The sequence below is a fragment of the Pinus tabuliformis genome, chromosome 4_2, assembly GCF_031772625.1.
Source record: "Pinus tabuliformis cultivar Carrire ecotype Pingquan chromosome 4_2, CPIR1, whole genome shotgun sequence".
Lineage (NCBI taxonomy): Eukaryota > Viridiplantae > Streptophyta > Pinopsida > Pinales > Pinaceae > Pinus > Pinus tabuliformis.
In genome coordinates, this window is record NC_142304.1 from 1,140,241,447 (window position 1) to 1,140,313,535 (window position 72,089).

Sequence of the window (72,089 nt, forward strand, 5' to 3'; positions counted from 1 at the left end):
GTAAATACATGTTTAGTAATACAAATAACTCGATTCTGAGTTTATGTGTGTGTATGGAGTAATTTAGTTGTAATTTGTGTGTGAACTAGAGTAAATTCTGTGTAACAGAGGTTGCAGGTGGAGTTCGAGCAAAACACAAAGAAAAGTGATATGAAGGATCGTATTGGATCGCTTAAATCCATTCGAAGGATCATAGTTGAGACTCAGGAGTGACAGTGATTAAAGTATGCGGAGTTAAATCAAGAGGGAGTTGTGTTGCAGAACAGTCAAAGACCAGAAACCCTGGAGGAGCCGAAACCACAGAGAACTTTGAGAAACCATGTAGAGGCACGAAGGAAGGAAGTAAACGTGCACAGGAGTCGTCGAATCTATTAGATCGACGGATATTAATGGCGAAGGAATAGATCTGGATCGTCAAATCGACAGATCTGTTAGATCAACGGTGATTAGCAACTGCGGGGATAGGAGAGTACGGATTTCCTTGATCGTGGTTGAAGTCCCGCACTCAACCCTAGTCGTCGATCTCATATTCAACTCTTAGATCACAGTCAACTGCAGGGGTTAAGGCCGTTTTAAACTGTGTGCTAATTGAAGTCTCGCAAACCGTAGATTTGATGGCCTCTTATATCTAAAGGTCATCGCACGCTAATCAGCTCGTACAATAGTCAACGAAGAAAGACAGGTTTATAAGCAGAAGCTGTTTATAGGGTGGAGAAAAAGTGGTAAGTGGTAATTCGGGATGGTCACCCGATTCCATTTAGCAGTCAACACGTAGCATGGCAGAGGAGAGTGGAAACCGCTTTATTAGATGGGTAATCCTCGTGCAAGTGGCTCGACCGATATCGTTGTTAACCGTTGGATCAAGTAGGCTTTGATCAACAGTGGGGGATCGCCGATTAGTTTCGCATCGCAATATTTCATGAGTGGATGAACCGTGGCCTTAAGAAAATGTGATTTGTGATGTGAGATGCTCGGGTGTATCATCAACCGTCGGATTGAAGAGTAAGATCGACGAAGGAGATTGAAGCTGATAAGGCTTGGCTTGAGCACACCCGAAAATTTTATCAATGCCAGTTAAGTGATTTGAGTTCCTGCGGATGAATGGGTTTCAGTGTCAATACAATGCAACATTCGTTGATCTGATGGAGTGAAATCAACGGTGGAAGCTGAATGCGATAAAGGTAGAGCAATCGCATATTTCAAATCGGGAGTTCTGAATGCCATATTTTTAAGAGCCCTTTGAATCTTTGCGATTGCAATAAATTATGAGTTGGCACGTAGAGTTGGGGAATTTCTAACTTAAAACATGTTTTCCACTGGAAATGTTAATGAAGGTTTAAACTATTGAATAGTCAAACAAACGGTTCCGCATGAGATTTAATTAAGGGCCTTAAACCTTTATTTGAGAAGGTTTTCACCATGGATCAAGTGATTAAGGCCTGGGACTAGTGACATGCAATTTTATGTGCATATTGTGGGTAAACTCGACTTAGGCTAGCATCATTTGGTATCATAGCAGAATTGTGGTCGAAACAAAGTGGTATCAGAGCAGCACAAAGAAATTTTGTGTGAAAATTTCTTTGAAAAGAATTTAGAACATAGTTATGTTTTAAAATGTGTATGCAGGCAAGAGGAGATCAAATTCTAATCTGACAAGCAATAGGCACACAGAGATAATGTGTAGCAGAACTTGCAGTTGCAAGGGAACAAAGGACAATCCATTCGAAGTGCAGGGGAATGGTAGAACAAGATCATGTAGATATCTTAAAGGTGAGATGATATGTTTTGTTTTAATTTGATTTGAAGATTGGAGAGTTGTGGTTTTTATATTGATGCACAGGTAGCAGCATAAGAAGGTGAGAAGATTGCAGCAACCTAAAGCAAGGAGTGCTCAATTGGTTCCAGAGGAAAGAACCAGGGAAATGCTAGCAGATTGAGCTCAGAGAAAAGAATCTTAGTGGGTGTTATAGACATTTTTGTGCCTTACAGCATTGAGCATGAAATGTCCATAATCTAAGGGATCCAAAGTCCCTAAACATGTTGTTCCTACCCCTAGAGGAACAAGGCTAACAAACCACAGCAATTCACAGAAGTTCTCCACCAGAAACTGCTCAAAAACAAGTCAATTCAGGATCAATTCAGAGGCTCCTCTAGCTGTATGCGCTGAAATGCAAAGTCTGCACTGGCTACTTGCACTACAACGCAGGTAGAAGCACTACCAGGGTGCGTTGAACGAGAGTTGACAAATGGCAAGTTCATTCAACAAGGTGTCAAGACCCTGGAAGCTTCCAGAATCTTCCTCAATGACACTTGCCTCAGTGAATTCGACTAGTGATGAGTAAGAGGTTCTCTATCTCCAAGTGGAAGCAAGAACTGACAGAGGGAGAGGACACTAGTCAGATCTCAAGCTGACTCATCCTCTCTCCAAACATCTATATATGGATCTCTCCTCCATGAGATCTAGAGGCTGGAATTTTGTTATTGCAAAGAATTGTTGTTGGTTTGAGATTGGAACCATTGGGTGCTTAATGCTTTGAAGGAAGGGGAAGATAGGAATTTCATTTGCTGGGAAGGAGATGTTGGATTGGAGCCCTCTGGGTTGTATCTCTTCCTGAACCTTGTTATTCATCAATAAAGCTATCTTGGTTTCTCCTATATACTGGTGTATCTTTGATGTATGATTGCATTAGTATGTTTAGTTTATTTCTGATCCTGAACTAGTTATGAATATGAATCTATGTCTTTGTGTAGTGTTCTCTTCTTGTGATCTTGCAGAAACCTCTTGAAGCTGGGCGAGCGAGAAGGCAAGTAGTTGGGAACTCCCAAAGAGAAGAGAAACCGAATCGAGGGACAAACGGAAGACACCGGTTAGTCCATCCATCTCTCTTCATTCTTAATTCATAAAGGAAGAATACTAGAGTAGCTGTTTCTGTTTGTTGCTAAGGCACTGTCACACCTTAGGTGGATAGGATCATCCTGCATAGGCATTTTTCCCCACAACAGTGGGGCATATGTAGCAAGAAAGAGACTTGTTACTGCAGAAGTATTGTTGCAGCTCACAAAGGCAATTCCACAGAGAATGTGGATAGAATTGCTAAGTAATGAAGGAAGCTGGTAAGAGTTTCTAAGTGAAAGAAGAGGTGGTCAGAACCAAGTATTTCATTGTGATTGAAATACAAGAGGACAGATGTGTTTCTAGAAGGTGCAGATGAGTTGAAGCCTAGAAGGAGCAGAAAAAAGTGCTCAAAGAGGTTCCAAGGACAGAGAACCAAGTGCTTGCCAAAATACCAAGTACAGAGGAAAACTTGGTGATGTCAGTGGCAGCAGGGAGGACTTGTTGTTTCAGAGGCTTTAGTGCAGCTCATAATGAGTGAGTGAAGAACTCATAGAGATGGAGAAGAAAATGACTATTGATAGTCATAGCAGAGGTTCCTGAGGAATACCATAGCAGAAGAAAAGTGAAAAAGGAGGATGTCAAGGCAAATGGCAAGAGAATGAGTCAAGAGGAGCTCGACAAAGAAATTGCAGAGATAAAAGAACAACTCGATGCATTAAGAAAGATACTGGAGGAAAGCCAGAGACAAGGTTGGGTCTTGAGGAAAAAGACAGTGAAGTGGTCTAAGTTACAGAAAAGGCTACAACAGAAGCAAGTAAAGTGGCTAATGGAAAAACTCAGAGAAACTGAGTTGGAAATGGAAGTGTCCATTTGTGAACCAGAGCAGGGTGAAGTTCTGGGTGAAAAAAAAAGGAATTACTGATGATTTTCTGAACTGTTGGACAAATGCAGACCATCAGGAGAATGTAAAACCTTATATTGTTGAATCTAATAATTTTGATGTGATTACAGGTTTTGCAGAGGATGAGCAATCTTTTAAAGCTATCAAAAGTATGGAAGAGTATCTTTTAAAAGATAAAAACTTTGAAGTAAAGAATGATGGAGAATCTATCTTGAATGAGAAAAGCAATGAATTATTGCAGCAGAAAGAATTTAGTAATACATTGACGCTTGAAGATGTGACAACACAGGAAAAATTTCTTGTGAAAGGAGATGAAATTCAGTGTTAAAAACTGATATGTGAAGCAACAGTTGAGACTATTGAACCTTGTAATTTTCAAACTAATAATTTGTGTATAAATGCAGGAATCATAAGTAATGATGAAGTACTTATGAAATGTCACAGAGAAATTGAATTGCTAGAGTATTTGTTGGGAAATTCAAAGTATGACAGTGTGATTGCAAAGGAAGGAGTTCACTACAGTGGACAAGAGCAGAAAGACATCATTAGAGCAGATGATGTGGAGGGAAGACTAACTGATAGTCTTGAGAGTACATTAGAGAATTCTTTAAAGAGGTTGAATCAGCATACTGATGTGTTGATAGAAGAGGAGAAATCAGAGCAGCATACTGAAGTGTTGTCAAAGGAAGAAGAGGCACTGAGGCCTTATGTTTTTTATTTTAATAATTGTTTTGTAAGTTCAGATTTAGTTGCAGATGCTTGAGGAAATTTGGCACAGATGAGCAGCAAAGTAAAGATGGAAGAAGAGGATTATGTAGAAGATTTTAATCCATGAGACAAAGATGTTTAATTACTGGAGAGAATGTTGGAAAGTCAGGATTCAATGCAGAAAGAAATAATCATGAAAGAAGGTAAGGATGAAAGGAAGGCAGAAAAGTAAGAATAAGAGTAAGAGTAAGAATTCGACAACTTCAAAGAGAAGAACAGCGATTTGAAGAGTTAGTGAACAGCATCAACAACCTGAAACAAAGAGAAAGAGGTAACAATAAGTGGCGGAGTATGGACGAGCCCAAGGATGTGTTGGAGATGGAGATTGAAGAATTATGGCAGTTGATGATGAAACAGTCCATATGGATAAGATTGACAACGGCAGGAAGGATGATCAATTAGAACTTGAACCTGATTGACAAGGAGAGGAAAATAAAACTAAAGTTTGGGACCCTGGAGGTCAACATATGAAGACACATGATCAGGAGATCATGAATGTTTTATACTTTGGGACTCTGATTTAGGAGCATTCAGCTCAGAAGAATCATTGTATTTTAGTAGACACAGGGGGATCTTGTGTTTTAAGGAAGTTGGTTTCCTAAGTGTTAAAATTAATGTAATTACTTAGGCTTTTGAGTGATTTTAATGAGAATAGAAATTAATTAAGTATAATGTGGCATATTTGTAAATGTTCTCGAATGTTGGAGAACATGAGAGATTTAGGATAGTTGAAAGATTTGAGAATCAGTTGTAAATCTTAGATTAGGAGTTGGTTTCATGATTTGTGGATTAAAGAGGATCCTTGGGAATAAAATGAGATTTTAGGATTTTGTTGAGAAGTTTATGGATCTAAACCAAGAATTGGTTATAGAATCTTTTTGTATAAATGAAAGCCAAAAAGACATAAAAAAGTTAGTCAAGTTAGATAGTTATTTGGTTAAACAATTAGAGGTTGTGAGTTAGAGGTTTGATTGTAAACCTACGAGCAAGTAGGAAAATAGAGGCCACTGATACAGAAGATCAGGGCAAAGAGAGAGTTCTTGTGGAAATACCTGTTTAATAATACAAACAACTCGATTCTGAGTTTATGTGTGTGTATGTAGTAATTTAGTTGTAATCTGTATGTGAACTAGAGTAAATTTTGTGTAACAGAGGTTACAGGTGGAGTTCGAGCAAAACACAGAGAAGAAGTGATATGAAGGATCGGATTGGATTGCTTGAATCCATTCAAAGGATCATAGTTGAGATTCAAGAGTGACAGTGATTAAAGTATGTGGAGTTAAATCAAGAGAGAGTTGTGTTGCAGAACAATCAAAGACCAGAAACCCTGGAGGAGCCGAAACCACAGAGAACTTTGAGAAACCATGTAGAGGCCCGAAGGAAGGAAGTAAACGTGCACAGGAGCCGTCGGATCCGTTAGATCGACGGATATTAATGGCGAAAGAAGAATGGCAGAGGAATAGATCTAGATCGTCAGATCAACAGATCTGTTAGATCAACGGTGATTAGCGACTGCAGGGATAGGAGAGTATGGATTTCCTTGATCGTGGCTGAAGTCCCGCACTCAATCCTAGTCGTCGATCTCATATTCAACTCTTAGATCACAATCAACTGTGAGGGTTAAGGTCGTTTTAAACTGTGTGCTAGTTGAAGTCCCGCAAAATGTAGATTTGATGGCCTCTTATATCTAACGGTCATCGCACGCCAATTAGCTCGTACAATAGTCAACGAAGAAAGACGGGTTTATAAGCGGAAGTTGTTTATCGAGTGGAGAAAAAGTAGTAAGTGGTAATTCAGGATGGTCACCCGATTCCATTTAGCATTCGACATGTAGCACGTCGGAGGAGAGCGAAAACCGCTTTATCGGACAGGTAATCCCCGTGCAAGTGGCTCGACCGATATCGTTGTTAACCGTTGGATCAAGTGGGCATTGATCAACGATGGGGGATCGTCGATTAGTTTCGCATCGCAATATTTCATGAGTGGATGAACCCTGGCCTTAAGAAAATGTGATTTGTGATGTGCGATGCTCGAGTGTATCATCAACCGTCAGATTGAAGAGTAAGATCGACAAAGGGGATTGAAGCCAATAAGGCTTGGCCTGAGCGGACCCGAGAAGTTTATCAATGCAAGTGATCTGAAATTGATCTAAGACAAACAATTAAGGTATTACAGACTCCTGTGCATGGATGTGCCTATGTTATTTTATGCAACGGATCGATAAGATTGCGAAATACACAAGCACTGAAGCGGTTAGAGAAAACATAACAGGGAAACATGTAAATACAACAAGTTTAATAAGGAGTTCACCCAATACTCCTGAGCTACGTCTCCTGGTCCAGCCTTCAGTGGTGGCCTCTCTATTATGTTTTCAAAAGCAGAGTTTTTACAATAGTGAGCTCAATTTGTGTCTCACACAGCAGATATGAATCAGCAAGACTGTACTTGGATCCCCGAAGTCTCTAGAGTACACAGACTCTTCTTACTGAAACTCGACCTCTATTGATCACAGTAGTATGAGCCCAATCTGAGACTCATACATGACAGGCATATACAGAGGAGTTCGCTTGAACTTCCCAAAACTTCTCTGGAGTACACAGACTCTCTAACTCTCTCTGGCTTTGTCTGGCTCGATGCTGCCTTTACTTCTACAGGTCAGCTTGGCTCCTTCTTTCTACTTTTAACTTTCTGTGTCTAACTAACTCTCTTTCTGCTTTCTGCTTCTGTCAATTCGTGACTTTGAAGACATCAGCTTCCTGACTATTTGTTTCTGCTTCTCAGCTTTCTAGTTTCCTTGCCTCTGTCCGTCTGAATCCCTCTGTTCGGCGTAATCATCACTGTATATCGCCTTACAGGGAGGTGGCCACTTATTCTGGAACGGATGAGTGTGTCAAGTTCACTGGAAATGTTTGAACAATCGTTTTGTCCGTTAACTCCAAGAATGCCCGCGAAATACGAATCTCTGCCAACGCATCGTCCATATCGGACTTCAAATCTTATATAACTCTGCCTGTTTACCCTGTCGAATCCGATCATCCATTAGATCGCGTCTCTACCATCGATCTAGGGCCTCCAGATCCAACGGTCATCATCCATATCGGGCGAGTAAGTAACATGACATTCACCCGTCTGATGTGGTTTTCTCTCTCTTCCGTCGGACGCGTGGCAATCGATGTGTGGCATCGGGCGGGACTCAGTTGAAACCGCTTACCGCCTCGAGCCCTTCCGATATCCTACCGGTTTTGTGGAATCCCGCTCCGTCGAAACCGAATTAATTACTTTTCCGCATTTCATAATATTTCGAGTCCAGGCACTCGGGGCTTATCCTTCTTTGAGGGGTTTGCCCTGCGATATGCGATTAGCAACTTGTCACTAATCGCATATCCGAAACTACCCCCATTTCTCGAATTAACCTCTAGTTTTTCCTATTTGCACTAGCACGTGTTACCATGGGCCAACGGTCTGCGCGCTCGACTGAGGGTCCTCGTTGCTCCGCAATGATCACAAATTGCCATTGTCACGAGGATATCTCTTATAAGCTTGACCTTTATAAGACTTTAAAACTTTGGCATAATTTTTAAGAATTCATGAAAACTTAGAGAGTGTTCTAGGATCCAATTCAGATCAACGAGTTAAGTGATTTGAGTTCTGGCGGATGAATGGGTTTAAGTGGCGATACGACGCAAAAGTGGTTGATCTGATGGAGTGAAATCAACGGTGTAGGCTGAATGCGATAAAGGTAAGCAATCGAATATCGCAAATCAGAGGTTTTGAATGCCATATTCTTAAGAGTCCTTTGAATCTTTGCGATTGCGATAAATGATGAGTTGACACGTGGAGTTGGGGAATTTCTAACTTAAAACATGTTTTCCGTTGGAAAGGTTAATGAAAGTTTAGACTATTGAATAGTCAAATAAACAGTTCCGCATGAGATTTAATTAAGGGCCTTAAACCTTTATTTGAGAGGTTTTCACCATGGATCAAGGGATTAAGTCCTGGGACCAGTGACATGCAATTTTATTTGCATAATGTGGGTATTGTCGATTTAGCCTGGGATCATCATGGCATCAAAGGAAATGGTATATCACAATGAAACACGTCACATCAATATAAAATGGAGGACTTTTGGTTTGTGGACTAAAACTAGTCATATGATTAAACTTCTTGCTACTAAAATATCAAGTTAATGAAAATTATTCTAACATAGAAAAGTTAATGGCAAAGTCCAAATGCTACTACTATATAGTATCTTTACAACAAATTCTAAAAGCTATTTGTTATTTTCAATGTTTTCCACTGAATGAAGCGATTATTTTGTCCAAAATAGCATGCTTGTCTATAATCATGGTCTTAAATAAACGTTACAAAATTCTGAAAATACACTCAGATTTAATCATTTTTACTTAATGAAGTGATTGTTTATATTCATGATCTTAAAAGAGTATTAAATTTTTTGCAAAACAAATTAGATGTAATCGTTTTCACTTAATAAAGTGATTATTTTGTTTAAAAAATGACCTTAAATAAACATTACAATTTTGTGCAAAATAAACTAGATATAATTATTTTCACTTAATGAAGTGATTATTTTGTCCAAGGTAACCTGCTTGTTTATATTCACGGTCTTAAAGACACAATAAAATATTTTGCAATACAGACTGGATATAATCATTTTCACTTAAAGTGATTATTTTGTCCAAATTAACATTCGTGTTTTGTATTAACATTCTTGTTTGTATTCATGATATTAAAAAACATTACAATTTTTGGCCAAAAAAAAAACATAATCTTAGATATAATCAATATTGTAAAACCTTATAAATGTATAACGTATATTTACTTCGGCATTCATCGTCGTATCGCTCTATGTGATTGTTTATATTCATGACGTTAAAGAAACATTGCAATTTTTTTGTAAAAACAAACTACATATAAAATAAATATTTTATGACCTTGTAAATGTATGGCATATATATAACCAACATTATAAGACCTTGTAAATGTATGGCATATATATAACCAACATTATAAGACCTTGTAAATGTATGGCATATATTGATTTGGGCATGCTTCCTGTTGCTTCAATGTGCTTTGATATGATTTCGTTGCCCGAAGAAAAGAAGAATATATTATTCCATCTTATGTCCTCACCACACAATCACTCTCAAATGTTCAAATCAATTTACGAAGTCAACCCAATACAAAACTCAAACTGGACATGCTTGGAAGGGCACTAAATGTAGCAATTCAGCACTTTGTCTCCCATAAATTTAAATATCGTATAATCCCTGTAAGTTCGTTCTACTTCACCGAATTCGTTAATAAATGGTCTTTGCTCAGAACTGAAACAAAATATAGGTTACAAGACATGATTGCCATGTATTCATTAGAGATGGGCTACAATGAATTTCGATCATTGTAAACGCAGACTAGAATTAGATGCATGCATATCTGGAAGACAAGATCCATCCATTGGCTGCAAAATCTAATTGCATCTCATTCGACTTTTAATTTATATTGGTTTGATTCCCCTGGTAAGGGGATTAGTTTAACCAGCATGGCTATTGGCATTCCCAGAAAACCTATCAGTACACTGAGAAACCACTAGGTTTGACTAAGGGGAATCGTACTTGCAAAACTACCAAGGAATTCAATTAATATCACTTGGAACACAACCGTAAAAGACATGACAGCCATGAAGACCCAATTGCTCAGTATGCCATGGAAAACATTTAACCCTTCCATTTCCCTTGAACTTATTTCATTAAAAACCTGCAAATCAGCGAGAAACAAAAACACAAATTAATACAACATCGAATATGAAATTAGTCCACGACTTTTCGTAGAATTAAAAGAGTATATGGCCGATAAAGTACTGCAGTCACTACATTTCATTTGTGAAAAGAGGAACAGGAAAGCATCTATTCAGTATTTGAAACTTTTCTGATCAAAAGCCTACTTTTCTTATCATAAAATATGAAGAAAGTTCAGATATAGGCACAGCACTTTCTATAAATGGAATAAATACTTCGGCTAGTGCCCTGCCATGGCCCCATCACTCCTAGCACAAAAATAGGTAAAACGCACGCTTTTACGTTACCCTGGACCTGGCTAAAACTAGTCAACAGATAATAAATAAACGGCAGATCGGCTTCAGAGCTGCAGCTCCTTACTCTGCCAGTGGGTTGTGCCTATCATAAGCTAGAAAGCACTCATGTATTTGTAACTGTCAATAGCTCTGTGTAACATCTAAGCTGTGTCATTTGACGCTAGATTATGACCATATGCCACTAACTATTAGGGGAAGATGTAAATGGGCAATCTGGCTCGCCATATCGCAAGTCCATAAAGGTGAGATTACTTGTTACAATGATAACTGTAGCGATCACTTGCCCTTAGTGATTAAGCTTGCATCCATGTAAATCTATAAGGCTCTTTCTTGGCTGCTTCTGTTCTGGATATGGAGAAAGATCTCTGAAAATAGTATAGTATGATCTATAATGCAACTGTAAGCATCAATAACATTTTGAAAACGAGAAAAAAATCATTAGGCTCCAATTTCTAAACGCATTATATCTCAGGTCAAGACTCAAGAATCCTACTCATGCCTTTCCTTCAAGTATGGAAAATGTGTGCACATAAGTGTGACCGTGTGTCAGGGAGAGGGTACCTGGCAGAAGACAAATGAGTTGAAGATCAGTGTGTTTAGAACCAAATCCGCATCCGGTCCATCCAGTTCTAATAGTGTTTTTCCTTTGGCTTGCAGCGTCCATATTACAATGAGCTGGTACAGAGCTTGGCCAAAAATATTCCTCCACATAACATTGCTGATGATGCTTCCGCCTCTTCCAACAGGCTTTCTTTTCATCAATTCATCATTTGGAGGCTCTGTTGCCAATGCCAAGGCTCCAAGAGTATCCATGATCACATTCACCCATAACAGCTGTACTGCTGTGAGGGGAGAGCTACCTGAGGAGTAAACATCAGAAGGCAATAAATGTTATTAATCAGGCTATTTGATAAATAGGAGCACATTACCACCACGGCTTTCATACCCAACCTAAATTTATTACCTATCATAAGCGAGAAAGCATGCATAGAAACATATCGAAAATATATAATTGCGTTGGACAAAATAGAACAATAATACGCATATTACCGGTCACACATGCCGAGGAAAAATTCACAATTAGCGCAACCACATTAACTGTCAGTTGAAATTGCACAAATTTTTGAATGTTTATAAACACAGAACGGCCCCACTTGGCAACTGTGACGATTGTGGCGAAGTTATCATCGAGTATAATCACATCTGCACTCTCCTTTGCAACCTGGACTTCCAATATTACAGTATGTCAAGAGAAATATATAATATGTAGTCACTTCCCGCTATAATGAACATAAATAAACTGAAATAAAACAATTTACAAAGAATTTGGCAATAGCCTCCTGAGAGTCTCTTAAACCTAACAGTGGTCTAGAAACTCTTGTTAATCAAGAACCGTTTATTGTAATTTTGGAGCAATTTTTACAGAAAGGCTGAGTATTTGATGTTTAACAAGCAAAATAATCTTTGCAGTGAATGCCTTCCATAACGACATGTCCTGCTCGTATGACAACCACAAGGGAGGTGAAGAAAGTCTAATCTGATAGGAGCACACATCTGTAAAAAAATATTGTAAGAATCACAATCTGACGAGCCATACAGACAACAGTTTACAGAATTGAGGTTAAACCCATGACCAGCGGTGTGACCTGAGAGAGATCTATAGGTTTAACCTGTTGACTCGTGGAAAAAATAACTGGACTGAGCGAGAGCGATTTTGGCTCATTCTCACGACTGCTTTCGCAGATACTCCTCCTCATTTCTCCCAGACCTAAACTGATCGAAACAAACTGGGAAATCTAGGGCATCCACACCAACGATTTCTGATGCACACGATGCAGGTTTTGGCACACAAACGGCAACAAGGGCTTCACAATCACAGCTCCAGAATCCGGTGAGAGCAAGGCATCTAGGGGAAACTGTTCCAGCACTCCAACGCCAGGGTTTTGATTGTTCACTACTCTTCGCATTTTCTCAGCCCGCAAATCATTTCTCCAGGTAGTATCGAGTTTCATGCTTTGGTTTTTTATGTTGTTGGGTAATAGGGCTTAAAGTGAGGGATTATATATTGTAATACTATTCTTATGTTTTCTTCTGCTGTATTCTAGTTTCTTGCATTAATCAGTAACTTGTAATCTTTTCAAGAACATATCAGCCAAAAATATTTAGCATAAAACCCTAACAAAGTTTTTCCATAAACCCCTAGGGTGGTCAAAATGCCGAAAGAGCGAGATTTTGAATAAAATTGTTGTGAGAAGTTTCTGGACTCTAACTACAGTGAAATGTAACTTTTGTCAACTAGAATATAATGGGGACATAAATCGATTTTGATACCACCATGCTAAAACTACTGGGCATGATATTACCTGAACCCTTATATTTCCTTAAGGCAGAGGCAACACAATACATATGAGAATCAAATGGTTCCAATTCTTGATCATGTCATACGACAGGAGCCACGAATCATATTGTCTATAACAGTTTTGTTCTTACATTGATAATCTGCAACGTATAGACAAGGATTTATTTTTATCAGTGAAAAATATTTTTTAATAAAAACTGAGGTCGACACCATATTTGCAGGAGCTTAGCATGAATGTTATGATTTGTGCCAGTGTTTTGAATGGTTGGATACTGATTTTTTAATTGAAACAAGGTATCATACGGTGTTCAAACATTACAAAGGGACTTAATCCCACTAAGCATGGGAGAGTTATTTTCTAATCATCTTTACTTTCTTAATCAGAAAATGTGTGTCAGATATTGTTGGGGAATCGATTAACAGATTGCGCTTCACTGATAATAGTGGAGCATCACCTCCTGCACTCTTATTTTATATGACTTTGAGGATAACGCAGTTCCACATAACATTGCAAAGCCATGCAATAAGTCTAAGCAAGGTGAAAACCCTAATAATAACTTGAAAAGTCAAACCTCAGTGCCAGCAATGCCCATTGCAAGCCCTACGTCTGCTTCATGTAAAGCTGGTGCATCATTTGTGCCATCACCAGTAACAGCCACAACTTCATCATGCATTGTACGTAAATGTTTCACCAAGGTGTGCTTGTCTAATGGTGAAGATCTTGCCATGACCTGTAATGGATATTAGAAGAAATAATCATTCTACATTTATTGATTGCAGAAAGTACATAAATGTATTTGGGTTATCTACCTTCTGCCTTTATGAGGTAGCATTACCTGAATCTTTGGAATCAGCTCTCTCAGTTCCTCTAAGCTTTTTTGACGAAAGTCAGGACCCTCAATAGCCACACCATCATCGGTCAAAATACCGCACTCTTTCGCTATTGCCTTTGCAGTGTTAATATTGTCTCCAGTTACCATTCGCACAGTGATTCCAGCAGATTTACAGGTTTGAACAACATATTTTACACCAGGGCGAACTGGGTCCCTGATACTAACAATAGGTATACAGGTATAGCCATTTTCTGGGATTTGATCACTGGGAGAAAAATTATTTTCCAGGTCAACATAAACATGACACAGTGGTTTGGAGAGCTTCACTAGCAAAACTCTCAATGACATTCTTTAGATGATTGATGCTTATTTCATCAAGTGGAACAGCCTGGCCAGTTGAATCTAAAACCTTGTCACACGATTGCAAGATAATTTCTGCAGCACCTTTACAATGACAACGGCACTTTCCACCAGGAAGCTCCAAGACTACAACTATTTTTTTTCTGAGAGATTTGAAATGATCAACTTTGACAATTGTTGCTTCTTTACACTCTAACAAAATTTCCACCGAATAATAAGCCAAATTCCAAAAGAGCACTCTCGGTTGGCGTGCCTATAGTATGACATCTTCCATCTTTGTCTGTCACTACTTCACCATTGGTATTTTGAAAAATTGACTGTATCAACATTTTGGATGCACTCTCAGAGGTTTCGGTCATCACCTTCTTAGCTTCCTCAGCATTGTGAATTTCCTTGACATTGCCGCACATCCATAGTTTCACCAAGGTCATATGGTTTGTTGTTAATGTGCCAGTTTTATCACTGCAAATGCATGTTGCAGAGCCCATTGTTTCACAAGCTGCAAGATTGCGAACCAGTGATCGATCATTCATCATTTTCTTCATGGCAAAGGCAAGGCTGAGAGTCACGGCCAAAGGCAAACCCTCTGGAACTGCAACCACAACAATGGTCACTGCTATAGCAAAGAAGTCTAAAATTTCTGTAAAGTCATCTTCGGACCAGTTCCACTGTTGCCCACTGCTTATCTTCCTGTCAATCAGTCCTTTTGCTAATACTGCAAATGTAATAATGGCAAAGAATAATCCAACTTTTCCAATTATTGTTGCTACACCATTGAGCTTCACCTGTAGTGGAGTTTCATCTTGACCGCCTTCACTCAGGGTTGCCATCAGTTTACCCCATTCAGTCCTCATGCCTACTGTTGTCACCAACATCTTGCCAGAACCATCTTGTACCTTTGTTCCTGACAAGAGAAAGGGTTTCTCTTTGTTCACATTCACAGGTTCACTCTCACCTGTTAGGCTCGACTCGTCTATAAGCAAAGAAAAGCCAGATACAAATAGCCCATCTGCAGGCACTTGATCCCCAATCGATAAATGCACGAGGTCCCCAACAACTAGGTCATATATTGAAATTTTCTGTCTATAACCATTTCGAACTACTTGTATAAATATCTTCTTCTTCTCTCTATCTAAAGCCTTAAACTGCAATGATTGATGATAATCACAAGTTGTTGTTACAAAGACAACTAATAAAATGCTAAAAATAACGCCAAGACCATCATAAGCACCTTTGGGCCACCCTTCTTTATAAATTTCAACAACTAGAGAGATAACTGCACAAACTGCAAGGATCATGAGAGTCGTGTCCTGCATTGCTTCCCACACAAACATCCAAAATCCCCGAGGTGGCTTCTCCACGAATCTGTTAAAACCATAGAGCTCCTGCCTCCGCTTTAAGCTTTCCTCAGTGGCCACAATTCCATTAGTGATTGATGTAGAGAGCTTTTCAGAGATTCCTTCAATGCCACTATGGTCTCTTAACTTCTTAAGATCGTGGCCTTCGACTATGGACGCTAGTTCATCTGGCGAAATACCAAAACCAGATGCTTTGACTTCCTCTGGTACTTTGTAATCAGTGGAAACCGACAGACCAGCTGTACATGCATAAACTAAGAGTCAGAAATGAGCTAACAAGCCACAATGAAAAAACTGTCAGGTGGACATACTGAACATGGCCTTACCATCAATAAACCGGAATGCAGCCTGAGGAACTAAAAAAGCTACTCTTAGTTTCTTCTGTCACAAACAAAACAATCAAGAAGAACATCAGGCATTGTTTTAACTCTTTTAACTCTCTTTGCTAGGATGACCCGAGATTCACATCTGCAGCAGCTTTGCACATCAAATATATATTATAATTTCAAACAGAGGTCAGAAAAATGTATCACATAGCGTGATTTGTTTCCAATGCACTATTCCCTGTCACAATGCACCAAAACCATTATCAACTGTATTTACTACATTTCAAAATTATAATGCAACATCAAATACATGAGAGATGAAAGTATAATACATAATTGTATAAATTATTTCTCTAATGATCAACAATTCCCTATCTTGTAATTCCAGAGTATGTTTGGACAACCTGAACAAAAATGGCATTTTATGAAAGATAACCCAGACATTAAGATACTATTTTATTAATTTTCTTATATATAATTGAGGCTTAGCCTCTTACATATATAGATATTAGGTTGTTTGTCAAGTTGTGGTATAGCTAGCCCCAAGGGTTAGCTCAGTTGGTCAAAATCAGTGCCTCACCGTTCGGGAGGTCACAGGGGTCATTCTGCCCGAAGCCCTTGGGGTTAGGCCTTGCTAGTGGACCGCGGGGCTAGATTCCCTTCGGGGTCGATCAGCCCAGATTTTTCCATGGACATAGCGACCACCCATTGACCAAGGTGTCCGTGAACCACAGCCAACAAAAAAAAGGTTGTGGTCTAGTGGCAATTTAAAGTGGTCGTTGAAACTTGAAACACTGATTCAAGTTCAAATCCTGAGACACAGGGTTGTTTGTCAAGTTGTGGTCTAGTGGCAATTTAAGGTGGTCATTGAAACAATGATTCAAGTTCAAATCCTAAGACACAGGGTTAGTCAGATCCAATGTTCCACCAAGTTTCCGGGACGAGGAGGCGAGGGAGCGGGGGTACGCAGGAGCGGCCTATGCAAAAGCTCCCCACCAAATTATAGGAAACGTGGGGGGACGTCGGGGGTCTTAAAAACTTACAAATATAAAATATAAATCGATGAATCATATAACTGAAACAAATTTAAAACGAAAAGCATGATCATTGATATCATTATCATATAAATTATAATCACACATCATACATGTAAGTTTGTCACTGTGTAGTGTAACTACTAGTCTACTAACTTACTAACAATGCACAATGAAAATAAATGATAAAATTATAAATGTTTAAACTTTTAAACTTTTAACTTTAAACCATATTGATGTTTCACTTCCAACTATGAACATTGAATACTAAATATTGAAATAAAATTATAAACGTCAAGTCTGATACATCAAGAGTCAATTTTTTTAATTTTATAGAATCAAAATAACATAAGAACATATCAAAAGATAAATGAGCATAATTGCTCAAGGTAATCTGTTCAACGAAGGAGCAGACAGAACGCTGCTTGGCGATGGCAGCAACGTTCCGTTCAACTAAGGAGCAAACATAGGCTGCTTGGCGATGGCGGTAGTGTTCAGTTCGACGGAGCAAACAAAAAATGAAATGTGAAATGAACATAACGTAAACCCTTCCTGGTCGGTCAACAAATATTAAAAATTACGATTTTTTTGTTTCATAAGAAAAATTTGCGAATATTTTCTTGGGAAACGACAGTTCAAGACCCCTTAAGACCCCTTTCGCCTAGGAAACGACCCCAAAAATGGAGGAAACGGCCCCTTTCAAGTTTCCTCGCGTACCCTGTTTTTTGGGAGCGTGGGGAAACGACCCCCTCTCGTCCCCAAGTCCCCGGAGCGCGAGGGAGCTAGGCAACTCGACCCCTAGGTGGAGGGACGAGACCCCGTGGAACACTCGTCAGATCTATGAATATTGTTGATGTCGCATTTGGGCAGATTATTGCATGGTACTAGCAAGGTACCAACAAACCCTATTCTTAATGTAAGTGTGTGAAGGTGGATCAAGTTACATGCTGATCACACAACATGTTTGAAGACAACCCACCAACAAACCCTATTCTTAATGTAAGTGTGTGAAGGTGGATCAAGTTACATGCTGATCACACAAGATGTCTGAAGGCAACCCACCAAAGTGTGTTAAGGTGGATCAAGTTACATGCTGATCACATAACATGTCTGAAGACAACCCACCAAAGACTAGACGAGCCCCCATTAATAAGTTAAGATATCAGTCAAGATTCGTTAGCATAACTCGAACATTTCCACTATGATTTTATTTGTGTGCATGCCACATGGCACTAGCAAGGTACCAACAAACCCTATTCTTAATGTAAGTGTGTGAAGGTGGATCAAATTACATGATGATCACACAACATGTCTGAAGACAACCCACCAAAGACTAGACGAGCACCAATTAATAAGTTAAGATATCAGTCAAGATTCATTAACATAACTCCAACATTACCACCATGATTTGATTTGGAGATACAAATAAAGAAAAGTGGCATAAAGGAAAACCTTGAGATCACATGCAGTCACCAAGGTGTTAATACATCTTTGAATAAGTAAAGGACACCAATAAAGAAAGTTAGCATAAAGGACAAACTTAGTACCAAATAAAGTCACTGAGATATTAATACATATTTGACTACAGAAATATGTGTTTTTGTGTTTTCTACATCTTTCACATTCCCAAAAACTTAGCCAAAAGTTACAATTTATTCTACTTTAGATACAACCATTATAAATCATCACAAATAAAGCAAAAATCATTATCTTTTATACATACTTTTTCACTTCAACAACTTTGAATTGAAGAAATAAACAGAACTGCTATTTTTTACCTTGTGTAGAAATTGCAGTAAAATACAACAACCTCCTCTGTTATTTTCCACATATTCTAGGCTTTTTCACTTCAACAACTTTGAATTCAAGAAATAAACACAACTGCTATTTTTACCTTGTGTAGGAATTGTAGTAAAAATTAAAATACAACCTCCTCCTCTGTTATTTTCCACATATGGTGTATTCTTTTCTTAGATAAAGAGGAAAAAAATTATTTGATGTAGTACATTTTTAACATCCTTGTGTTTCAAAAACACTAACAATGGAAAAAGATAACACTTGTAATTTGATTAATCTAACGGGTTAGCTCAATCAATTTGAATGAATTGTTTTAAAATAGATTCTGTCATGACAGCTTTGGTTCTAGTCTCATCGAGATTTGAGTCAAGAACAGTCCAACCAAGTTACCAGCTGCTATCATGGCCGGTAGTTGAGCCACTGTCCATCTAAATATTCCAGAGGAAAAAAAGGAATTATCTTTGTTTGCCCTACCAACATCTGAAAGTGATTGGTCAAAATGTTCATTCATTGACAAATTCAGGTTCAAAATCTCCAATCATCTACATTATCCCAGGTCTTCCTACACCAGTTTGATAAGATAAGGTGTAACATTTGTGTTATGACACAAGTAAATAAGCTCCAGCTGAACACTAAATTGTCATCCTGTGTATTTGAGTAATAAATGGCAGCTTAATTTTCCATAAAAGGAAGAAAAATTATATGAGAAAGACACAGACAGATATCGATATCTCACCAAGTTTCAGGGATAAAGCAGCACCAGGCTAGTTCTCAAGGACATGCACAGTGTCCCCCCAAATTGAGGATGTAACAGTGCACATCAAAGCCCCTAGTATAGGGAGACCATACCCCAAGTATTAATTGACAATCACAAAAATTGACAATCAAAACAACATAAATGATCCAATTGGCAATTACATAAGTGATATTAAAAATAAGAGAATAATTTTATTTCTCACTGTAAAACTATCAATATCTTATCAAATTACATCCATCATTATTTAAACAGAAAAGAGTGAGGTCTGTCATATTAAAAATAATAACAAAAGAAATGAAACAAGGTTCAAGCCACCAGTGATGCTCAATCATCCTCTGCTTAGTCCTCTACATCTATGCATTCTGGGAAACTATCACCATTATCTCTATGAGTGTAAAGACAGAACAGTGTGAAGACAGACTACTCCTAGTGAAAATCTGATTATTCTTCTATCATTTCCAGCCATTTTAAAAAATGGCCAAGGCTTATCCAAATTTGTGCCAAAATAATGAATCATGATTGCTAGATCTACAATGCACTTGGAATATGGTAGAAAATCCCTGTTGTCAACACTTTTCTGCTTTTGAAAACTCGTTGTCCACACAATCCTAACTATCCTAACTTTTGAGTGTGTTGTACGTGAGAAAGGACAAATTGGGGTTTAGAAGGGTTATATAGAGCAGAAAATCCAAGGTGATGGTGTTGGAACTTGGCACCCTCGCTATGCTTTAAGCAAAAGGAAAAATTACATTTTCTTTTGCTAGGTGCTTTTATGAAAAGATGCCCCATTAGGTGGCATTCTAGAGAAAAAATGAAACGAATTATACTAACGTTATAAAATGACCAAAATAGGTTAATGAGACTACGAAGTATAACCTAACATGACAATGCGGCTTGTTACAGGAAGTTGAAAACTTTTAACTTGTATAAATTTAATTAGGCACACACTTTGCACTAGCCACATGTCACTTTCCATAAATTGTACTATCTCTAAAAGAACAATAATGTATTATCCAACTCAGAATTCCTCTCTTACCATTAAATTTCCATTGTGATGTTATAATTGGAGTTGTGCTATCATCTATGTCAATTGGGTTTAGTTCAGGTGGTTGAGGAGGAGCATTATCCTCTCCACCAAAGTTCAATGTTAGGTCCCTATACTACTAGTGTAGCCCCTTATTGTTATTAGTGCAACCCCCTTATGGTATTGTTATGTCCATGTAGTCCCCATGTTGTTATTCTTATTCCCCATAGAAGCAAACTATTGTTATTGTTGTGCCCCTACAATATTATTGTTATGTAGGCTTTGATTATATTGGGACCACTTAGACTCCTATATATAGAAAGGAGGTATTGTCATTAATATCATCCAAGAATTGTTCATTTTTGTAATGTAAAGGAGGTTTCCCCCTTGAAGAGATTGATTTCTAAGTCGTTAATCTATCTTTTCTATCTTTTTTTGAGCTGGTTTCATAACATTTGGTATCAGAGCTTTGGATTTTAGGGTTTCGCTACTCCAAACAGGTCATCGTGGCATTTTTGCTATAACTTTTTTCGCTACGAAGTTTCAGAAGCTAAAAAAAAACCCATTTGAGCCGAAATTGTTCTGAACCTCGGGTACAAATTTCAGATCTTGTCTCATATTTTCGGAGATATGATCTGAGGAAGTTAGGGTTTTTGCAAGCTCCAAAATTCCATCTCAAATAGGTCATCGTGGCATTTTCGCTATAATTTTGTTTCTATGAAGGTTCAGACTCTGAAATTAAAACCCATTTGAGCTGAAATCTTGGTGAAGCTCGGGCCCGAATTTCAAATCTTGTTTCGCTATATTTTCGGAGATATGGTCCAAGACATTTAGGGTTTTTGCAGGCTCCCAAATTACATCCCAAACAGGTGACCTTGGGAAAATTGTCATAACTTTCTCTCTGAGCATCAGATTGAAATTTTATAAGTTACAGAAAGAGGACGAACTTTACTTCTCTGTGTATTTTTTCAGGCCTGAAGGTCAAAACAGTGACACGTGACACTTCGTACAAGTTAGCTCTACTGAAAAAATATATAATCAGGTCATCTTGGGAGATTAAGCATAACTCTTCCATGGTGAATCCAATTTCGATCATACTTGTGGCACTGGAAGGAGAACGCAAAGGGCTACCGCAGGTCGCAATTCCAAACCTTGGAGATCCGAACTTTCAAAGATAAAACAGATTCAAGATCGAGATCCTAAAAGCAAGAAAAAGAATGACTCGAATCAAGAAAATAGAAACACCTAGTAATCAAAATTGGATGGATGATTTGAAGAATGCGATCGAAGCTAAGATAAATAGTTTTATCTATGCCATGGAAGCTGATATCGATGGTATGGAAGCATATTAGAAGAAAGGCATGAAAGATTTGAAGAAAGACATGGAAGGTTTGAAGGAAGGTGGGACAAAGTTGCTACAAGAAAGGCCTCCTAATGGCGAAAAGGTAGTAGAGGAAACTCATGATGAGAACAAAAGTAATGTTAATCATGATTTCATAGCATCTAATGTTGGAATGAAGACCCAGCATATTCCAAAGATAGATATGAAGAAGTTTGATGGCAAGGATCCCGTAACATGGATACTACAGATGGAAAAATATTTTGATCTACATAATGTGCAAAACGTACAAAAGGTACGTATTGCATCTTTATATTTAGAACTGAATCAGTTTGTATGGTATAGAGGGATTTGTTCTCGTAAACAACTTGTCATCTGGTCAATTTTCACGAAGGAAACAATAGCACATTATGAAGATACAAAGAGCAACACCTTCTTTAGCCTATTGATAAATCTCAAACAAATGGGTTCAATGGCAGAGCACATTGTGGACTTCCAAAAATTGAATATAACGGTAAATGATATATAGGGAATTTAAATGATAACATCCAACATGAGATTCGCCTTTAGGAACCTGATTCATTGGAGAAGGCATATAGGTTGGCAAGAAAAATTGAAAGCAAAATTGTGGCAACAAGGAAGCCTACCACTCATAACTATAAAGATGGAACTGTTGTTGCTCCTAGCCTTTCACCACCTACAAGGTTGACACCAAAACAATTGAAGAAAAAAGAGCAAAAGGGCTTTGTTTCAATTGTGATATAAAATACACTAAAGATCATAAGTGTGATGAGAATAAATTAATTTACATAGATGGGGAAGAGGAGCAAGAAAAAGGACAAGAAACGTCAAAAGAAGAGGATATACACCAGGAACCAATCCCAGAGAAAGAAGAAATGAATCTAACCATATCTTGTAATGCATTGACAGGAATTACAACTCCTAAAACTCTCAAGATAGAAGGGCATATCACGAAGAAAAAGGTAATAGTGTTGATTGATTCGGGTAGTACCCATAATTTTATTCATTGTAAGATAGCCAAGGAATTGAATTGTTTCTTATATCCGGCACCAAAGTGTCAAGTAATGGTTGCAAATGGAGGAACCATAAATTGCTCTGGAAAGTGCCATAATATCAAGCTATCCATGGGAGAATGTGTCGTGAATAGTCCAATGTTTTCCATTCCAATGGGTGGTGCAGATGTTGTACTACAAGTCCAATGGCTACAATCTTTGGGTACGATAGCTTTAATTTTCAAGAATTTTTCTTGAAACTTTTTTGGGAAGGAAAGGAAATTGAATTAAGGGGTATTGCAAGGAACCGGGAAAGATAATCAGCTCTAACAGCATGAAAAAACTTCTAAAGAAAGAACAATGGGGCGTAATTGCACAATTATGTTCACTAGAGGTTTCCACATCGAAATCATCTATTTCTCCAGATCTCCAAAATGTTTTGGACAATCATTCCAAGGTATTTGAGACTCCCAAAGGCCTCCCACCTATTCGTGATCATGATCATGCTATTCATTTGATTCCAGAAAGTGTTCCCCCAAACATCAGGCCTTACAGACATCCATATGCCCAAAAGAGTGATTGAAAGTATGGTTGCAAAAATGCTAGAGGTTGGTATAATTCAACTTAGTCAAAGTTCTTTCTCTGCTCCAGTGGTATTAGTACAAAAGAAGGATGGATCATGGCACATGCGTCCAAATTATAGGGAGTTCAACAAGCTTACTATTAAAGATAAATTTCCCATTCCTATCATTGATGAATTATTGGATGAATTACATGGAGCAATTTACTTTACCAAGTCGGATCTTCGTTCAGAATATCATCAAATCAAAATGAAGACTGAAGACATGTCAAAAACAACATTTAGAACTCATGAGGGTCATTATGAATTTTTGGTCATGTATTTTGGCCTTGCCAATGCACCTTCTACATTTCAAGGTTTGATGAATTCCATTTTCAAACCCTTCCTTAGAAAATTGGTGTTAATATTTTTTGATGATATACTAATCTACAACAAGTCTTGGAAGGATCATGTTCAACATGTTGACAGGGTGCTCAAACTACTGGAGGAGAAACAATTATATGCAAAAAGTTCTAGATGTTTCTTTGGAGTACAACAAGTGGAATATTTGGGTACTCAGTTAGCTCATCTTATCATCCTCAATCTGATGGGCAAACTAAGATAATGAACAAATGTTTGGAAGGATATATTCGTTGCTTTGTATATGATAAACAAACACAATCAGTCAAGTGGTTGCCTCTGGTTGAATGATGGTATAACACTTCCTTCCATACTGCAGCAAAATTGACCCCATTTATGGCACTTTATGGATATCATCCACCGTCCATCACATCATCTTTAAAAGAAAATTCTAAGGTTCAAACAGTGGAAGATCACATCAAACATCAACAACAAGTTCTCAAACTCTTAAAGGATAACCTCACTTTGGCGCAAAATAGAATGAAACAACAGGCAAATCAACATCGCAGCGAAAGAAGTTTTGATGTTGGTGATTGGGTATTTCTATGACTACAACCATACAAACAAATATCCCTCAAGCAACCTAAGAAGGATAATAAGGCAGATCAACATCGCAGCGAAAGAAGTTTTGATGTTGGTGACTGGGTATTTCTATGACTACAACCATACAAACAAATATCCCTCAAGCAAGCTAAGAAGGATAATAAATTATCACCAAAGTATTATGGTCCATACAAGGTGTTACAAAAGATTGGTACTATGGCATACAAATTGGAGCTTCATGCATCTTCCTGAGTGCACCCAGTTTTCCATGTTTCATGCTTAAAGAAGGTTATAGGTGAGAAGATCTCAGTTCAAACAATATTGTCAAAACTTGACGAGGAAGGGAAAATCATCGTGGAATCAAAAGCAGTCACAGAACCAAGAACCCGACAGCGATGAAATCAATCAATTTCAGAGTATCTTATCAAGTGGAAGAACTTACCCGCTAAAGATTCTACATGGGAGGACGAGAATTTTATACAGAAGCATCCAGAGCTACTCAAGCGCTGAGGACAACATTTTTTGAAGGAGAGGGGCATGTTAGGCCCCTATACTACTAGTGTAGCCCCTTATTGTTATTAATGCAACCCCCTTATGGTATTGTTGTGCCCATGTAGTCCCCATGTTGTTATTGTTGTTCCTCATAGAAGCCCACTATTGTTATTGTTGTGCCCCTACAATATTATTGTTATGTAGGCTTTGATTATATTGGGGCCACTTAGACTTCTGTATATAGAAAGGAGGTATTGTCATTTGTATCATCCAAGAATTTTTCATTTGTGTAATGCAAAGGAGGTTGCCCCCTCGAAGAGGCTGATTTCTAAGTCGTTGATCTATTTTTTCTATCTTTTTGTGAGCTGGTTTCATAACATTCAATTCCTGCAAGTGATATATTAAGCTCTTAATAAACATATTGTTTGCCTTGAGCCCTGTATTGACAAAGCCCCAAGCCTTTGCAGCATCCAGTTTACCCTAAGTACCATCCTCAAAATGTTCATTCCAGTGACCCAAAAAAATAGGAACCACGCCATATCATGCTATACTAATTATTATCAGAGGCCAAGGTTCTCCTTTTGAGAGACATCCTGTGAAAGGTATTATATTATTACTCTACTGTTTTCCAATTGTTACTATAATTATTAATATAGCTATAATATAAGGTCCTGTTTCTATTTAGTATTTATTGATTTTATTTCTTTTAATTGCAGCCTGTGCATGCATCATAATAAGCCTTAGGGTGAATGTTTAATGCTATCCGTTTTCGAGATTTCATTCACATTTTCTTTTATCGCATGATTTCATCCACTTTTTTCTTTTATGTCATGAGCAGGGTCAATCACAACAGAAGCCAGACTTGTACAGTTGCAAGTGAACATGGACACGGTGAGCATATTTCCACATAAGAAATGAATATGGTTTAAAGGTAAGAAGAAAACCATGTCATATAGTCAATTACAAGGAATTTTTATTAGTGCAACAACTTTTACTGTAGGAAACTAAGAAGACCGCTCTAAGAAATTTGGGCAAAACGACCAGGATGACAGACTACAAGAAGTATAAAGCCAATCAGGAGAAGCAGTAAGAACATCTAAGTTGGAATTAGAAAATGAATGAAAGTCAGACCTTGCAAATAGTACTGAAAAGGTTGTTGCTAGAAACCATTTAAACATCGAAACGGGATTGTTCCATTAGTATACTACATATGATGGAGAAGCCACTCTAAAACTTAAAGTCATTGCTCTGTAAAAACCAACAAATGATCTAAGAAACACATGGTAACGAAAGAAGCACTGATCATAGGATAAAGAGATTCTATCAGACAGTTATTCATAGAAGTAAATATAAACTCCAGGTACCAGAACAACAAGAAGGATATAAACCCCGAGTTTCTTCACAGCTTTGACATAAATATCAGCAATAGAACAGGCAAAGGTAGGCTTTAAGCGAAGGGAAATGGGATGTAATTACAAGTTACTTTTAACAAGGTATGAAGCCTCCTCACTGTTTGTGCTTCAGGCCGACTGATAACTGAGTCATTTTTCCATGTTTATTCACATAGGAAATCAGCACAACAGCTTGGTTGACCATTGCAAAAAAATTATGCAGATTCAACAGCAAAAGAATTGCTCATACACATTTTTCTCATTGGCCATTGGTTGTATAAGTACTTTTCTATCTAGGCATAATATCCGGCATCCTGGAGGATTCTTACAGAGTTGAGCAGAAGCATATTATCAATGTTACTAATGTATTTCGAGAATTGGTTTTCTTTGAATTCTAGCCAACTAAGCTCAGGGGTTTGGTAAGTCCTTGCTGTCTGCTGACAAGTTTGCATAATATGATGTTTCTTAAGCACACACATTCCCACTATGGTTTAGGAGTTCTTCGCAGTCTGCTGACAAGTTTTTAACCACTAACGTTTTCTGGCTTACAATTTCACCCCAAAGTGGTTCTAGTGACTTGTGGCATTTTCCAAATCACTCTCTCAGAAAGTATCAAGGGGAAGAGGTGTAGTTGGCTCAATTGGGTTGGGAGGAATGATTGGATCCTCCCCAATTAAGTTCAATTTCCGGAAGTCACAGGATGAACTTTGAGATAATGACTTTAAACGTCGTTGTTAAGAATGAATATTTATGCCTCTCATGGAATTAGTAAAAATTAATCATCTTCATCATCACTAAAAACCTAAAATATTGGGTTTATGCATTTATCACCCATAACAATTGTGAATGGATGGTTATAGGTGCATCAACTTGACTAGCAGTTTGTCGTGAACGACATTTGTTGTCGTTACCAGTGAATATTGGGATATTGTGTTGTTAATTTCTTGTCGTTTTCACCCCTTGATTTAGTGAATGTGAATAATAGGTAATACTCGGTCGTGCTTACTGGATCCAGATAAGATCCTGATTGCTCCAAACATATCAATGAAAGAAAAATAACCAGCAAAAAGAATAAAACGACAGGGCACCTGATTGCTTTTTTTCATGTCCTCTGCTTCTGATCTCTTTTCTAAATTTGCTGTAAAGCGAAACCTGCGCTTTGGGTTTTTCACCACCGAACACAAGTTCCTCCATCTTTTGAGAGCCTCTTCGGATGAATGCTTGGGCTTCACCCCACCAAAGTTTTCATTCAAATAGTTCTCCATGCTTTTTTCTCCAGCCACAATCAGATCCTTCACCTTAGGTAATAAGCAGTGTCCGACAGTTATTCCCGGGACTCTTCAGAACGAAGAAAATGTCTTCTGAAGAGAACACGCCATTGAAGACTTCTTCCGCGTCCCAAATTTAGAAAGTTCGTAGCAAGTTCCTGTCAATCAGCAGGACACATGCAGAAGCATGGATGTTGTTTAGTGGTTTCTGCCCTGGGGACCTCCCTGGCATCATTTGATTCGAAGTTCCGAATATAAAATGAAAACCCTTTGATTGAATCGATCCCTCAAATTTTAATTTATCGAAATGCCAAGCTACAGGAGCAAATCGTTTGTTATTTATGGTCTCTTATCGTGTTACTTTTCGATGAAATGTCGCTGTTTATTTATTATTTATGAACTTCCGAAAAGCAGGTTTGGCATAAATCTGATTCCACAAAGTCATAATAAATTTGTACGTAATTTGGGTGGAATACCATAATTTTAAATAAAAATATGAATTATGGTAGAATAATATAATAATTAAATATATAAATTTTAAATAATATTTAAAAGATTTTTTTTTAAGGTGGTAAAATTTATATGGTCATTTTTTCATTATTATGGATGGTTTTAAGAATTTTAAAGTTTGGATTTTCCGAGGGTTAATTTAAAAAAATATTTTTACTTTTGTTGTTTGTAATGTATATCTTAAATTTCTAAGAAGATTCATTTTTGAAAATGTAAGTTTAATTATTATTATTATTTAAGGAAAATTATTTTATTTGATGTAGATTTTTATATTGGTTAAAAATTTATTAATTTTAAAATAATATATTACAAAATAAAAAAATTAAAATAATATATATTTAAATCAATTAAAGTTAGTATTTATCATGATTACCTAAAATGTACTTTTGGATTGTACTTTTTTAACCATATAATTAAAATAATATATATTTAAATCAATTAAAGTTAGTATTTATCATGATTATGTAAAATGTACTTTTGGATTGTACTTTTTTTTAACCATACAAAATATGTTGTTTTTCTTTTCCTTTTAAAAAGGTCATTTTTTATTTATGAGATATAATTATAATTATTATAAAATAATAATAAATTTTTAGCATAGTTGAACTATTAAATGTTTTTTTGTCTTTTTCGGGTATCTTTTCGGTTAGGGATTTTTTGAAATGGTAACTTTCAAATGTATTATTTGCAAAATTTGAGTGTCTCGATAGTTTGTAAGGGTTTTGGATTTATTTATGCATTAAAAAAACGTATTCTAAAAAACTAAAATTCAATCTTGCCAAAATTTGAAATGAGAATTGGTTTATTTTTCCCACTAAAATAAAATTTATTCTATTTTTAAAATATATATATTTAAAAAATGAAAAAGTTCTTCACGACATTGAATCTATTTATGCATTTAAAAATACATCTTAAATAACTAAATTTCAAGATCTTTGAATTGATTTATTTGACCAAAATAAGATTAAAAAATGGACATTGAATACATTTATGCATTCAAAAACAAGTCTTAAATAACTAAATTTCAAGATCTTTGAATTGATTTATTTGACCAAAATAAGATTAAAAAAAATGGAGTTGTCTTTAGTGTGATTTTTTGGAAGCTTTTCCAGTGCATTTTCCAGTCTAATTTCTCTAAAATCAGGCAAGAATTTATTGAAATCACAAGCTTGATGGGTAACCCCTAAACAATCAAAGTGCAGTATGGGTTTTTCAGGGTGTTGAATTTATATAAAATTAAAAAAAAAAACAGTTTAAATAACACAAATCAACATTTCAACTCAAATTTTTCCCCCTACCTGCACCAAAAAGTCCAAAAAGTCGCACCAAAAACAACTCCATAAAAAATTACTCTTTTTACAAAATAATGATTTAATTAATATATATTTTTTTTTCCAGAAGAAAAATCAATATATGTTATATTAAGGTCATATAAGCGATGATGAATACATGGTAGCATGGATCGGGATAAACCATCGATCAAATATCAGATCCATCATGGACGATCTAATGAGGAGGAATAGCAGAATGGGGAAATAAGTGAACAGAAAACATAAAAACAGATATACAGATACAAAACCTTGATCATCGGCCGCCCAAAATGGAGAACTGTGGCAAGCAATCATAGAGACCAATATTCGCTGAGAAGAAGCGTGAGCCGGAAAACACTGATGAAGGAAGCAGGAGGAGGACGAACCTGGCAGTGGAAGCCTTCAGAAGAGGAATGAAGACTAATCCGGAGGCAGAGAGCCGGTAATAGAGGATATGATGATCACAGGAGGAGAAAGATGATCCTGAAAGACACAGCAGCAGTGCCATTTCCAAACATGCCAGAGCGTGAGGAGGAAGATGGCGTGCCAGAAGGGCCGCTGTGAAGACCACCAAGAGAACGCCTCTTTGACCGAGGGAAAAGAAAGGCCAGGGAAGCCATAGGCCGAAGATAGATCATTCCAAATGGCAGTGGAGACAGAACATTGAAAGAACACATGTATATTCGTTTCCGAATGAGAACGACAGAGGCAGCAGCGGCTTGGACCATGCCACCCTCTATGTTGAAGAACATCCCATACTAAGTTCCTGTCGTGAAAAAGAAGCCAGCCGAACAGAATTGATTTGAGAGGGCATCTGGCTTCCCATAGCTTGAGAGGAAAGAGGGAAGGTGGAGGCGGCTTGTGAGAGAGGGCGGAGTAGAGTCGATTGACGGTAATGGGGTGGGTAGACGAGTCCGTGGAGCAGACGAGGGAGTCTTGAGTGCCCAGTTGAAGGATGTTGAGGCGGGAGAAATGTTGGGTGGCGGAGGACCAAAGGGGGCAGAGGGGGAGGGGTAGCTGAAGCTGTTGATCCGATTTCCAGATGGGAGATAGAGAGGACCATGTGTCAATTAACATGGACCAGGTGAAGATGCCCCTGGAATGGAAGAAGGTAAGAAGCGGCAAAGGGATATGAGATTCCAGATTGTGAAGGGTGGGATCGAGTGCAATGAGGACGGAGGAGCCAGAATATAAGGTCCATTTGAGAAAGCTGAATAGGAGACGCTGATTCTTACGGAAGCAGCACCAGATGGGGGAACCATGGCATATCCCAAGAGTGGATCTTCTGAGCCAAAAAACTAGGCTGCGATTCTTCAAATATTTTTGTTTGATGAGAGCAGACCATGGGCTGTTCCCGAAGAAGGCCCTGTACATAGATTTTGCGATGAGCGCGTTGCCAAAACGCCGCATGTTGATAAGGCCCCAGCCTCCATGTTTTTTGGGGGAGGTGATAAGATCCATACTTGCAAGGTGAAATTTAGATTGATAGGAGTGGCCTCCCCAGAGGAAGTTGGCAACGATTGACTGTATGATTTTGTGAACTTTGGCAGGAAGAACAAAAAGATGACCCCAATATACTGCTAATTGGGATAGGACCGCTTGAACTAGGACGAATCGGCCAGCCAGGGATAAAAGCCTGTTTTCCCATCGGGAGATTTTGCTGTAGAACCTGTCAATGAGCCATATCCAGTCAGCGAATTTGTTGTTTTTGACTTTGAGCCGGAAGCCGAGATATGGGAGACCATCCGAGAGGAGCGCCAGATTGATGCCAAAGCGGGCCGCTACCCAGAGAGCGATGGTCAGATTGGAGTTGTTATGATACAGCTTTGTTTTGTCATTGTTGATGAAGAGGCCGGTAGCAGCATTGAATTTCTGTAGGATTATGAACAAGCATGCCCAGGAGGATTTACATAGCAATGCAAAAATAAGGATGTCATCAACGAAAAAATTGTGAGAGAGAGAGATGTCCTTACAAATCATGACCGGCTTACATCTGCCCTGTGAGACAGCAAGGTTGATATGCGAACTGAGAGAGTTCATTACCAGTATAAAGAGGAGAGGGGATAGAGGACATCCCTGACGAAGCCCTCTTTCCGCGTGGAAAAAGGTAGATGGAATTCCGTTGATGATGACAGAGTAGTGTACAGATTCGACACAAGCCATAATCCAACTACAGGCACGCGGCGAGAGTCCGATTTTAGCAAGAAGCACTCGGATGAAACTCCAACTGACACAGTCGAATGCCTTTGAAAGGTCAATCTTGAGGGCTGCCGCATTCAAGTTTTTGGAGGAAATGGCGAAGAGGCCTTCTTGAGCAAGTGCGACTGCGTCGAGAATGAGCCGGTCCTTCAGAAAGGCGTGTTGCTGAGGAGAAATGAATGAGCAGAGAGTTTTTTTCAGGCGTTCAGCAATAATCTTTGAAATGATTTTATAGAGAGCATTACAGAGGGTGATGGGTCTGTAATCCCCAAAGGTGGCGGGATTCTCTTTCTTCGGAATTAAGGCGATGAAAGTGGCCGATAGGGCACTGTTAATGTTCCCAGCTTGACAGGTAGCATTAACCATGTTGAGAAGGTCGTCCTTAAAGATATCATAAAAGTGTTTGTAAAATTCAATTGGAATGCCGTCGGGACCCGGGCTTTTGTCCTTCTTAAATCCCTTTATGATGCTAGAGAGTTCACCATCTGTTATAGGCCTGAGAAAGAGATCATTGGCGTCTGCGTCAAACATGGTTGGGACATGATTAACCGCCCACATCATGTCGTAGATATCATTGTGCTGTCGCTTGTAGTGGCTTCTGAAGAAGGAAGTAGCCTCAGCAGATATGTCATGCTGTGAGTGGAGAAGGTTCCCCAACGAGTCATGAATGCTCCAAATAGAGTTTCTAGTTCTGTGCGCACTGGCAAAAGAATGAAAAAACCTGGTATTTCTGTCGCCCTGATTGAGCCAGAGAGCGCGGCTCTTCAGTCTCCAAGCAGCCTCCTCTTTAAGGAGCAAAGCTTGTTTCGCTTTTTCGAGGGACCATAGGAGGACCTTCTTATCGAAGGAGAGACCCTGTGTTTGGATGGAGGAAGAAAGGAGATTTAATTAATATATTTTTATTTTTTATTTTTTTAAATATATTTTTTTATTAATAAATAATAAAAGTTCTCTCTTATAAATAATAAAATTTAATTTTAAAGTCATAGCTAACCCAGATATCAAAATAGGGTATAGAACCTCTTTGTTTATGGAATAATGGACCCATTTACACATTGTAATTTGAACAATAAAAATCAATTTTTATTGAGCTAGGCAGTTTATAGCATAGCATAATATGGCAGCAATGTTGTAGTGATGTAAGTGTTTGTAAACATTTACACGTAGAGGTTTAAAGTAATATAGAGTCATGCATGGAGAGATGTTGTAGTATCTCTAAATAACTGTAAACATTTAAATGCTGGTTCAATCAATAATAAAAAGTTAAAAGTAATAAAAATAATAAAATTCAATTTTTTATATTGTAATTTTGTTTTTATTAATAAAATTATGAACATTATGCAACTGCGCCCCCGCCTTCCTTTGAGTCTGCTCCTACGATCTGGCTCCGCGATGGATTGGCCCTCGGCCTTGGCCTCTTGCCATGGCCCCCTCGGATCTGCCTTTGGAGGGGGTCGACTCTCAACGCGCATTCTCTGACTTGGTGAAATCCCTTCCTCCGCAGCGCCCCAGCCCTGCTCTTTCAAGATTTGTCAAGAAGTTGGATGTACTCTAGGAAGTTCAGTTACCTCCAGCCCTGCCTCGCATGGCGGCTCTGTCTCTCGCTGAAAAAGGTCTCATAGGCCAGTTTACAGGTCTCTGGCCTTCTCCTAGAACTGTTCAAAAATGGGTTGAAAGAAACTGGTCAGACAAGATTCAAGGGAAAATCTCCATCAGATTTTGTGGGAAAGGGTACTTCACATTCCACTTTGAATCTAAAGAGGACAAGGATTTAATCTTCAAAAACGGGCCCTATTTCATGGACTCCAAAGGCCTTTACCTCAACAAATGGACCACTGGATGTCCCCAGTGCTGTTCCGGTTTGGGTCCGTCTCTCTCATCTCCCTCTTCACTGCTAGGGAGATGAGTCTGTTCGAGCCATCGGGAACGTAGTGGGCAAATACATTGATCGCAGTATCAAGAGGAAGAGGTGTAGCTGGCTCAATTGGGTTGGGAGGAATGATTGGATCCTCCCCAGTTAAGTTCAATTTCCGGAAGTCACAGAATGAACTTTGAGATAAAGATCCTGGCTGCTGCAAACATATCAATGAAAGAAAAATAACCAGCAAAAAGAATAAAACGAAAGGGCACCTGATTGCTTTTTTTCATGTCCTCTGCTTCTGATCTCTTTTCTAAATTTGCTGTAAAGCGAAACCTGCGCTTTGGGTTTTTCACCACCGAACACAAGTTCCTCCATCTTTTGAGAGCCTCTTCGGATGAATGCTTGGGCTTCACCCCACCAAAGTTTTCATTCAAATAGTTCTCCATGTTTTTTTTCTCCAACCACAGGCAGATCCTTCACCTTAAGTAATAAGCAGTGCCCGACAGTTATTCTCGGGACTCTTCAGAACGAAGAAAATATCTGAGAACACGACATTGAAGACTTCTCCGCGTCCCCAATTAGAAAGTTCGTAGCAAGTTCCTGTCAATGATCAGCAGGACACAGGCAAAAACACGGATGTTGTTTAGTGGTTTCTGTATCCCTTCAAGGAATCACACTTGGAAAATGCCCTGCTGACCTCCCTGGCATCATTTGATTCGAAATTCCAAATATAAAATGAAAACCCTTTGGGTGAATCGATCCCTCAAATTTTAGTAGGTCGAAATGCCAAGCTACAGCAACAAATTGTTTGTTATTTATGGTCGTCTTATCATGTTATTGATGGATGAAAGGTCGCTTTCTATTCGTTATTTATGGACTTTCGGAAAAAGGAGGTTTTGCTTTAATTTAAATGTATTTGTCATGTTTTTAGTCAACCTTTTACTAAATATGGAGAAGAAATCTGATGGGACAAGGTCAAGATAAATTTGTACCTGGATTAGCATAATACTAGATAAAAATATGAATTATGGTAGATAATATAATAATTAAACATGCCAAGTTCAAATCATATTTAAAAGAATTTTTTAAGGTGGTAAAATTTATGTGGTTAATTTTTTTATTATTGATAATTTTATGAATTTTATAGTTTAGATTTGTAGAGTGTTTGGGATGTATATGCCAAATTTTTAAGATGATTTATTTTTGAAAATGTAAGTTTATTTATTATTTTTATTTAAGAACAACAATTATGTTTGGTAATCTATAATGAGTAGATTTTCATATTTGTTAAAGATTTATAAACCTTGGTTTTCCATGTTAACATATCTCTTCAAATTTTGTTAAAAGTTTATTGATTTTGAATTTTGGGAAATTAAATTAATATGTTTGCTCAAGTTCAAAGAAAAAGAGTTTTTTATTAATTAAAATCAACTTTAGATCTTACTAAAAAAAATAGTTATTCCATATCCATAAATATTATCTAAACAAATATATCTTATTATCATCTTTAAAATTATAGTAATTGGAACATATACTTTTAAATAATATTCAACCTTAATTTTAAACATGAAATCAAATACTAACTAAACTTATTAAAAGAAAGAGAGGTTATATTATAAAATAAAGAAATAAAATAATATATATTTAAATCAATTAAAGTTAGTATTTGTGATGATTACGTAAAATGTATTTTTGGATTGTACTTTCCTTTTAACCAAACAAAATATGTTGTTTTTTTCATTTTTTCAAAAAAAAAAAAAAAAAAAAGGGTCATCTTTTATGAGATATAATTATACTTATTATAAAATAATAATAAATTTTAACATAGTTGAACTATTAAATGTTTTTTTTTGGTATTTTTTGGGTTAGGGACTTATGAGAATTGTAACTTTTAAATGTATTATTTGTAAAATTTGAGTGTCTCTAAAGTTTGTCAGGGTTTTGGATTTATTTATGCATTCAAAAACGCATTCTAAATAACTAAAATACGCGATCTTACCAAAATTTGAAATGAGAATAAATTTTGTCTCAGGTGAGTGAGGGCCAGGGCTTAGGGTTTGAGACTGCTCTGCAACTGGCAGACCTTTACAGACTGTGCCGCTCTGCCAAAAACCTTCAGCCATAAGGCGTCTTCAGCACAACAAGGCACAACTACCGCGCAATGGAACCCCCTCAGGGGGAGGACATGGTGCCTCCCCCCGCTGATACAGAAAACGCCCTGCACCAAACTGAAAATGTCAGGAAGGACCATCCAGAAGATACAGCAACAGAGAATGAAAACGCGCCAACAAATAACAACACAAATGAAGAACCAAGAGTAAATTCAACCACCTGCAAGCCTGTAGCAATTGACAGACCCAAAATCGAGCTCCCAAGTCAGCGGATCAACTCTCAGATCCAATTTATGAGGGATCATGCTCTGATAGGAAAGTTCATAGGCCTTTGGCCAATAGAGAAAGCTCTGCATGGCTGGATCGCAGCCAAAAGAGCACATAACCCTACAGTTAGGGCCTAAGGGCTTCTTTACTGCCATTTTCAATTGTCTGGAGGACCGAAATAGGGTACTGGATGGAGGACCATATTTCTTCAACGCAGCAGGCCTATACCTGAGAGGATGGATCGAGCGCTTTAACCCAGACAAAGAAGATCTGAGTTGGGCCCCGTTGTGGTTGCGCCTTTATTCTCTCCCTCTGGAATATTGGGACAAAGACTCTTTGCGAGACATTGGGAATGGTTTAGGCGAATTCATCAAAGTGGCAGAGGAGACAAAGCTGAAGCGCTACACCTCCTATGCGCGGATTTGTGTATACATGCACCTCAGCAAAGCTCTCCCGGATGCGGTAAGCCTCTACCATGATGATTATGAATGGTTACAAACAATAGATTACGAGCATGTACCATTCCACTGTCGAAAATGCCACGCCCTGGGCCATTTATTCCGAGACTGTCCCTCCAATATGAAATCCATGACCACCCCTTCAATGGACAAATCCGACTCGGATGGGTTCACAAAAGTTCCCAATCGCAAAAAGACCCATAAAAATCCCTCTACCTCAGTCAAAAAACCTGTCACCAACACCTCCTTGTCATCAACAAGCAATAGCTTTGAAACCCTACTCCAGTCGAAGGTTCATATTTTAGATAATTAGGAACAACCTGAAGCCACCCCTAAGACTACTGCCCATTCTACTCCCTCAAGCTCAAAGAAAGCCCTCACTTCTAAGCAACCTGCGGACACCAAATCGCCCTCTCCCAGTAACCCGCAGAAAAGGATTGCTCAAGAAATGGAGGTAGATAGCACTCAGATGCAGCTCACAATTGTAGATGATACAGAGGCAGAGTGGGAAGCAATACAGCACATGGAAGAGGAACTGGAGAGCTTTGACATCGGAGATCTTGATATACTAGGACTTGAACAGGCATGTAAGAAAAAGGAATATGAAAAAATTCCTGAGCGACAGCTAGAGAACCTAGAAGTAATTCTCTCAAGAGCACAGAAGCAAAGATCATTAGGCGTCCAAACTGGCAGTCAGTGGGATGGAAGAAATATCTTCAAAGACAACAAGAAACGAGGAAGGAAAACAGATCTACAGAGAACCATCCGCATAGGGGAGATGCTGGTGGAATCTGGAAGATACTCCAAGCTTACCAAATATTATAATCCCCTTCCCAATCGTGAATCATGAAGCTCATCTCATGGAACATTAGAGGGCTCAACAGCCCGGGAAAAGGTCGACTAATAAGGAACATGCTACAACAGGAAAAGCCTCAAATTCTCTTCTTGCAGGAGACCAAGTGTAATTCCACAACGTTGGATCAGATCCTCGCCAAAGCATGGCCAGGAAGCAAAGAAGTGGTTGTGGAAGCCATAGGAGCCTCAGGAGGGCTAGCCATCGTTTGGGATGATAGAGCTATAACACTTACTAACATACATGCTAGTAAGCACTTTATCCAAGCCATGTTTCATTTAACAGGAACAAATGTCCATGGACACTTAACCAATGTCTACTTTCCCCAAGAGGCAACAAACAAAGTAGACACTCTAAATACCTTAACTCAGATCAACTCAAAAAGATCCCACCCACTTTGGATCACAGGAGGGGACTTCAACATGATTACAAGATTGGAGGAAAAAAGAGGAGGAAGGATCAAGATTGGATTAGGGATTTATGTTGCCAAACAACATAGAGATCTAATCCAACAACACAGTTTTTGGGAAATCAGGAATGGAGATAATGCAAGGTTTTGGGAGGACTCCTGGCAGCAAAGACCAAAATTGAAGGACCTGCTCACGCCCCACCAGCTTCAGGATTGGGTAGAGCAACCGATGATCAAAGTAAATCAACTTTGGGAGGAAGTTCACAACCAAGGTTATAGACAATGGTTATGCTCAAACCTCATTCTTGGGCAAGCCACGCAATACATCAAAGATAGCCTGGATACAGAACTCTCAAACAGGAAAATTCGCCAATCAGATAAGAAAGACATCATCAGATGGGGTTATGAAACAAGAGGTACCTTCACATCCCAAGAAGCATATCATATAATACTAAGGGACCATACCGTCAAGGATAGCCTCTGGCACAAAGTCTGGGAACCACCAATTTGGCAAAAAATCTCCACCTTTCTCTGGTTGTTGTGCCAAAATAGAATCCTTACTTGGGATAATCTAAGGAAACGGAGTTTTCACGGACCTTCCATCTGCCCAAATTGTAAACAGGCAGAAGAAACTAAGGAACATCTCCTAAACTCATGTCTGTTAGCAACCCAACTTTGGGAGAAAGTTAGCTTCAGATGTCAAAGAGATGGACGAAATAAGGAGAATTCAACCAACACTATTCGTTCTTGGGTACCTCACCCTTATAAAAGCAAAATTTTAAACGCCTTATGGAAGCTAATACCAGGTTTCCTCATGTGGACAATCTGGAAAGAGAGAAATAGCCGCATCTTCAAAGACCACTCCTCTCCCACAGAAGTTCTATGGAACAACATATGTCAAAACATACGAGAAACCCTGATGCTCCAAACTTGGTTTGATGATGACTTCCCCTCCACTCCACAGGAACAAAATATATGGATGAACTGGAACCTTCAGTGGAACCATGTGCAGGTACACCAAAGGAAATAAAGCATAGAAAAGTGAAAACAAAGGGAAAGGTGGGGGAGAAAGAAATGATTGAGAGAGTTATATTTTGACCCTTTATTACAGTCATCAATTAATTATCTATTAATTAATTTCTCCTCTCTAGCAGTCATCTAATGATCATCTAATTAATTTATAACATTTCTCAAATGATTACTTAGTAGAATTATCTATTTAAAGGACTCTTTGCACTCGTTCATACATCACATAGCTTAATTATCTATTTAAAGGACTCTTTGGCACTAGCTCATACATCACATAACTTACTAGTCCCTAAAGATGAGTGGAGTTATCTATTTAAAGGATTCTTTGGCACCCGCTCATACATCACATAGCTTAATTATCTATTTAAAGGACTCTTTGGCACTAGCACATACATCACATAGCTTACTAGTCCCTAATGATGGGTGGAATTCCACCAGACGGACTAACTATTTACACAGTTCTCTTCCAGAAAAGAAAATTATTGTCAACTTAATATTTACAATAAACTTACAATATAACAAGATTCTTAACCATGGATATTCACCCCCACTTTACCATGGATGTTATTAACTTGTAAATAAGCTTTATTACAATACTATGTGCCAATACCGTGGCATGGCTTATCAATACCACGTGTCCAAAAACCATCAGTCATTTCACAATCAAAATATTTTATAAATATTTATTTTAATTTAATTTTATAACTTTTTTTAATTAAATCTAAAAGTAAAAAGTTATAATTAATTTTGACATATATCTAACCCTCTCCCTAATACTTAAAATATTATGTAAATATTCATAGAAACTAAATCAAAGTTCCAATAAAATAAAAAATGAGAATTTTTTTATACATAGAGATGTGAAATTTATATAATATAAATAATATTATTAAGAACCATCAAGAGATCCATTTTAATTAAACATTTACCAAGAGATAAGAAGAATTAAATTTCTAGAAATACAAACATTTTTTCAAATTTTACACTTGAAAAAATATTTAAGTTTTACAAAATTTTATCTATTTATACCAAAAAAAATATTTACATCTTACAATAATATTTTATCTCTAAATACATAATAAATCCAAAATTTAAATAAATTTATACTAAATTATTTATACTTATAACCTTCGATGTTAAAATATGTCCTAACTTCGATAAAATTTAATCTTTGTTGGTATCTTTCTTCAAACGATAAAGTCATTACCAATTGAAATTTGGTACATACATATTCTCTTATGAAGCGTGCTTGTGACTTTTTGGTACAATCATACATTATTCCTAGTCTGTCTTTATACATTTATATATTATTCCATGACATCATAAGCATGGGCAGTCTGTCTTTGTACAATCATATATTATTCCATTGCATTATGAGTAAATCAACTAAAAAGAGTATTAAAAGTATTAATTTTCTTCATGGAAAATAATTATTGTTTGCTCTTATTATCAAGATTAAAGAAATTTGTAAGTAATGATCTAGTTTGAAATTCAATATTCAACTAAAAGATTTTAGTTATAGTAGTGTATTTTTAATTAATTAAAAATAAGTTAAAAGATTTTATTTTAAGTAGTTTGGTGAATAATTTTTTTTCCTAATTATTTGGGTTCAAACTTTTTATGGATTGTATAGATATTCTAATTACTATTAAAAAATAAATCAAATAATCTTAAAACTATAATTTTAAATTGATAAAATTGATTTTTTACGATAAAAATGAATTTAACACCCTTAATAACCCTAATACAATCATTTTGTCATTTAACATCTGATATCTATGAGAGGGGGTACAGTTTGTACATGTTGATTTATTAATATTGACATATTGTGATGCAATAGTGGTGGAGGTGCCCCAAATTATTCCACCTAAACCTCTTGGTGGTTCCAGCCATACCACCTTCAAGCCCTAATTCGGGTGACATAGTCAGGGCTTCACTTCACTACAGGGCCTTAAATTCTGCTTGATCCTTCTGTGACTTTGTGCTAATGGGTGATTTGTGTCAGAACGTGGTGGGACAAACTCGTCCCTTTAGTTGGCTCGGTATATTAATGCTCAGTGCTCTAACCCCTTGTGGGGACTTCACTCACGTGACTATGGGCTTGGGACTAGGCACTTCCATTTTGCATTCAACCACTAGTAACTAACCTCAATCCCAAAGGTGCTTGGACTTTGCATTGCACGTTTAAAATGACCTCGGTGATGACCGAGAGCCTCCACTTAGAGTAGACCCTTGGGATTCTACTTTTGTGATCAAACAACATAAATCCACGACCATGGTGAATTGCGTGGGGGCTCCCCCTATGACATCAGTCGAAGGGAGGGTGGGGGGATCCACACTCTTAGTTCAATCTCGAGGTTCTGCTGGATTTATTGGATGTCAGAGAACCCTTATTGGAATCCCACAGTCCTTGTGGATTATGGGGGGCGCTACCCCTATGACATACGAAGAAAGGAGGGGGGGTCTATTGAGCCTCCAAATGTATCCTCTTTTTTATAGTTTATTTTTCCTTTTTTTCACTTATTTGGTCACTTATTTCCATTCCATTTCATCTTCTCCATGGGTTAAGAGTCATATGAGACATACAAATAAGGTAAATGTCCATTATCAACTCAAGCCTATATGTTTTACTTTGTGAATTGGTTTAACTAGACAATAGCTACTGAATTATGCATTTTTTGCTACTGGATCCAAGGTTCTATAGGTTCTCGAGTATTAAAAATCAATTGGAGTACATGAGAAGTAGCCAAATGTATTCAAGATGGAAATCCACCTATTGGCCACATGTGGAAGATCATAGGTTCAATGCAACTCTTAAGTCAAACCTACCATCAAAGCAACCATGGTGCACTTGTAATACACAAAATATTGAGGGAGTTAGTTCTATATTCAAGCGAACCATAGTTATCATCAAGTGGGCGACGTTTGAAGATAATATTGAAGACTAATGATGTGTGATGATGTGTCTTCTCACAATTCACTCCTTTAGTAGTGAATCATGAGAAGACAGACTCTTATTTTAATTCAGAGACTGAGATGTCAATCTCGATTCTAGTTCTTAGGCAACAAATTCTCATTTTGTTTATTTTTGAAACATTATATAAATGCTTAATCTGTAAGTGAGACATAGTTTAGAAGTTATTGTTATTTTTGAAACTTTTGTTGGAGAAGACTTTGTTTATGCACTGCAAAAAAGACAAACTCTTGTTATCGCATTGTTATAATCGTTGTTGGAGTTTTCAATTTCATGATTTGGGTTTCTCATACCTCATACCCCTCAGGAGGGCCCCTTGAAGACATGTGAGTCCAATAGTATAGATGCTTATCATTATTTTCAATTGATTTCTTTATGCTCTGCACTTAGATTACTTTGTCTCATTTAGATGCTCTGTTTTCTTAGATAAAAATTATCTCGCCTTTTAAATTTTTGTCTTTGTTTTCCCGCAAGTCAAGTGCATGAGAAAAAAGATCAAAAACAACTACAAGCATTTACTTCATTGTTTTTCTATCACTTAGTCTCAAATTTATAGTTGACAGTCATGATTAGCTCTAGTTTAGTACACACACATCAGTAATCTCCTAGGCTTCGTGCACTTTAGTTCATGTCATTTGCTTTTCATTTAGAGTACATTTTCATTGCTTTCTTGGTTGTTGCTTTTTATAATAGATTACTTTCAAAGTCTCATAGATTAGATTTGCTTCTTTTTTTTAATAATAATAGTTGAATTTTACTTAGAGAAAAGGGTTGGGCCAGAGCCTAACACCATTATTACATAATGCATAAGCTAATTGATTTCAGGCGACTCAGTCTCAACAGATCCCGATTGGATCCATTGGCCATTCAAGGAAAAGCCAACTTAAACACTAGAATCTAGCATGGTTACAAAGAATTCCTTGGACAATGCACAAAATCCTACAAAAGAAAAGGGAGACAACATATTTTCCAATTCTGATTCTCTCTGATAAGATAAGGCGAGACCTGGTTGTGTCCTTAGACGGTCCTGCAACACTCTGAATCCTCTGTTCATGAAAAAATTGTTGAGCAGCTTCATTATCTCATTGCTTATATGTTGAATGCGTGAGAGCGATGAGAGTGACTAGCACGATTTAAGGTTCTGACTTTGTTGCTGGAGCAGAGAAGAGTCTAAGCGATGCCATCATAAGTAAATGCAAAAGCCACAGAACTACATGCGAGCTACAGGATAATGTGTTCTGAGTCATAAAAGAAATGCCACTGTGATATGGACGAGCCATACAAGCGATGCCATATTGTACATTAAAACAAGCCACTGAATATTAATTTAGGCCATAGAAAAGAAGATCTGAGCCTCTACAAAAATGTACGAGTCTTAGGGCATAGCAAGTCATTGGAATAATGCGATCTCTGTAATATATGATCTGAGACACAAAAACAAGCTATATAGTAATATGATGCCAATGTTATATTGTAGTTACCATAGAGTGTGTGCTACAAGAGTATAGAATGATGCCTGCGCCAGATTTTGGGCAATCATGGTAACTGTAACTTTGCCTATGAAGGGTGTAACAAGGACTCAATTCCACAAGTGACTGTTCTTGCGTAGGTTGGAATTCTATGTTAAGGAATTGGATGCCATTCTGATGCTTCATCGTTCTTTGATAGGGCACCTTGGGCTAAGAGGCATCCCATGTTTGCCCTTGTGTCGGCTTCCTTTTTTAGGCTTCGGATGATGTGGTAGAATGAAGTGGTAGTGAAGCTCTGCAACACTTTCCTTAGTCTCTCAAGAGTCTTGTTGAGCATTGAGTTATTGAGATGATCACCTGTGTTTAGGATTTTTATCAGGATTTCTGAATCCCCAAAGACTTGTAGGTTTATTCCTCTGTTCCCCTGGGCAAGCTGGCAAGCTTTGAGCAGTCCTAGAATCTCTGCCTGGTTATTAGTGCTCTATCCTAAGCCCCAGTTGAAGCTGTCTCTTTTGTGCCCATCCGGGGAGTAGATTACACCCCCTGCTCTTGATATCCCCAGGTTTCCTTTGGAGGCTCCGTCAAAGAATATCGTGACTTTGCCCTGATTTTTCCACCACTTTTGGAAATCCAATTCAGAGGTCTGAAGCCTCCACTCTGGATTGGGGTAGGGCAAAGAGGAATTCTTTTTATTGTTGGCACGCCTCAGGGACTCACCGAGCTAGCTGATCTCTTTAGGGAGGAGCGCATTGTCTGGCTTATGAGGACAATTCTCGTAAGTTTCCAACAACAATGCTTTGGCTTTGGCAACCACTACATTGGGAGTTTGTAATCTGTTATTGAAGATGGCTTCATTCCTAGCTAACCACACTTCCCAACAGATGTATTTTGGAATTGCATACCATATTTTGGCCCACATTGATTTGCTCTTCAGTGCGTGAGGGGAGCGCTCTTTCCAGGAAGTGAATAGACTAACCACTGAGAGCTGCACTGGTATTTGAGCATTGAGCCCAAGCATTGCTTGAGACCATACTTCTTGAGTAAAGGGGCAGTCAATGAACAAATGTTCAATTGTTTCCTGAGCCGAACAACAGAGAGGGCATCTATGGGGTCCTATAATTCCATGTTTCACTAAGTTATCTCCAGTGAGGACCCTTCTGTGCATGAGAATCCAACAGAAGAAGTTAATCTTTGGGAGGCCAAAGGGATCCCATACATGCTGCCAAAGTGAAGGGGAGTGGATCTGTGGATGATGTTCTTGGAGAGCTGCAAAGCCTTGAGATGCTGAGTAAGCTCCAGTCTTTCCCCAACCCCACTTGTCCCTTGAATGAAGGTGCACAGGAGCCAGACCTGAGATCGCAGCTAGAAAGAGGTGAAGTTGAGGAAGCAGCCTATCAGGGAGGCGATGGAAAGCCCAGTCTCTCCAATTCCCACTAGAATCCCAAGAGGAAATATCAGCCAACTTGTGGATGCCATTCTGAATAAGCCAGTCACACAAATTTGCAATTTCAGGGGCAAATTTTAGGGGTTGAAGGCCCATTATCTTGTCTTCCCACAACCCAATTCTTTTTCCGTTTCCAGGGATTCTATAGAGATAGTCTTTAAAGAACTCCCAGCCTTGGATGCATAGCTTCCATAGAGTGGTTCCTTTGCAGGAAGATCCTTCATCCATATTATTTATAGAGAGCCCATGTAGATACTTTTTAATTAGAACTTGACTTACCAGATGTCGTTGATTTGAGAAGATTTTCCAGAGAATCTTTCCTCCCAAAGCCAGATTGGCCAACCCGGGGTCTCTTACCTAAAGTCCGCCTTCTGATAGAGGCCTTTTCACAATGTCCCAGCTTACTAGATGAAATTTTTTTTTATTCCCCTTTCCTCCTTGCCACAAGAAATTTCGAATCAGCTTAGATAGTTGTTCGGTGATCATTTTTGGAGCTAAAAGAAATGAAGCCTGATAGATTGGAAGGGAGGAGAGAACAAATTTTACAAGGATAAGCTTCCTGGCTGAGGTAAGCCATTGGGCACCCCACACAGTCATTTTTGCCTTGATTTTGCTGATAATTTCCATCCAATGGAGGGCCTTGCTGGTTCCCAATGTTAAAGGTAGACCTAGGTACTTGAGTTTGTCCCAAGAGGCGTAACCTGTGAAGCCCAGGGCTTGAGAAATCCGAAGAATAGTTTGTTGGTCTACCGACCAGCCATACACAACGCTTTTCCTCCTATTGACCAGAGCTCCGGAAACTCTACAGAAGCTTTGGATAACATCATTGAAAGCCCTTGCTATTTTAATGGAGGCACCTCCCATAAGGAGAGAGTCATTGGCGAATAAGGCGTGATTGATTGGTATTGTTCCTTTTATCGCCCTGATGTCTGGGAGTGTCCCATTTAACTTCTCTGTTGTCAGCTTTCAACTCAGGGAATCTTCCATCAAAATGTACAGGAAGGGGGACAGTGGGTAGCCTTGCCTTATGCCCCTCGAGGCTTTGAAGTAGTTAGCCGGCCTGCCATTTACTAAAGGAGCTATCCAAGGCTCTCCTATACATGCTTTAATCAATTTTATAAAATCAGAACTGAAACCAAAAGTAGAAAGAACTTGGAGGAGGAAAGAATGCCTTACTCGGTCAAAGGCATTCGCCATGTCCAACTTAATGAGCATGCCTTGCTCTTGGCATTGTTGGCTGGAATGAATGATTTCCTACACCAGAATCACATTGTCTAGGATATGCCTGCCTTTAACAAACCCACCTTGGTTGGGAGAGATGAGTTTTTCCAACAGTGGCTTTATTCTATTTGCAAGTAACTTGGTGAGAATTTTGTAGGATGCATTGCATAGTGATATTGGCCTAAAGTGGTCAAATGCCACCGGGTTCGCTTCTTTTGGGATTAGCGCTAGGAAAGTGGAGTTTGTGCTTCCTCCCACTTTGGATTTTTGGAGGAAGCCTTTGAACATTCGAAATAGATCAGCCTTGATGATGTCTCAGCAGATTCTATAGAAATTAATGGAGAACCCATCGGGTCCTAGAGCTTTGTCTAGTTCCATCTTCCAGATGACATTGTTGATTTCGTCTTGAGTGAAGGGCTTCAGGAGTCTTGAGTTATCCTCCTCGTTAACCAGTCTTGGAACATGAGTGAGGAAGTCTTGTGATTCCTCATCATCATCTGCACCTTCTTCCTTGTACAACTACTGGAAATGAGAGGTTGTAACCTCTTTTAATAGAGTTGTGCCTTTGAGGATAGCCCCATCCGATGAGGTGATTTCAGCAATGTGGTTTCTAGAAAGTCGAGTTCGAATTTGCTTGTGAAAGAGGGCTGAATTTTTGTCGCCAGACATAAGCCAGAGATTATACGATTTGAGTCTCAAGGATTCTTCCTCCTTTCTGAATGAGCGTAGAGTGCTGATTTGGAGTTCTTTCTCATTCTGAATTTCTGAGCAGGTGATGTCTTGCTACTCCATGTCCATTTGCAAATCGAGCAGTTGCTTGATGTTCTGCTTTCTATGCGTAGTGGGGGAGTCTGAGGGCTTTTTTATCCATTCTTTCAAGGTTGTTTTGGTGGCCTTTAGCTTTTGTTCCCACACATAGCTAGGTGATCCAAGAATAGGGGTGGACCATGCCTTCTTGACTGTGTCCATAAACCCTTCCCTGTTTGACCAGAGAGGGCTGAACCGGAAGGGGATGGGCCCCAATTTTTCTTCTTCTTCAAACAACAAAAGAATGGGTTTATGATCTGAAGTCAGCTTTGGCAGAATTTTGGTGGAGATGATCTTCTCTTTAGAGAGGAAGGTGCTCTGAAGTAGAAATCTGTCCAACCGGGCTGATATGTGCTCCGCCCCAGCTCTGTTGTTTGACCAAGTATATAGCCCTGTTTTTGGCTTAAAGTCCAATAAATCCCATTGTTGAATTAGGTCTTCCATGAAGGGAAGGAAGTGGTCCCTACTATTGATTCCTCCTCTTTTTTCCTTTGGGTCAAAGATGAGATTGAAGTCTCCTGCTAGAATTATATTCTTGGGGGAATAAGCGTCAAGGAAGTTGGACAGGGTTTGCCAGCAGTCTTTCTTTTCTGCATAGAGGACAGGGACGTAAAGGTTAAAGAGTGCGAAGGTAATCTTGCTAGCAAGGTGTTGGAGTTCAGTGTAAATCCAATGCTGCGTTTGGAAGGAGCTCTCAAGTTGGAATTTGTCTTCCTCCCAGAGGGTGGCAAGCCCACCGCATGTACCCCTTGCACTTACTGCTTTGCCAACTTTTGTTTTCCATTTTACTTTGCTGAGATCAAGAAGGGCATCCCCTTCTATTTTAGTCTCTTGGAGCATGAGGATCTCTGGAAGTTCTGATTTCAGAAGGTTCTTCACTACTTCAACTTTTAAGGGATTCCCCAGACCTCTGCAGTTCCAAGAGACTAATCGCATCATTTACTAGGAGAGAGGGGGGTGGGGGTGGGGGAGGGGTGGCCTGTCCCTCCCTTGGGTGGCGTGGTTCTAGTATTTCTACCGATGGACATCTCAATCGTGGGCTGGATGCCTTGCATTTTTTTGTCTCTTTTCCTCTTCTTCTCTTGCCTCTCTATGAGATTTCCTCCCAACTCTTTTCGAAGGCCTCTCGGTTGTCTCATCTTTCGAGGATCTAGAGATCTTTGTAGTCTTCTTCCTTGTCATATCTGCATAGGATGGGGGACTAGGGACACCTCTTGGGGTTCCAGTTTGGAGAGGGCATGTTTCCTCCTGTCTTTTATCTTCTTCCATAGTAATGGCTCGTTGTTCGCCCTCTTCATCTGCTGGATCTGTAAGTTTTTCTGGTAAACTGAGTATTTCAAAGGGATTAGTGGAAATGTCTGCTCTTGGAGGGACTGAGATCCCCTCCCATTGTGCTGAGGGTGGGGAACTACTCCCTGTGGACACTCCTTTCCCTTTGATTCTGATGTTCTGCTCAACTAATGCTAATTTTTGAACTTGTGTCCATTGTTCTTCTTTCAAGTTCTTGTCCCCCTCCTTTGATTTCTTTTTACAATGCCTGGAAAAGTGCCCATAGCCATGGCAGTGCCGAAATTTAAATGGGAGTTGCTCGTAATCTAACACTTGAATGTGAGACCAATCATCCACCGTGAACTTTATAGCTTCAGGGAGGCCTTCCTCCAGGTCAACTTCTACACAAATTCTTGCGCAGGAGTACTAATCCCTCCTTTCTGCTTGATCGATGTATTTGTTGAGTTTATTGCCTATGGTTTCTAAGGATTTACGATTCCAGCAGTGCAATTGTAAATCAGGAAAGCGCACCCAGACGGGAACAACCGAGGGCACATCTTGAGTCGGATTGAAGTTCGAAGTCCATTGATTCAGGTACAAACCCTGAGGGCCCATGAAATACAACCCATTTCTGAATATGAGATTATTGTCCTTTATCGATTCAAATACGAAGACAAAGAAGCCTTTGTTGACGAAATGACTTTTGATTCCTTCCTTGACAAGATGTTGCCAGTTCCTTTGAACCTAGACATCTACAACTTTAGGCGAGGGCCATAGCCCAGTGAACTACCCAATAAGTCCTCATTCTGCTAAGTTCAAATTCGATCTGCATGGTTCTTTAGTCGGCAAAGCTACTGTGGGGATGGTTTCCATTCTTTTGAAAAACTTATGCTGGGTTTCATTGCTGGTCATTTATTGCTTGTCGCTACCAGTTTCTGAAACACAGATAATTTAGGAGGAAGGGGCGGGTCATGATCGGGACCCCCTCTTGGGGCCATGGCGTTGTTGTTGCATGCAGTAGATCCTTATGTTGTCTGATACTCCTCATGCGCACCCTAAACCCGTTCGCTGTCGTTCCTCAACCCTAGTGAAGAAACAGTGGTAAAGTTCGTCTTCAACCCACGGCCCAGAGTCTTACCACTATGCCATGCTCAAGATTAGATTTGCTTTTGATTCATAGATTATACTTTCTTTCAAGAATTGAATAGATTATAATTGTGTTGGAATTTGATATATTATATTTATTTCAAAAAGTACATTATATTAGATTTCTTTTCAAGGTTCAATAGATTAGATTTTCAAAGATCAATAGAATAAGTTTCATTTCTTGTTCAATAAAATAACATTTCAAAGCTTTCATAGTATAGAACTAGAATAGATTTATTTTGCAAGCTCTGAATTCGATATTTTATTTAATATAGTCTTTGATAAAGAACGTGTGTGTATGTGCACACTTAGATCTTTTCATGAGTAGGTTTCATTTGAATTATGCAATCCTTCCATAAGTCATTTCTAAATTAAAAGTTGATGGCTTAACATATATAGTGCAAGGATACTTCACAAGAACACGAACCTTGGATTGATAATTTAATACAAGTAATTTAACCAACAATTAAACTACCCAACATTTTTGGCGCTATTGTCGAGGAAGTATGCATAGGTGTTCACTTTTAATTTAGGATTCCTTTCTATTTATACAAATCGGTTTAGGAGGAGTAGTAAGACGAAAGGTAAGAACATATGTATCCCGATTGTGGGGTTCTTCCTAACTAGATTTGTCACAAATTGCATTTCATAATAGTTACATTCGTTCTTTAGATGCATGGTTAAAAAAAACATATTGAAATAATTTAGGATGCATTTATAGAGAACAATATTCTAGAGGTAGATTTGTTAGAGGACATTCGATCCTTTGCAGGTAGAATAAGACTCCCTGAGATACAAATATCAGAAATTCTACCTAAAGAATCACCACAAAATCACCAACTTCAACTACATAAGTTGTGGTAGAAGAACCTACATGCCCAACCGAAGGAGTCATATTCCTTTCATCAATAGGTGAACAACTCTTTGGACAAGAGTTAGAAGTACCTAGTGAAGAGGAGTAAGAAGAGGAAACTTTTCTTGAAGAACCATTAATAGAGGAACCAAAGGAAGAGGAAGTAGTTGAAAACAATCCTATTGAGGAACCCTATATATGCTCTAAAGAAGCTACAATGCTAGATGGAGAAGGAGAGGTACATAATGGAGAGGAAAGACTAGAAATTGGTGGAGGTAGAATAGCACAAGGAGGTGGTAGAGGCGGTCGAGGTGGAAGATGTGGAAAAGGAGACGATGGAAGTTTTCATGAAGAAGAGGATCCTTTTGGATTCCCGATTCAAGATATTGATACTATTGCCACTATGAAGAATATTTCTCCATTAATTTTTCCTAACTTCCATAGTATGAGAACTAATGATCCAGAAACAATTCTTTTTGAGTTTGAGGTATTGTGTAGATCCTATGCTTATTTACTTGGTACTCAAAAACTAAAATTATTTCTTGCTACATTAAAAGATGGGGCTCTTAAATGGTTCATGGATCTATGAACAAATTCTATAAGGATATGGGATGACATGAAAAGAATATTTTTAGAAAAATACAAAGATTATTTCATACATCATGACCTTAGAGAAGAAGTTTTCAAAATGACTTAGAGAGAAGAGAGCCTTGAAGATTTAGTGGAGAAATTTACTTATAATGTTAAAAGAGCTAAATTGCATGATTTAGGATTTGACACATTAAAAAATCTTTTACTAAAAGCTAGAAGGGATGAATGGATTTATATTCTTAATATGATGGGTAAAGGAGACGTGCCACAATTATCTTTTCAAGATATTTGTGAATTGTGCAAACATATTTCAAGAGGAAAGTCAAAATATGGCAGGAATCCAAGAGATCCAATTATGTCAAGAGTAAGTAAATGTGTATCTGGAATAGTGAGTAGAGAAGAACTTGGTAATTTTCTTGATAAATTTAAAACTGATATTCATGGAAATCTTAGTGAACAACTAGATATGCTAAAAGTTCAAAACAAGCAAAGAGTTGAAAATATTGCTTTATCTATTTTTTTCCTAGGTGTAGAGAAAAACACGCATTATGAGAATGTCTTCTTGATAGTATTGAAATTTGTGTTATATGTGCAGAGACTTATGCTACAAAGGACTTTCCTTTAATACCTAGACTAAAATTTGTTTGCCAAGAGGAAGTTGGGACAAGTCAAACAAAGCCACTTTTCTATGTTGCTCCTATAAGACCTTTGCAGCCTCAGTAACAAGTATGGAACAAGATCCTAATGCACAATTTCAATCATATGCACAACCGCAAAGTAATTTTAATACATCCCTACCATGGAAAACTTGGCCACCACAACCACAAAATCCATCTTGGACATAAGGATGGCAAGGTCCTTATGGTAGAAATCCCTAGTATCCTCAATCTTTCAACAATATCTCCAATATCAACCTCGGTATTATTCTCCACCCCAACCTCCACAACCTTCGCAACCACAATTTCAACCTCAATTGACTTCAATTCAACCCCTTCCATTACCACCCACTTCATTTCCTCAAAATTCTAATCAATTACTCGAACAACCACTCCCAATCCCAATAATAAATCACCTCAGCAACCCATTTATAATGTTGAAGCTCAAAATTTTCAAGCTTATATGATATATCCTCTAGATTTAAATGATTTCCAACTTAGATTTGGTCAAGTTTTGCAAAAGAAAACTCCCCTTGTTGTCATCCAAGGGTATAAAGAGGGGAAAATTCCTAAAAAGGAGAAATTTCCTAAGCATGAAAAGACTCCTCAAAAGGAAGATATTCATACACAATTAGATGACAACAAAATAAAATCAACTCCTACAATTCCTATAGTTGAACAACCCCCTATTTCCTTACAAAATTCTCCTTTTCCCGAGAGACTTCAAATTGATAAAGGAGTAGAGAGGCAAATAATTTTACTTGACTATAACATGCTAGATGAATTGAAAAATATTTGCATTAAGATTCCATTGCTTCGAGCTATAAAGGAAATACCTATATTTGCAAAGACAATAAAGGAGCTATGTGTCAAAAAACATGGAAGAAAAAGAAAATACATTAAAAGAAAACTATTGACAGGAAAATTGCAGACATTATGATGGGAAATCGAATAATTGAAAAATACTTAGATCTAGGTAGTCCCATTGTAAAAATCCATATCAATGGTATTGAGATTTCAAACACTTTGATTGAATTGGGTGCATCTATAAACATCATGACCAGGAATACAATGGATAGATTAAGATTAACCAATATTTAATATACTCCTACTTTATTACAATTAGCAGATATATCTATTATTAAGCCCGAGTTTATATTAGATGTATCAATATCCCTAGATTCATGGGAATATCTTGTTGACTTTATGATATTAACTCCCAAAACTAATCTAGGAGGACATCCATTGATTCTTGGTAAACCATGGTTAGCTACAACTGATGCATTCATAAGTTGTAGATCTAGTGATATGTTCATTTTTTATGGCAATTCTACTAAAAAGTTCACATTATATCCACCCGCAAGAGAAATAATTGAAATATAAAATGAAATATGGATTGAAGATGATAATGAAGACTTTGAAGATATTCAACGAGTATTGACTATTTCACAAAATGATGAAGAAGATCAATTAATAAATTTATGAATAATCATGATTTTTCTTCCTTTTGTGAACAAAATTACTGTATGCACAAGTTGGATCAAAGTTTTCAAGAAGATTGTGGAATCGCATATTTCTTATCTCGGCAATCCAAAATATCATTAAACTCTATGGAAAAGTTTGGCAATTCTTTAGTAGAAATCTATCTAGGTAAAACATTAAACATTAATAATAACTTGGAATAATTTCAAAAGAAATAGTTAATAAAGATGCTACAAAAAAATTCCTCTGCATTTGCATGGGAATATATTGATATGAAAGGAATCAATCCAAATACATGTATGCATCATATTTATATACAAGAGAATGCCAAACCAGTAAGACAACCTCAGAGAAGGATGAATCCTAATCTAAGGGAGATTGTTAAAGAAGAGTTACAAAAATTTCTCAATGTGAATTTTATTTACCCAATTTCAGATAGCCAATGGGTGTTACCCTTGGTTATTGTGCCTAAGAAAAATGGAAAGTAGAGAGTATTTATAGACCACCGAGAATTACACAAAGCAACTCTAAAAGATCATTTCCCACTACCTTTTATTGATCAAGTGTTAGATACACTAATAGGGAAGAACTATTTTTCATTTCTTGATGGTTTTTAGTGGATGCAATCAGATTCAACTTGCACTTGAAGATCAAGATAAAACAACTTTTACATGTCCATGGGGTATGTATGCTTATAGGGTACTTCCTTTTGGTTTATGTAATGCACCTGCTACATTTCAAAGAGAAGCATTAAGTATCTTTACCGACTTGATCCATGATTGTGTAGAAGTTTATATGGATGATTGTTATGGGAACACTTGTGAAGAAGCTATGGAAAAAATAGAAAAGGCCCTTGTTAGATGTAAAGAAGTTAATCTTCCATTAAGTCATGAAAAAATGTTTATGATGTTCAACAAAGGAATTGTTTTAGGCCATAATATTTCAGGTGTTGGAATTAAGGTGGATTCATTAAAAGTCGAGGTCATTACCAAAATTTCAGTACCAACATGTCAAAGAGATGTTAGAAATTTTCTTGGATTCACAGGTTACTATAGAAGGTTTATAGAAAACTTCCCAAAGATAGCTTCACCACTTTTAAAATTACTCACCAAGGATTGTGAATTTCATTGAACTTCTGACTGTCAAAAAGCTTTTGAATTATTGAAATAGAAAATCTCTAAAGCGTCAACTTTAAGAGGGCCAAACTGGTCCCTTCTGTTCCATATTTCTACTGAAGCTTCAGATACAACTTTGGGAGTTGTGTTAAGAAAAACGGATCTAACTCCTTATTTTATATATTATACAAGTAAAAATTTGACTCCAACAAAGTTAAATTATAGAGTTACAAAAAAGGAGTTTTTAGTTTTTGTTCATGCCATTAATAAGTTTAGACATTATATCGCTGGTTATGAAACTTTTATCCATATAGATCGTTCTGCTTGTAGGTATCTTATGAACAAACAAATTACGATATGGCTTTTATTGTTGCAGGAATTCATTATTACCATTTTAAATAGGCTAAGAAAAGGAAACACGGTTGATGGTTTCCTTTCTAGGATGCAAAATGATAATAATGATACTCCTGTAGTAGATAATTTTCTTGACGAATATATTTTTGTAATATATACTAAAACTCCTTGGTTTGGAGGTATTGCTAATTATTTGGCTATAGAGAGATTTCCTCCACAATTATTAGCCAGAGAGAGACAAAAATTCATCAAAGTCGGTGCACCTTATTCATGGATAGAAGGAGAATTATACCGAACAGGACTTGATTTGATCATTCGAAGATGTGTTCGAGAAGATGAAGTACCTGAGATACTAAAATCATGTCATGATGAACCATGTGGAGAACACTTTTTCAACAGAAGAACTACATATAAAGTACTTATTTTGGGATATTATTGGCCTTCCCTTTTCAAGGATGTTAAGGAAAATGTCAAAATATGTGATATATGTCAAAGAATAGGGAGATATATTCAATCAAATGAGATGCCTCTACAACCACTTGTACTAGTAGAACCTTTTGAAAATTAGTTGTATATTTTGTCGGACCCATCAATCCTCCTTCCAAGCAAAAGAGGTATATACTTGTTTGCAATGATTATGTTAACAAATGGGTAGAAGCTAAGCCACTAACTTTTGCTACTGAAAATGTCATTGTTACATTTCTTTTTGAGGATATTTTCACTCGATTTGGTGTTCCAAGAGAAATTGTAAGTGATCAGGGTGCACAATTTACATCCAAGTTGGTGTATAAGATTATTGAGAAATATAAGATTAGGCATCACAAATCCACTCCACATCATCCATAAGCAAATGGACAAGTGGAATCCACTAACAAAGTTCCCAAAGCTATACTGACCAAGATTGTACATCTACATAGAAGAGGTTCAGTAGATTGGCTTCAATAAGCACTCTGGGCATATCAGACCATATGGATAAATACTACTGGACATACTCCTTATGAGCTTGTCTATGGGAAGCAAGTTTTATTTCCTATTGAATTCCAAGTGGAGACCTACAAGGCAACAATAAAATTAGGGATGGATATTTTCGAAGCCCAAAAGCAAAGGTTAACACAACTAAATGAATTGGATGAGATCCAACAAAATGCCATATAAAGGACAAACTAATCCAAAAACAGAGGACAAGGTGGCATAACAAATTCATCAAAGTCAAAAAGTTTAAGCCAGGTGATTAGGCCCTTCTCTTTGATTCCAAGTCTAAAGATTTTCAAGGGAAATTTCAAACACATTGGCTTGGTCCCTATGAGATAGGTTTTTTTTTTTTTTTTTAATACAGTGGAGCAGTTATAATTAAGACCGTTGATGAAGAGGGGATCACTTTCCTTTTTAATGGGCATATATTAAAGATATATCACAAGCCCTTGACAAGAGAGAGTTTGTTCAAAATTTGCAAGGAAATTCTGATTTAAAGTTGGTATAAAAAGGAGATCTTTCTTCTCTACTACCAAAAGAAATTTGATGTATTTTCTCCAAAATAAAAATAAAAAAGATATATATATATATATATATATATATATATAAACAATAAAGACATAGTTATGAAAATCAACATTGTTGGCATATACTATGCAAAAAATCTTAGTTGAAAACCAAAATTCCTTTGGCAACTTAGAATTTCCTTTTTTCCTTTCCTTACTCCCAGTTCTCCTTTCCCTTTCTTATTTGTAAATAAATTTTCAATTCAAAAAAAATTGTTTGAAGAATTTGTTTCTCTTTTAAAGAGAACTCATTAGCCTCATCAGTGAGTATTAACATTTAGCATCATCAGCCTTGAGCAAGCAGTAAATATTCCTGAAGAATTGAAGCAAATTTTGGAGACTATCAACATTTTATAGCTAACTCGACATTTCGCAGTTGATTCCTCTTAAAATCACTTGCACCTGCAAGAAAGAAAAATCAAAGCATAAAAGTAAGGTGTGCAAGAAAAGGTAACTATATGGATAGTTAATCAATTTCATCAAAGTAAATGTTATATATTTTTGAGTTGATGGAATTATTATAACATTTTGATGGACCCTTAGACTAAAGCTAATGGCTTTCATATATCTCAATGATGACATTTATTATAATCCGCTCCCTCTCTTTTCGATTCACAATACTTTAAAAATCTCCTTTTTACATTAAAAAAATTCAAATCCATACGCCCATGATGATATTAACGGATCTTATCCAAATGGATTATGGGAAATTATGAGTTTTAAAGGTAGAATCCTACTATAATACTATCACTGAATGCCTTTCATTTCCATTTTAACTCGACATCCCTCACCAAAATTCATCCATCTCACCATCGATTTTTCCACTGATACATTATCAAAAGGGCAACTTGGAACAAAAACTTCTTCCAAAACCATGGGTGTCATCATTTGTTATGACCCTATCGGTGTAATGTTCCTAAATTCTTACCCTAAGGTCAAAGATAAATTGAAAAAGGTAGGTTGGTTTAAATTCATTGACAAGTTTCATGGGTATGAGGTGGAAGTGACTAGAGCTTTTACCTGAGTCTTTGATGGAGTTGAAGTTGAAATTGGGAATATCAAATTGAAATTGACAAAGTCTTTAATCACAGAAGCTACAAAAATTCCTAGGAGTGGAGAAAGTTGATTCAAGAATCAGATATTAAAAGATGAAAAGTGGAAATCCTTTATACATAACCAAGGTATGGATATTTAGACATTTAGGAAAGGCATCAATGTCTCTACTCTAAAGTCGAAATGGAGAAACTTGTTGTTTATATTGAAAAAATTCCTCACGTGTGAAGGGAGGTATGGAGTCCTTCTCTTTTATCATGCTAGGTTGTTAATTCATTTCATTAGAGGAAAAGAACTAAATTTTCCCTATTATCTCCTATGAAGCCTGAAGAAAATGGCGTTTAACATCTAGTGAGACTCTAGAAACATAGAATAGGATTTATATCTTCGCAGTTTAGTGAAAATTCTTGTAGAGGCACAATTAAAAGTCAATGGTAATAATTGAAAGTCAAACCAAATGTATTTAAGATGGAAATCCACCTATTGTTGGAAATGTGTTCACTACTGAGAGTGTGGGGGGGGGGGGGGGGGGAATTAGTGGTGACTGTGTTTATTAACTTTTAAATATCATTCCAATTTATGAAACACAACATTCATTAACCCATCAATAGATTAAATCATATAGAAAAACACATGAGAACCATAAGAAATAACCAAAGAAACATGCACAAGAGGACACAAGATATTTTTGGTGGAAAACCCTCTCCAGGTCAAAAACCACCCTTGTTGTTGCTATGTTGCTCAATATATTTTATTATCTGTCAAGCAAATCATTACATAGAGAGTACAATATGGAAACTATATGAAAGGAACTCTGATCTCCATCTCACGACTCTATGGACCACCATCCGCTAGAAGCCTCCATGACCATCGAGCCTTGCCCAACTCCAATTGGACTTATGAAGAAATATGTTCTCAATACTTGTTTTTCTGGAGCACCCACCCCACTTCTCTATGTGGTTCACCTTTCATGCATTTTAAAATTGGAACCCCAGAGTTGCTCAACATGAACATCACAACAACAATATCATCATAACACATTATCAACACTCTCAATACAAAACTTCTCACTGATTCAAACTCAACTCATAGCCCTCACTCACATCCATACATCATCCTAAACTCACATAGCCTCAATACATTAGCTGCAAATAATCTAGATGCATAAACTCAATGATGCATGTAAAATTTCCATATTAAAACAAGAGACACTACTGCATCCAATATATCACAATCATATCAGCAGCATATCTAAACTCAAATAAAATTTGGCCCCTGCAATCAAAAACACATTAGCAAACTCCTTTGTAACCCTGTCACTTTTCTTCTGCATATGAATATTCTTCAGCCATGCGTACTTTTTCCTTTGTGACTACTACACCTCCGTGATATCCATCTATTTGTAATCTTATGTAATGGTTAAATCAATAATTTCAATTTTGTAGTGGAGTTATGTTCATATGTTGGAAGTGGTTTGGTTCATTTCTTTTTTACTCAATATAGCCACTAACTTCACTTACCAATGAATATTATATTTTAACCATCTTCTAGAAGTTAAATATCCTTTTTCCAACCTTTACATGATGAGCCCCGACCAAGACAGGTAGGAAAAACAAATAGACACCCGATGTGCGCGAGGAATGCAGAGTAAATTTCATGTTTTCTTTTGGTTGCATGCACAATCCTATGAGAATTAGATTGCAGTCACTCCCATAACACTGCTAGCTAGCGAATGGGACTTTCAATTGCTTCAACAACACTGCCATGCAAGCAACTGGGGTAGAGGATGACCCAAAACAACTTTCCTTTGCTCAGAGTCTGCCCAAACTTCTTCCATAGCTTGATCATAATCAATAAGTCCTCAGGTAGCCACTATGACCTCTGCAACACTTCAACAAACCACTGCTACATCACTAACACCATCACACGTAAAACTAGCTTGACATGAATGCCAACCAACAACTACACTAACACCTGAGCCATCAAATTACTCCACAAATTCTACAACACCTTCACTAACAACTGCAACCATTGAGCTAAGGTTTGCAACTAATGCATAAGCCAAGTACCATCTCATTATCACCTACACCCAATCATCAAGCCTAGTACTTGTACCAATCCACCATCTGCATAAACACGACTTTGTGTCACATGCTACTAGGTTGACATCAATTCCAACCCACAACTAAACCATAATGCCAACAATCTCCTCATTTGGCATTGATGGCAATCCCAGCTGAACCATCCAACTGGTCTTTGAAAAACTCTTCACTCACTCCCCCTTTGACATCAATGGCAAAGGGTTCAGCTCATCCAAGTAACCATAGCTGAATACGCAATACTCCCTTGGACACTAGCTAGGTCAAATCATAATGCATCAACAGAAAACAACACTCCTCATGGTAGCATGACAACAAACAATAGCAGTAAGAACTCTCTCTCTCTCTCTTGAAGCAACAACAACAAACTCTCCATGAACACCACTCTCAACCAGCAACAACAACACTCAACTTAACAACAGCATGAGCATCAACAATAAAATATCATGAGTAATTACACTCACTCCATCAATAGCACAAGATAACCATCAACAACATCAATATAATATGAGTGACAACACATCATAATTAGCAACAACAATAACATCACTCAACTCAACATCAACTACGCCATCCTCACTCTCATCCAAAACAACAACAACATAGTGTGGAAACAACAACAACAAAATATTGGACATGCTCCCCCTGAGCATCATCACCATCCTATAACAAATGCCTTCTAGTTGAAGGCTACACTTTAGGGATCAAGGGACTGACTACACAATATGATTGAAACAACACCCATCAACCCACATGAATGGTTGGTTCACCCCTCATCAAAAGATACTAGATGCCAATATTCTCTCTCCAACATAACCATGACCAATGATATGCAATACAATGTAGTACATGGTTGTATAATGAGATACAAGGCTACAAAATGACCATAACATGATATACAATAGCCCAAAGATGGTTGCAACAACTCATAACAACACAAACTTGTCATGATTCATAACCTCCCTATCACCAACTCGTGACAACATCAACACAATGAATTGAACACTTGATTACATTGCTTCATAAACTGAATACATGAATGCAACTGATGAAGTACAATATGAAGCATGTGGTTGTTACATAATACTCAAAATTTTCAAAACATGACCAAAACTCATGCCTCTCTCCAAGACATACTAAAACAAGATCCTCAACAAGATGATGAATGATCATCAATATATAAATCTCATCATACATGCAACCTTCCATGTGCACAAGATAGATCCATCTATACCAAGGAACCATATTCTAGCAGCAAATGAAGTGATGGTAGCGGTGACCAATCAACATGAGATATGAAATAATGAGCATTAGTATCATATAACCATGAACATCAACTAAGCAACATAAAACTCTAATCTGTAGCAGCATAAATATAGATCATGGACTTGCAGCAACAACATATGACCATCATCTCACATCATCCACGTTGCACCAACCAACACATCTATATGATAACAACAATAATCATGTGCACCATTTACAGCAGGAGGCAACCATCCACTCAAGATAGCAGAAATCAAGTCAACACATCTCACATCATAAGATAAACCTCAAACTATTATGGCAGTGAACCATAAATCCATGAAACAATAAATTTGAACAGCAAATCCTCCAACTAGTACCAACATATCATGTCACTGGTAACCACCAAGCCACATATGCATAATGCCAACAATTTAAGCAGCAGCGAATAATATTCACCTTGGAGTAACACTAAACTTGTAGCAACAATGAACCATAAAGAGATCTACTAAATGCAGCATAGGCCAAGTAACAACCAATCTCCTCAATGGTGGAAATGAACATAGGTGAAATATCATGCAACATTGTGACAAGTGAATCAATATCTGATGGCAAAAACATCACATCATATGTAACAAAAACCAACAACATAGTTGAATCAAAATTATCTCATCTGCAAATGTATTGTGGCTTCTAATCACTGAAATTAATGCATGCCGATCTCTCTCCCTAATAACATACACAACTAGTTAATATAAAGGAAATTTTGCATGAATGCTCAAAACAACCATCAATTTGAACATAATCAACCGCATGCTAGTTGATACAAGATTATGGAGAATCATATAAGTCGTGCTAACTCAAAGCAGTTTCCTCAACCTCTAATAGCTACTGCAATGGCCAATGTTATATAAATGTATAGTCATGAGAAACATAGCAATATCCTCCAAACAATCGCATGGACCATGATGCCATCAATAAACCACTAGAAATTGAAAGCATGTGATATGCTCCCCTTGCACGTGTGTCATATTTAAATAATCTCATGCAACAACAACTGCCAATGCTACAAAAATCATGACAACATAATTCTCATTCAAACTCTCCAACATGGCAGCATTTTTAATGCTCCACATGTAATCCATAATGCAACCATATGCTCCCCCTGAGACCATTCAAGCCTCAATTTTTAGTGGAAGTGATTTCTTCCTCCTTTCTTCTCCAAATTTTGTGAGGTTGATCCTTGGCATGCTTATTCTAGTTTGGATTCTTGAATGATTGGCTTTGCATGACTTTCTTCCTTTGATTCAATTGCTTGAAACACATGGGAAGCTTGAAATCCTTGGCCTTATGGCCCACGTTATCACAAACATAACATCTGATCTCCCCAAGAAACATCGGAAAATGTTCAGATCTTTTATCGATCTTATTTCTAATCCTTGCTCCATATGTCCTACAATCAACACTTTTATGACCAAAATCATTACATAATAAATAGTACCAATAAAATAAATTTTTATACCTGAAAACTAAAGGGACTAATATTTGAGGATGCTCCTTATTTGGCTACTTATTTTCCATGAAATGATTCATCTTTTTGTTCCTACAATTGACTGAAATGTGCCCAAATTTTTGACAGCTAAAACACTTAACATGTCTCATATCTTCCCTTGGCACATTTTTGGGGTCTTGACTTGGCACTTGATGTTGCTAGTGGTTTCCTTCATTGTTGCTCGAGATTTCTGCATTGGGCTTTTCCACTGTTGCCTCATTAGTTCTCTTGATTCTCTTTTGTAATTTAGATTCTAGTTTCTCACAGTGGTTGATTTGATTTTTGAGTTGACTTCCAATTTCCCCTTCAATTCTCCTTTCTTTCTCCAACTGATTTTTCATATCAAAATTCTCTTCTTTGAAAGTATGCTCTCTCTCTTCAAGAATCTGAAGAAGTTTTCTGAGATCTTCGTTCTCCATCTTAAGCTCTTCTATCAACCTTGCTTGAGCTTTGTTTTTGGCTTTAAGGGTCACTATTCTTCTAGGCCCTTCACCTTCAGCTTCATGTATTGGAAATACACCTACCTCACTTCTTGAGGAATCAACTTCAAAGATTTGATCATAAACTTCTTTAATAACTCCAAAATCATCATCACTAGATTGGAAAGGAAAATGTCCATGACTAAAAATATTGTTTTCCATACCTTTTACTAACATAAGAGGTTCTCTGGGTTTTGCAACATTCTTGGCTTGTTTGAAACTCTTCTTTTTATGTGATTGCTTCCTCTTATTCTTGGTCGTAATCCCACGATCTGATCTCAAGCGATCAAGCTTCACTGAGAGAACCCTGCTCTGATACCAAATGTTGGAAATGTGTTCACTACTAAGAGAGGGGGGTGTGAATCAGTAGTGATTGTGTTTATTACCTTTTAAATCTTTTTCCAATTACTGAAACACAACATTCATTAACCCATAAGTAGATTAAATCATATATAAAAACACATGAGAACCATAAGAAATAACCAAAGAAACATGCACAAGGGGATATAAGATATTTCTGGTGGAAATCCCCCTTCAGGTCAAAAACCACCCTTGTTGTTGTTGCGCTACTCAATATATTATATTATCTTTCAAGCAAATCATTACATAGAGAGTACAATATGGCAACTATCTGAAAGGAACTTTGTTCTCCATATCACGAATCTACGGACCACCATCCGTTGTGGAAGCCTCCACAACCATCGAGCCTTGCCCAACTCTAATTGGACTTATGAAGAAATATGTTCTCAATACTTTTTTTTCTGGAGCACCCACCCCACTTCTCTATGTGGTTCACCTTTCATGCATTTTCAAACTAGAACCCCAGATCTGCTCAACATGAACATCACAAAAACAATATCATCATAACACATTATCAACACTCTCAATACAAAACATCAATCACTGAATCAAACTCAACTCATAGCCCTCTCTCACATCCATACATCATCCTCAACTCACATAGCCTCAATACATTAGCTGCAAATAATCTAGATGCAAAAACTCAATGATGCAATATAAAATTGCCATATAAAAACATGAGACACTACTGCAGCCAATTTCTCACAATCATATCAGCAACATATCTAAATTCAAATAAAATTTTGCCCTTGCAATCACAAACACATTAGCAAACTCCTTTGTAACCCTATCACTTTTATTCTGCATATAAATAATCTTCGGTCATGCATACTTATATGCTACACCTCCATGCACACTCTACTACAACAAATTCACTCTCCTCACTACTAGCTCTTCAAGACACTATGACAATTTTCTCACACAAGAGAACCAAATAATAACATCATGATTTCCATCTATATGTAATATTATGTAATGGTTAAATCAATAATTTCAATTCTATAGTGGAGATTTGTTCATATGATGGAAGTGGTTTGGTTCATTGGTTTTTGAATCAATCTAACCATTAACTTCACTTACCAATGAATATTCTCTCTTAACCATTGTCAAGAAGTTCAATATCCTTTTTCTGACCTTTACATGATGAGTCCCGACCAAGACAAGCCAGAAAAACAAATAAATGCCCAATGTGTGCGAGGAATGCAAAGTAAATTTCATGTTTTCTTTCGATCGCACGCACAAGCCTATGAGGATTATACTGTAGACGCTCCCATAACACTTCCATCCAACAACTGGGACTTTTAGTCACTCCCACAACACTATCATGCAAGCGACTGGGAAAGAGGATGACCAAAAACAACTTTCTTTCTCTCAGAGTCTACCCAAACTTCTTCCATAGCTTGATTATCATCAGTAAGTCCTCAGGAAGCCATTGTAACCTCTACAACACTTCAATAAACCAATACCACATCACTAACACCATCAGAAGTCACACTAGGTTGACTTGAATGCCAACCCAACAACTGCAGTAACACCTGAGACATCAAATTGCTCCACAAATTCTCCAACACCTACACTAATAGCTACAACCACTGGGCTAAGGTATGCAACCAATGCACAAGACAAGTACCATCTCACTAACACTTGCACCTAATCATCAAGCCCAATACTTGTACCAATACACCATGTGCATAAACATGACTCTACATCACATGCTACCAAGTTGTCATCAATGCCAACAAACAATTGAACCATAATGCCAACACCTATTGGCCACACGTACAAGATCATAGGTTCAGCGAAACTCTTAAGTCAAATCTACAACCAAAGCATAAATGACGCACCTATAATACGCAAAATATCCAGGGAGTTAGTTCTATAATCAAGCGAGCCAGAGTTATCATCAAGTGAGTGAGGTTTGAAGATAAGATTGAAGATTGATGATGTGTGACGATGTGTCTTCTCATGACTAACTCCTTCAGTAGTGAATCGTGAGAAGAAAGACTCATATTTTAATTCAGAGATTGAGATGTCAATATCGATTCTAGTTCTTAGGCAACAAATTCTCAAGTTGTTTATTTTTAAACCTTATATAAATGCTTCATCTATAAGCGAGACATAGTTTAGACATTGTTGTTATTTTTGAAACTTATCATTGTTGGAGAAGACTTTTTTTACACATTGCAAATAATACAAACTCTTGTTATGGCATTGCTATAATCATTCTTGGAGATTTTAATTTCATGATATGAGTTTCTTGTACCTCATACTCCTTAGGAGGGCCCCCTGAAGACGTGTGAGTCCAATAGTATAGATGTTTTTTCAATTGTTTTCTTTATTCTCTACACTTAGATTACTCTATCTTATTTATATGCTTTGTTTTCTAAGATAGATTTTTATCCCACCTTTTACTTATTTTCCTTTGTTTTCCCATACGTCACGTTAGGGTCCTATAAATTTTATAGATTGAGTTGTTGTTGTACCTGATTATTTAGGTTTGAGAGATGTAAATAATGATTCATTTATGAAATTATTTCCATGAAAAGGTTGATCATAACATTTGGATCCTAAATATCTTGGCTAGTCATCATTAGTGTTGTCAACTCAAGGTACTAGTACTAAAATTGACACCTGATCACCTGCATTATCCCCTCATCAAAGCTTTCCCTCCCCTTCCACTTCACTCATCTTATTCACTTATTCCATTTCCCCTCATTATTGCACATTAATCACTCCTCTTACATACTCTTCCCCCTCATTTTTTTCCCAAAATCACTCCACATCCCTCATTTCCATCGCAACAAAGAAAGGAGAGAAATTTTCATAGTTTCAAACCCTCATCGTTGCTGGCTGCGCAAAGCCTGCTTAAAGTTTTCCTGGCATCTTGGTGCCTCCTTGGTGAATTTTTTTCAAGTCTTTTTTAACACCTCACTATCCACAGGTTCGTTCCTTCAAAACCCATGTTTCAGTTTTTTCCAGAATGCCCTCCTTATATGAAAACCATATATATATATATATATATATATATATATATATATATATATATATATATATATATATATATGATTGCGCAAAGACAGAGCATCTGAGAAATTTGAATTTTCACTCTTATTTCCTGTTTGATTCCACCTGTGCATGACCAAACCATCTTATATACGTTGTGGAGGAAAAACTATATATATATATATATATATATCTATGATTGCGCAAAGACAGAGCATCTGAGAAATTCAATTTTTCACTCTTATTTCTTGTTTGATTCCACCTGTGCATGAAAAAACCATCTTATATATGTTGTGGAGGAAAAACTACTAGTTGTAGCAGAGTTTGGTGCCTTGAAGGTAGTTAGTAGACAATTTTGACCATGACTGCGTTTTGACTACACAAAGTCTGAAATGGTGTTTTTTGCAAGTTTATCAGTTTAGGAATGTGTTTCAGAGCTACATCAGCAAAAGCACACTTCCTTCCATCCATGGATCTACAGTAGTGGTCAACAGGCCTCTTCAAAAAACCAAATTTGGCACTTGACTGCACTTTGACTACGCAAAAATATCAGACATTTCTCTATTTGGGTCATCATTTTGAAAATTGTTTTGTGGACAACCAGAGCTGAATTTTGGGAAACTAGAGGAGTTTTTTGTTCCTAAGACACCAAAGTACAATAACCTATCTCACTTTTTACACAGGTCATACAGTTTGAAAGCTATTGGGGTAACTTTAAGACCCATTTTTACCATTTTTTAGAGAAAATTGACATAACAGTTGATGAGCCCCAATTTTGGTACAATTTGGGCTCATTTTGGCCTATTTTGCTTGCTCAAACCATTCATTTTTATTGTTTATGCATACACTTCTTAGTTTATTCATGTTGTTTGTAGGAGAAAGGATAGGCACTTTATCTACGTAGCTAATGCATTGTGATTCCAGGTTTTGGCATTAAAAGGGAGCAAAAGACAACGAAAAGGTGGCAAGGAGACAACGAGTTGGCATTGCTGACGTAAGGAGAGGTTGTCCACGGTCTTGGGGGACATTCCTCGGGATCCTCACCAAGAACTCCGAGCCCCACTCCATCCTCCCTCCGAGCTTAATACACGGCCAGCTGTTCTACAGGAACAGCAGTTCAAAACTGCTCTACAGGAAACAGCATTTATGATCATCCTACAGGATCAGCAGTTAAACTATAGATTGAACAGCCGAGCTCCTAGAATCATGGATACTTGTTGGAGCATCGTTTTGTATAAGTATAGAGGCCTTAGCCTTGGTTAGGTTGTTGAAACTCTCGTGTTACTATTGTAATTTTGGAGCACAACTCAAGTTTCGTTCTCTTTTGTAAGCCAATTTGGCATGATATCAGATTATGAATAAAGAAGACAGTTTGTGATCTAGTTCTGAGTTTCTTAAGGAGACTATAGCTCTCAGGTTAGGGCCCAACCTGAGAGCCATAGATCCCCTCTGCTGTAATGTTGTTCCCATTTCATTTCCAGCACTTTGAGCTTTTCATTTGTACATGCAATTCGAATTACAGGTTGTTGAGTTGGTCTTTTTCATGAGTAGATAGGATTTGCTTATGGTGAGTTTGTTTACAGTCGTTTAGTGTAGCAGAGGATAGATAGAGTCCATTGGAGCTCCAACAAAAAGGCTGTTAGGACTCACTACCATCTTTCTTGAAGATTGGGGTGCAGCCCATAGCTAGCCACCAAAAACACGCATTTCTTCACTTGATGATTGCTGCAATACAGTCACTGTTACGTTAGATGCTTCCTTGTCATCCACTCATGCACTGCACTCCTTTACCACAGCTTCATGCACATTCTCCTTCGCGTTTTTGATTGTTGATCATTGAATTATGAGCACAGGTAGTTAGGTTGATGCACTTTCGGTTTGATAACAGTCATAAGCATTTGTTACATTTACACTTCTCCCTCTCGGCCCATTACCTTCTCCTCCACCTTGATCACACATGCACACACATCTTCTCGACCTTCACTCCGCTCTGCTATCTCTCCAAAGACTTTCACTCCTCGCATAGCTCCATTCTCTAGCCCTCGTTGTTGACCTAGTCCTCCATCTTCCAACCTACTCCCTTCATTCACTCCCTATCTCATTCCTTCACTTCTACATCCATCACCAGCCTCATCCCCACCTTGCACATCTCCCCCTACCATTCCATTACTCCTCCATCACTCCAACCACTCATGGTAGGTCATCCTGTAGCCATTTGTAGACATCCTGTAGAAAATAGAGTATCCTGTAGGATCCTCCACAACCATCCTGTAGGAGGCCACTCTCTCGGTTGCTGAGCATCTGAATGCGAGGAACCTCTGTTGATGGATGCTAAGGATCCTTAGGGACCTCCCCTAGCCTTCCCAACCTGTCCCACGCTTTCCTTCCTTCTCCATCCCATCTGCACAACCAAACCCTAATTAGCACACAATCACAATCATTCCACACATTTAAAGGGAAAATACAAAAACATGTCTTTCATGATGCAAACAGCTTAGATCCATGCATTTCCACTTATTAGAGGTAACAGCAGCATTGGTAGAAGTTTCCTTCACATTCCTTGCAGTATAGAGGTTAGACTAGTTAAATTAGGGTTTCCTAGGTTTACATGCTTTGATTTGCTTTCAGATCATTTTCGCCAAGTAGAGTAGTTTTCTCTGAGTTAGCTTTCATCCATCATTGATAAAGCTTCTTCTGTGAGCCTATAGAAGTTGGCTTGAGCCCTAGCGGACTTGTGCCAGTTGACCAAGTGACAGCTGCGACAAGAGCTAGTACTTGTGCATACAACACCGTCGCTTCCAAGTTTGTACGAACTACCGGGTTGATAAAATGAGAGACAGGAAGCCCCAGGAGTTGTAGCATTATTGCTACAATACTGGAGCTCACCGTCTTTTTGGCACCGTTGCCGGGGAAGCGTCAGAGTATTAGTAATTGTTGCTTTTCTTCTACTTTCGTACTCTTACTTCTGCTTAGTAGTTTATTTCATTTCCCTTCTGCAAAAGTAGCTTAGCATTTCCTGCTTTCATAGCTTAGCATTTCCTGCTTTCATAGATTAGCATTTCCTACTTTCATAGATTAGTATTTCCTGCTTTCATAGCTTAGCATTTCCTGCTTTCATAGATTAGACTTTCGATTCTGCAAGTGTAGATTAGAATTTCAATTTTGCAATCAATCTGTTTCATTTTTGCAGGTGCACAGAGAAAAACAAAAGCAATCAAAAAAGAGAATTCTTTTCCATTTCATGCCTCGTAGGAACCGAGATAGATCAGGCAAATTCCTACCAAACACCCCCACCACATCACTTAGTCACCCTTCACTCTTCGGTGGTGACAGTGATTCAGAGGAAACTATAGGTGAACATCCCAAGACATACCGAAATCCTATAGAAGAAGAAGAGTTAGAGACCACTCCACCTAAAGCTATGGCTGACAATAGAGAGGATGAGAGGATAGAAGGAGCTTTCCCCATCCGAGAGACCAATGGTGAGATGAAAATGAAAAACATTAGCCCCTCTGCTTTGCCTCACTTCCATGGAATGACCACTGAGGATCCTGATACCTTCCTATTTGAGTTTGTTGTCCTCTGTAGAACCTATGACTATACTGAGGATGAACAAAAGCTAAAACTTTTCCCTTCTACTCTCAAGGATGCAGCACTACGCTGGTTCATGGGTTTGCCTGGGAATAGTATCACCACATGGGCTCAGATGCAGCAAGCCTTCAACACCAAGTACCGGGATTATTGTAGGTCCAAGGAAACAAAGGGGGAAATCTTTCGGATGACCATGGGAAACGATGAATCTTTAGAGGACTATGAGGAAAGGTTCCAACTTAGTTACAAGCGGGCCAGGTGCACACTTGACCCTGAATCCCTTAAGTTGGTTCTGCTCCGAGGAGTACCTGAAGATCTCTTAGATACCCTTCACATGTTAGCTGGGGGGGACATTTACCAACTGCCTTATGAGGACATCAAGACTGTGTTTCGAAATCATTCCAGGGTAGCTAGAAAACGAGGTAGAGGAAACCTCCTCTCCACCGGTGTCCCTTTCTCCAAACATGAGCTTACAAACCAATTAGAAGATCTTAAGAGTGAGGTGAGACATACCATTGCCATGTAGCTGGACACATTCAGGAACCAGCAAAAGAAAGAGTAAGCTGAGAGAGCCTTGGCTGTCTTCTGTCCTAGGTGCACCAGAAGACACCCTAAGAACGAATGTCCATTGCATTCGGTTGAAGTGTGTTTCGTTTGTGAGGAGGACCACCCAACAAATCAGTGTCCAACCTTGCCTGGGTTTAAAGCCATGTACCAAGGAACTGAAGCCCCCACTGAACCTCTCTACTTCATCAACCAAAGGAGGCCTCAAGGATCTAGACCTTATCAGCAGGGGATGCAAGGGGCATCTCAAGCTTATTACAACCCCAACCACTTGACTCCCATGCCTTCCTGGGGTCCCCCTGCTCATCCTTCCTGGTCCATGCCTCCTCCATGGTCTTATCCACCTCAGTACCCTACTCAACCTACTTCTCATCCATATCACTCACATACCCAGTCGCAGCCTCAATGGAGTGCACCTCAGTCGGGGTGGAGGCCTCAATACAACAATCCTCCCGCCATTCTGCCTCCACCTCCAGTTCAGCCACAACCATTACCTCTTGCTCCTCCAAGGCAACCTCAAATGCCTGCTCAACCGAACCCGAACCCCAACAATAGACAGGCTCAGCAGGTATATACTGGGGAGACCTCATGCCCTACCTATGCTGTGGAGATCCAGGAGATCAATCTTAGATCTGGAAAGACTCTTCCAGATCGCCAACCTCCTCCCCCAGAGGAGGAGGAAGACCATCAAGAAAGTGAACCAAAGCCTATTCCACCCTTTACTGAGAGACTTACAGCCACCACACAACCCAACCCGGAGGAAGATGAGCTTCTGGGAGAGCTCAAGCAGTTGTGTGTGAAGATACCCCTTCTCCAGGCCATCAAGGATGTGCCAATCTATAACAAGCTGGTTAAGGAGAAGTGTTTCAAACATCCAGGCAGACGGAAGAAAGATGCTTCAACTATCAATGTCATAGGACAACTGTCTTACCTTATGCTAGGACAAGTCATCTGCCCAAAGTACTTAGATCCTGGAAGTCCTGTAGTAGATGTCCACATCAATGGCACCATCATACCCCACACCCTGATTGATCTGGGGGCTGCCATTAATGTAATGACCAGGGATACCATGTGCAAGCTCAATCTTCAAGGTTCCTTGAGGAAGACCTCGACAGTACTGCAATTAGCAGATCGCTCCACTGTGACTCCCGAAGGAATTGTGGAGGATGTCTTGGTCTCTATTGACTCTTGGGAGTATCCTGCAGACTTCCTGGTTCTGCAACCAAAGGCAAAGCTTACTGGATATCCCCTCATTTTGGGAAGGCCTTGGTTAGCCACTGCAGATGCCTATATCAGTTGTCGTGCCAGAAATATGACCATCAAAAATGGTCCTATGTCCAAGCAACTTGTCCTATACCCTCCTGCCCAACCCTCTTTAGAGCATGACTTACCACTCTGGTTGGAAGAAGGAGAAGAATACGAGGTGTATTCAGCACCTCTATGCACCATAGAAACCAATAGAAGAAATCCCCCAACCGAGGATGATTTGATCGAGAACTTGATCCAAAACCCACCTACCAGTGCACTACCTTTAGAAAAATTGGTGGAGGATGCCCAAGCCAGCACCTTAGTGGATCTTTGTACAACCAACCCTGTCACTCCCAGAGTTAAGAATGTGGAGTTCGGCCCTGAGAGAGCATTGAAAATCAGCTCCTCCCTATCTCCTTCTCAGGAAAAGGAGCTGCGCAACCTGTTGGGCAGCCACTTAGATGCTTTTGCTTGGAGCTATAAGGAGATGAAAGGAGTCCATCCCTCGGTCTGTACTCATCATATATACATCAAAGAGGACTGTAAACCGGTTAGGCAACCGCAGAGGAGAATGAATCCAGCCCTTAAAGACATTGTCAAGGAAGAATTGCAAAAACTGTTAGATGCCGGATTCATCTACCCCATCTCAGATAGTGAATGGGTGTCCCCTCTAGTGTTGGTTCCCAAGAAGAATGGGAAGTGGAGGATCTGTGTAGATTACCGGGAGCTGAACAAAGCTACCAAGAAAGACCATTTCCCTCTACCTTTCATAGATCAAGTGTTGGATGGACTGGCAGGAAAGAAGTTCTTCTCTTTCCTAGATGGGTTCAGCGGGCACAATCAAATCCAAATCAGCCCGGAAGACCAAGATAAGACCACCTTCACTTGTCCTTGGGGTACCTTTGCCTACCGAGTCCTTCCCTTTGGGCTATGCAATGCTCCTGCTACTTTTCAGAGAGCTGTCTTGAGCATCTTCTCGGAGTTGGTCCATGATGCAGTGGAAATCTACATGGATGACTTTACCCCTTATGGGGCCAACTTCCAGGAAGCATTGTCCAACTTGGGAAAGGTCCTAACCAAGTGCATCGAGATGAACTTGTCCCTTAGCCCTGAGAAATGTGAATTCCTAATGACTGAAGGGACAGTGTTAGGCCATACCATTTCTTCCCAAGGATTGCAGGTGGATCCTAACAAAATTGCTCTCATCAAGAGGGTTCCACCTCCTCAAAAAGTAAGGGATGTTAGGAGTTTTTTGGGATTAGCGGGATACTACAGGAGATTCATTAAGGACTTCAGCAAGCTCGCCTCACCATTGTTTGGCTTGTTGGCAAAAGATGTGGAGTTTAAGTGGACTGACGCTTGTCAGAAGAGTTTGAATGAGTTAAAGGACAAGTTGGTGTTAGCACCAATCTTGAGAGGTCCAAACTGGGCCCTACCTTTCCACATCCACACTGATGCCTCAAACAAAGCCATAGGGGCAGC

At 38.2% G+C, this 72,089-nt stretch overlaps 1 protein-coding gene across 1 annotated transcript; it reads right to left on the reverse strand.

The window, feature by feature from the left end:
• Positions 1-9,595: 9,595 nt before the first annotated feature.
• Positions 9,596-27,822, reverse strand: LOC149173693 (calcium-transporting ATPase 10, plasma membrane-type-like). Its single transcript, XM_089424701.1, is given in 9 exon segments — positions 9,596-10,277; positions 11,176-11,474; positions 11,665-11,836; positions 13,546-13,704; positions 13,810-14,115; positions 14,117-14,363; positions 14,365-15,763; positions 15,851-15,905; positions 27,308-27,822. Coding segments are annotated over 9 exon segments (2,982 nt in total). The 5' UTR covers positions 27,485-27,822; the 3' UTR covers positions 9,596-10,109.
• Positions 27,823-72,089: the final 44,267 nt, after the last annotated feature.